Source organism: Tachypleus tridentatus, chromosome 1 (genome assembly GCF_004210375.1).
Source record: "Tachypleus tridentatus isolate NWPU-2018 chromosome 1, ASM421037v1, whole genome shotgun sequence".
Taxonomy (NCBI): domain Eukaryota; kingdom Metazoa; phylum Arthropoda; class Merostomata; order Xiphosura; family Limulidae; genus Tachypleus; species Tachypleus tridentatus.
In genome coordinates this window covers 23,335,830-23,407,918 of record NC_134825.1, presented here as the reverse complement: position 1 = coordinate 23,407,918, position 72,089 = coordinate 23,335,830, and the positions used below count along the sequence as shown (strand labels likewise).

The window sequence follows — 72,089 nt, the reverse complement described above, 5'->3', positions numbered from 1 at the left end:
ACATTTGAACAGCTAGTATTTACGCTAATTTCATAGTGTTCACATTTTCCCTATTAAATGTTAAAACAATTTTTATTTTACCTTTTCTTATTGTCATCTTTCAAAGCTCTACTGAAATAAGTGGTTAAATCTAACGACGCAAAAAGCATATTTTTTCTTTACATTCATTGGCTTTAAGATTTTGGCGAGCAGTATTGCTCTGTGTCATAAACACCTGTTTAACGGAAAATTTAATCCTATTCTTTAGAAGAAGTGCGTTGTACCAATGACGCTGTTGTTGTTGGGGTTTTTTATATTTAGAAAAAAGTACTTATAATACTAAGTAGTTAATTAGGTTATGTTAATAACAATTAAGCTTCTGGTTTCACAAATAACACAAGATAGAAAATGTTTATTTTAAATTATTCTTCAAAATTTAAACCCAAGTTTAATTAAAATTATTTGTCACTAACGTAGTCAACAACATAAAACTGTTTAAAAATATTCAGCTGCACAAAGTTATCTTTGAAAGACTTAACGACAATATAGAATGAATTTTTTTTTCGCTTTTACGGATACTTTTTTTATATAAAAGCTCAAAAATAAGTATTTTTAATATCCGGGTGTTAAAACAGCTTATATGTTGTTATTTTTCATATTGATAGAATAGTTAAAATAGCATAAATGTATCTTCTCAACATATAAGTTACTGCAGCGAAACAACAAAAACAAAATTTGTATAACCAGAATTATTCTAAAATATACTTTAATTACGAAGTAATGTAAAAAATCAAAATGGAATTAATTTCTCAAAACACGAGAGTCACAAAAGTGAAAATGATTTAATCGAATTAGAATTTTGATTACTGTTTGCCCATTACGAATTTAGTCCTTTGAACAGGTTGACAGGATACTGTTCAGTGAAGGTTAGTAATATCGTGTGTAAATAATTAGACTAAAACCAAGTGAATTTCAGAATTGAGCTGTTTTCTATCATATCACCAACACCTTTAATAAAAATAAACCTCTTTAAAAAACGAAAACCCTAAATTAATAAATCAATAAATATTTTACAGTTAATACAGCAAAATCCAAAACAATATTGTTTTTGTTGCTCTGTAATATGATCTATGTACTGTTGAAATCTAATGTGACCAAAGCACTATGACTTTTGCATACATTTGAAATTGTTAATCTAACTGATTTTTACCAATAATTATTCTATGAACACGTCAAGAATTAATAGAATGAAGAACCTCAATTTTCATTGAAGCACAAAAGGAGTTTACAGGCGTTTGACTGGCTCGACTGTACTTTACTGCAATTTTGATATTCAAGCATAATTTCCAATACTTCTTTATTTAAGCTAATAATGATATATGAGGTTAGAGTTTATTATTGAGTGCAGGAGGTGATACTTGCCTCTTCATTTTTGACGGGTTATAAAATATTGTAGAGTAATGTGAAGAGTAAAAACATTCCAACAAATAATGCTACTGAAGGTAACGCAAAGTATATAAAGGTATACTATAGGTATACCCATAGGAACTAACTTTATTTAAAACTAGGGGAAAAGGTAAAGTAACGAAGAAATGGTGAGTGAAGATTGGCAAGAAAATATTTTTTCCAACAAACATTCAAAATCTGATACAAATGTCTCTCCATCTGCCTTGAAGAGACTCCTATGGATGTATATTACCTATAAAAGCTATAAAGACATCTATTCTTAATGAGGAATTGATGTGGAAGTGAGGAACTGGTATTCATATTAATATAGGAATATCTATCACGTGTTTTACAGTTATCATGCCATTGTACATTGAATTCTATACTTTATTTAAGTTTTACAGAATTTATTTATCCAAACACCAGTTATTTAAGATCTTATAACACCAACACTCTATTTTACTTTAACTGGACATTCATCATTTTTTTTACATCCTCTTCAGGAGTGTCATACCATAAAACGTGTAATAACAGACAATACAAAGATTCAAAATTTTAATATAAGTTATAAACGAAAGTACATCGTGCATTTCTACATCATGCATTACACTTATTAACTGGTAATGAGTATTTTCCGATAATGATTTCAACAATAAAATTTACCACTTAATCGATTTTAATTCATTCTTTACATCATTTAAAGCTTCGTACTATTAGTTACGTTTGATTTTAGTTTACAACACCTGAATAAGTAGTAAAGTGCAATGTGATGTGTATAATTAAAGAACTCTTTCGAATTATTAAAAAAAATATTTGTTTTGTTAAGTTTCATCACTTAGTTTTCGACCTTGTTAGCATGTTTTGATTTTTATGGTATGTAAAGGATTCCTAACATGTGCAGTTATTCCACTGAAAACAAGAAGTAGAAATATTCGAAAAGGATTAAAAATGTTTATAAAATTAAATTTTTTTTGTTAAATATCAGTAGTCAAAGTTGTTTTAATTAGTTTGTATAACTTAGAATTTTTACATACACCATGACAGCGTACATATAAAACAAGAACTAAATCCTGAGTATATTTAGTATTATAGACTAAGGTAAGATAGACCTAGAACTGAACATAAGAATATTTAGTTTTCAAATGTTGAGAATATAAATATACTAAACTGTTGCACCCATTCACTGTGAAAACTTAAAGTTGGCTGCAACAAAGATATATCGAAAATATCCTCATTTGTAAAAGAAATTATGGGCGTGTTCTTTAAGTTACCTGGAAAAGGAATCGGATATATAGTCTGAATGAACAAATAATATTAAAGCAAACTAAACAGATTTCTCAAGATTGATAAGAGACTTTTGCAATAACACAATTTATTTTTTTATATTATAAAGCCTATTTTTAAACATATAAATTAATTATTTTGAGAGAAAGTTTAGATATATTTTATTTGACATAAGTGTAATATTTTTGTTTAAGTCGATGGGCGTTTAGGATATTCTAAGAAATAAATAATAATTCCTGTTCTATTAAATACTTAATTAAACAATAAGCTCACAAGTAATACTGTAAGGAAACATCATGAGGTACCACTTGAATTTGAATATTTTCATATTATTTAAAAAACGCTCATTAATTCTGTATTAAAATCAGAGAAACAACAGCATAAGAAACTAATGACAAAACATTATCGTTAACTTTCCAAGTTTAGTTTATGACAAGATAAATCTACTTGTATATATAATATTGTCCAACATCTACATATAACCACATCTCTTTCAGTGTTGTATTAAACACTGTCAAAACAGCCCCGCATAGAATGTTTTTTTTAAACCTTTTGATCTCCTTAACCAATAATAACAATGTCTTAAGTGACGTCATAAGGACGTCAATTTTTGAATTTTCCTCCAATGAGATCTCTATAAAAGCAGTCAGTCTATCATATCTGGTAGACATTCAACAGCACTGAACGAATCCCACATACAATTCTGAGAACCTACCAGGAAGAGGAGTGAAATTTTCAGCTCAGTCTTTGCATCACTCTAGAAGTAAGTTCGCATCTCTTTACTCATATACGCTATCAAATCAGAACCTCAGTAACAATTGAAAACGAGCATGGTTTGTTCCCTTACTAGAAATTTTGAAAATGGAAGAGAAACTCTTATATTTTTATAAAAATCACATATATTATATAGAAAAAGAGAGTTGACTACATACAAACTTCGTGTTTTTTTGTAATAATTCATGAATGTAGCATAGCTTCTTATTATTTGTGTAAGACTTTTAACGTAATTAGAATAACCTTCACAATTCAATCTGCATATATAAATGTGCTTTCTAGGTTTTACGTTTACGAGTTACTAACAAATTAGAAAAAAAATTGTTATTTTACCTTGAAAGGTTTAATGTTTGATTTGTGAGTGTGCAATTAAGAATTATTTAAAAATGTAACAATACAACATTATATTAATTTACCTCAGAATGTACGTATTGTTAGAATTTGTAACGAGTGGAGAGTTTCCTTAGTTCGTGAATTTAATGATTTTCAGTAAACTGCTTGTGGCCGCTAAAACACAATTTTTTTGGAACATAGGTGGTGGTAAGGACTATGTCAATTCACACTATTCGTTAAGACGGTATTAAGTCAAGAGTTTTTAGCCTTTGCTAGTTGTCTTGCCTTTAGGGTACTGGTGCCACTATCCTTTGGTATCACTTTTGTATAACTTTGTGCGAAATCCTAATCAGTTACTCCATGTTTGCCATTATTGTGTAATGCAGCAGAATTATCACACAGAGAGATCTGTATTAGCAATACTGCGTATTTGTTAACAAATTGTAAAATGTGTTTTATATAAAAGTAAAAAGCTCCCTGTATGCCTTAAATATTCAGTTGCTTGTTTGTTTGTTTGTTTTTGGAATTTTGTGCAAAGCTACTCGAGGGCTATCTGCGCTAGCCGTCCCTAATTTAGCAGTGTAAGGCTAGAGGGAAAGCAGCTAGTCATCACCACCCATCGCCAACTCTTGGGCTACTCTTTTACCAACGAATAGTGGGATTGACCGTAACATATAACGCCCCCGCGGTTGAAAGGGCGGGCATGTTTGATGCGACCGGGATTCGAACCCGCGACCGTCGGATTACGAGTCGAACGCCTTAACACGTTTGGCCATGCCGGGCCTATTCAGTGGCAGTTCTTTATGTGATACGGGATAGACTTTAAAGTTACAATACTTTGATTTATGTTCAAATACTTTTTTTTCACTGTTTCATTAAGAATTTTAATTATTTACACGTAAATTTCACAGTAAAGTAGCTCAGGGTCTATATGTTAATTTCCTTGTGTAGATAATTTTCAAAGAACATAAGGTAGTTTGATTGTGATAGCAAAACAAAGAAGAAGATAAAAAATTGTTATAAATTTACTTTTAAAGAACGATAAAATGCTACTGATATAGACAGGTACACCTACCTTCATTAATAACAAATATACTAGAGAGAATCACATGGGGAAAACACTTGTGCTTAATAGAGAATATTTGTCTATTTACTTAAATTACACATTCGTCATTGTTATATAATATCTGTATACCTTGTAGGTTGTAATACAATGTTAATTTCATATGAAGGCTGATATCAGTACTAATATAAAGTACATCAGTGTATATAGAATTAGACTCATATACCTACGTTCTGCTTTTTCACCTTAGTTTTCTGTAAACAAACCTGTTAATTTAATGTAGAGTATACCTTTAAACGACATGTTCCCAAATCTTTGTATAGTTTTATTTAACAAAGTTTGTCCATATAATATAATATACTTTATATACTCACGTTACTAACTCGTACTTCGTTTCCTTTACTTTAATACAGTCACAATGATCAAGATATCAGTAATCAACGGTTTCATTTGTACGTTTCTCCTGATGTCAGTCTTGTCAGTAGCCATGTCGGCTTCATTACCTCAAAATCAGTGAGTTACAGATTTAGTATTTTCAGACTGTTTCTTCATTTTTTTCTATACAATTCTTAAATTACTGATTTATTGATTGAGATTAATCTGCTTATATCATTGGCTAAGTTATTCATCTCTAAATAGATATATTCTTACTATGTCTTATATATGAAAGCTTTCAGTTATTAGTAAGAATTCCGTTGAACCGATAAGATATTTAATTACATAGCATACATGCATTATGATGTAGGTTTGAATTAAGTTTAGATCGAATTATTAGATTCTGAACACACAAATACTAAATTGTTATAATTTTGTATATTATTCAAGATTATTAGTTTTTATAGCCTAGCTCTTAGCATGTTTGTATTAGAAATCGAAGGTCCGAGGTTCGAGCCAAGAAGTGACGTTGAATACGTTTTTTTTTAACTATAACGATAGATATTGATATTCTGTTAAATGTTACTACGTAATAAAAGAGTACTGGTTAATAGCTACCTCATTATTGTCATCTGTTGTAAATATGACTATATTCAAGTTAAAATACCAAAATAACACTTAAATTGTTGCTGGTGAGAAGAGTCATTCTTACATTTATTTGAAGAAACAAGACCTTTGTTGTATCCGACTGATAAAAGTAATTTCGAACTTATTAGGTACTATTAAATAGAAGCCCAAAGGATTGCCTGTGGGAAAAAAAGAGAAAAAACTACTAAATCCAAGTTTCGAAAAGAGACATTCGTGCACAGAATGAGCATCTGCATTACAGAGAGATGCTAAGTGCTTGTTATATTATATTGTTATATTATTTTCCATTCGGAAAGCCATCCATGGCTCACCGCCAAGATTAACGAATCATAACATTAAAACGGGGTTTCAGTGCTCGTCATATATTAAACACAAACAGCCCATTGTGTAGCTTTGACCTTAATTATAAACAAGTATATAGAGCCTTTAGATACACAAAATAGTGCAAAATCAGCTCATCAAACAAATAAAATTATTTGGTTATATCATTCACAAATTTAGACATCGATACGCACTTTACAGAAGTAAGATGTCGCTAGCGATCGATAAAGAATAAATTGTATTGAAAAGATGAGTGATAGAAATGCTTTAGATTGATGTCAATAAGTGTTGACTGATACGTCTTGAAGAACCATGTGTCTTTATGCACAAAATATATATCGTATGTTGTTATATATAATACAAACAATCACTTTTATTATAACATTATGATAACACGCAGTATAACAAGGAAGACAAGTTATCAATGAAATGTATTTATTTTAAAAGATAACGTAAAATATTGTTTATAAAGATTTCTGATCTATATTTAAAACCACAATGTCGAAATAGTTTTATCCTTTGACTGTTTATCAGCAGAAATCATACTTTATTAGTTTATGTTTTGCAACAGCAGAGATGCCAACTATTTCAAATGACTGAGCGTGATGATTGTAGACAGATCCCTTTATCATTTGCGGCGACTAGGCCTAACCAATGTCTCTAAGCTGTTTATTATTGTATTATCATTTATTACTGCTATAGATTGCTCATTTATGACTGTGTTTTGTGTATTTAATAAATAAATTTTTAAAAAAATTCTTTTAAAATTATGTCTTTTATTTAGTTCAGAGTAACAAACGTACTGGTAAAACAACACTAAACATGCACAAACAGTAAGCAGAAAAAGCCTTTGTGTAAGGACTAGTTTATATCATGTTTATGATGCTTATTGTAATAGTTTTGCAGCTGTTGCAGCCTTTGCTTTCATGAGAATGTCTCTGGATGGTTGAGAGTTATAACAACATTGTCCATTTGACTGCATACACATCTTGTGTGTTATAATACTACTCAAAACTGAGGTGCTCAAGTTTGGTTTGAACTTGCTTTGGTTTTTAGTCACTAAATTAAATATCCTTTCACTGTCAGCATGGAAGATTGTAAGAATTCCAAGCATAACTCTACACAGAATGTCATACTTCTGGTTGCCATTTCCATCCTTAACTGTAGACAGCTGAACCCAAAATTTGTCAACATTCAACTGAAGGACAGTTTCTGAGAAAGTATCAAATTTAATAGTTCAAATATTGCCCTTCCAACTTGTCAATAGTGTCGTGCTCATGTGTATTGACAAAGACAGAGAAGAGAAATTTTGCTTACTTTCATTTTTGATCAGCAATCTCTGGGTGAATCAGAAGTTCAACATTTAGAGGGAAATGTTTCATCATGTAATTTGTAGCTGCAACATAGTATTTCTTGACACTGGTGTAGAAGCTGATCAGGTCCAGGTCCTTTTCATATTTAACAATGTATTCCTTGGCAGCATTTCCAATAGTAACTGCCTCATCAGATTTGTGTAAGGATTCATTGTTGTCGTCAAGTTCAGTGATGTTGTTTTCAAGATATTCTGGCTTGATGTATCTGACAAGTATATTTTTAACTTGTGTAATCAGAGTTCTATGCATAATGTGTGTGCAAGGTTCTCCTCTTTGCAATATCAAATTGGCTTGCTCAAACAGAGTAATTGCAGACTGAAGAAAATGACAAAATAAAAAGTTCATTTTGTTGTCCAAGAAAACTGTTAACTTATCTAACTTGCTCTGTGCATAACTTTTCTTGGTTATTTTCTTGTTAGCTTTCGTTTTCTTCTCTTTTTTCATTGATTGTCTCTTCTTTAGTTCAAGGTCAGACTGCCTAAACATATATCGAGTTATATCAAATGTTTCTTTGTCTGCTTTTGGAGACTGTTGTTGTGTGTCTCTGTGTGGCTGAGAGGATGTCTTGACTGTGTCCCCATGTAGCTGAAAGGATATCCTGACTGTTAAAGTCTTGCTGCCTGACTAAGATGCACGTTTAGATCCTTTTGAATCTAGTTTTTCCTTTTCACAGTGAAAATACTTCTTCAATGGCTTCCACATGTCCAACATTCTGTTGAGGCACACCCCAGTGATAGTCATCTTGTGTTAACAAGTTGTAGAATTTTTTTGTTTCTTTCTCATACAATTCTTGAAACTCTTTGAAATGTTGTTTTCTGCTAGCACTTTTGTCCAGAAAATAGTAGATATCTATCAATATATCATAAACTGAGCAGGACAGTTCTCTGAAAGCTTTCTGGGCAGCAATATTCGAGAGGTGACAGGCACAGCCCATGAAGTAAATGCTAGGCTGTCGTCTTGAGATGTGTCCCATCACACCTTTACCTATACTAGACATAACTGAGGAATTGTCTGAAGAAAAACTACGACAGTTTTCCCATGGAATTTTCCTCTTTGTCAGTGCGTGGTCCAAAAGTTTGAAAATACTCTCTCCTGTTGAAGCTCCTTTCCATTCCACCATTGCCAAAAAAGAACAAACAATTTTTCCAAGCAAATGGTCAAGATATCGTACAATCACTGGATACAGTTTTGAGTCATCCATGTCTGTGGATCCATCTGTGACTAAACTGCAAACACTGTTAGTCAGTATACTTGAAATCATTTTGTCATCTTCACAACCCAACATTTGTAAAATGGCTGTAGCTTTGGTTCTGGCACAGCCATATTTTTTCGCTATATCAGAGTCTGGGAACATTTTTCTGAATAGATGTCCTGCATGATCGGCTACTGGTAGGAATAAAGTATGAGCAATGACGAATTGCGTGAACATCACTTCTGCATTTATGGTTTCATATTCTGAATTCTTAATCATAAATGTCGTTATCTGCATCGTTTTTATCTTCGCCTCAGCCTTTTGTTGGTGAGATGCAGGTTTTTGTACGTCTGGAACAATCGTTTATCCCGCCATGCGCCACAGAAAAATCGATGTGACAAACTGTACAAAACGCATGACTGTCACTGACCTTTGATGCAATGACCGGATATTTTACACTATACTCTTTCCTAAAATTTTAATTCACAGTTTTAGTCATTTTAGATTTGCCAGAAACAAGACAATCTGGTAAACGAGGCTTCTTTTTTTTCCAACTTGTGAACGATCGCATTGGTGTTTCTACGCCGCTTAGAAAACGAGAAATATCCATCTACGCGAGCGTTGATTGGCTGACAAGCACTGATGACGTCACTAGGGGTTTCCCTACGTACCCAGTATAGAGAAGCACCGCACTCAAACTATTGGTAGACGTCGGAGATACAAATATCTTTTAATATTTCAAGCACAAACATGATTATCGCAAGTAGCCATTTGGACTATGTCTTTCGATTTATTATCAAAATTTATTTGTATCTCACTAGAAATTTTCTTTTCACTCCTTTCAAGTCCCGGGAGAACAATTTATCACTTTGTTGTATAGGCCTATATAATATATAATAATTTGAGAGTTGTAACAAGTCGTAATATTTGTCTGTATGAGCGTATAGTCGTAATGTATATACCAAAATCGTAATGATTACGCTCAAATCGTAATGGTTAGCGTATCTGCAACAGTGCAGAAAGAATCATAAAGTATCTGTTCAAGAAATAAACAAAAACATATATATTTGTTTGTATTAATACTATTGCATAAAAGGAATCATTATGTTTCTAAAATTTTATGTAATGATAAAAAACAGTCACCTTTTTTATTTATTTGTAATCCATGTATTAGCTTGCAAGCCACATCGTCTGACGACACAACCTAATTTCGAAAAACGTGGGTTTGACCATTCTATGTTTTTTCAAAATTTCGCACTTAGGTTTAAATGGTTTGAATCTGAAATTGAATTAATGAGTTCATAAAAACACCCTTCAAATATTTCTAACTTTTCCTACAAACTTCGTTTCTGATTTATATTACTTACTTTTAACAGCTTATTGCGAATCCATAGTTCAGAATATAATTCAGAGAAAAACTGATATAAATAAAGATCGCACGCATAATGAAGAAATGTTAAAAATAGGTTGGTTCCTATGCAACAGGGAAGCATCCTACCAATAATTATAAATTACCCTCCTAGACTATGTCTATAAACTAATTTTTCGTTTTATTATAAGATGAACTATTTTTGTTTGTTGAATGCGAAAAGCAAGAAATACAATAAGACGTTGAAAATTCTTAAAATATATTTATAACTGTCTTGTGATTTAGTTCTGTTTCGCACTACAACCACATCTGTAATCTAGGTTTAAACGCACTCTAGTGGAAATAGAACATCCTGATGAAGTCATTCGAGTTTTGACTGGGGTATTGGACAGTCTACTTGCTTCCGAAATCGGTAAAACGTACGTAAAAGTGGGATTAGATTTGTTATTGTTTTAACATCGCTATAGTTATAAGTAATTCATAATCAGAGGAAATATATGAGAAAACTGACAACTAGATGAAACTACCATAACATTATATTGTTGATTAATATTCTAATATTCGATGAAATTGAAAGCGAAAATAAAATACACGAGATCTGATCAAAAAGTTCTAAGACTTTTTAGGTGCCAGTCTAAAGGCAGTGAGCTTCACTGAGGTGTGTTAAAAGTACAAATAGCGATGTACCTCACGAACAAGTCATTTTTCCAAACCTTATACCCGTGTTGCCAAAACCGTGTTCAAAGACAGACGTATCTCTTGTTCCTGTCGTAATAAAAATAAACAGAAAAGTAGAGCAACGTGTTTGCATCAAGTTTTGTGTGAAAAATGGTAAAGGAAGAAGAGAAATCCTCGAAATGTTAAGAACCGCCTTTGGTGATGATTGCTAAAGTAAGGCTGTCGTTTATCAGGGGATATAACGCTTCCAAGATGGCTGTGAATCGGTCAAAGATGACCCACGTTCTGGGCGACCGTAGACGTCGTCCACTGGTGAATTGGTCGCTAAGATGAAAGAAAAATTTCGAAATGATTGACGATTAACTATCGCGAAATTCCTGATGAACTGGATATTTCATTTGGATCATGTCAGTTGATTTTAACTGAAGAACTCTGCATGCGTGGAATTTCTACAAAACTTGTTCCTAGGCTGTTGACGGATTGCCAAAAGTTTCTCCTTCGATAAGTGTGCGAGGATCTGAAAAGAAGACTAGAAACTGATCCTAATTTCATCAACGTCATTATTACTGGTGATGAGTCATGGGTATACAGTTATGACCCATTGGAAGACTCCATCATTACCACGTCGTAGAAGGCACGACAGTCTTCATCAAATGTGAAAATAATGTTGATCGTGTTTTTTGATGTTCGAGGTGTTGTTCATCATGAATTAGTACCTCACTGCCAGGGATTTTATAAAGAGGTCCTAAACCACTTGAGGGAGAAAGTTAGAAGAAACCGCCGCGAACTATGGGAGAATGGTCACTGGTTTCTTCACCATGACAACTCGCCTTCACACACTGCTGTGTCTGTCAAGAATATTGGCAGAAAAACATTCCTGTGATACCACACTCCCGTATTCTGCCGAATATAAAAAATAAAAATTAAGTTAAAAGTAAAGAGATTTGATGATGTTCCAAACGTCCGTAATAATGTGAAAACGGGACATAGTCATGTAATAGTTGAAGACTTCCAGCATTGCTTCCGAAAATGGCAGGAACGTTAGAACAAGTGTGTATCAGCTGGGAAGATTACTTTGAAGAAGATAGTATATAATACTGATGTATGTATATTATTCTTCAGAATAAAAGTGAAGACTCAGAACTTTTTGATCACACCTCATATTTCATTTATCTATCAAGGCAGTTGCCAGAACGAAGACACTTTCAGGTCTTGATCTTTGTTGTTTTTTACAATAGATTTTAATAATGAAAACATATCAGTTTGATTGCATCTACTACTTTCCTGTTAAGTGTGCAATCAAGTTTAGACAGATTTCACTGAAATGTAATGAACTGCAAATATCACGCGGAAAAGTTGCTAGTTCTCTGTAATACTGTTTCATTGAATAGTTGTATGTTGTTAAGTAAACAATACAACATGTTTTATCATTTATTCCGATATTATTTAGTGAGAAGCGAGGACTGGACTTAGGATTGTCCCGTGGATTTTCCGGAAGCCAAGCTGCTAAACATCTCATGGGATTAGCTGCTGCCAATTTCGCTGGTGGACCTGGTAGGCGGCGTCGCGATGTCAGCAACCAATAGTGAATGATACAATTAGATCTATTGTTGAATCTCAAGTCTTAAATAAAATAATAGCAATTTCACATTTTAAATGGATGTTTCACATTAGAAATGTAATATAGTGTACTTGTAAAAATAAAGTACTTTCTGCAGGAAATACGGTTCTCTGGTTCTATTTTCATTGACTGCATCTTTTGGGAGAGATAATATGGCGTTTATTTTAAGGGTTTGAAATATCTGGATACAATTTTTAGTAATTTCTTTCATTTTTTTCTTTTATTACTCAGTGATCTAAATATTATATTTGTTTAAATACGAAGCTTTGTTTTATTTTAATTAATTATTTACTCACTACCCTCAACAAGTAACGATATTCTTTTAGATTTTATGATACAAGATTTTACACTTTTGATATTGCTTCTTTAAATCATATAACGCATAATAATTTAAGTGACAAAATAAATTACACATTAGCTTGAATGCCTTAATATTAACTGTTTTGTGCTAGTTTCGAATAAGAAATACGTACCAATATTTAGGCTACAAGAGCTATATTTAATTATTATGGGTGTTGCTGTTGAAGTGTTAGACGTGTAAGGAACTGCAAGCACGCTCTGTTTATGGTAGGCACTGTTAGAAATGGAAGTTCGATCACTTTAATATATGCAAAATTACCTAATTATCCCTATTATGCACGAGATATTGAGTTGTTACGCCTAATATAGGAAGTCCAGAAATGAGGGTGGAAACGTTTGAAGATATCGTTCAATCTTGATAAAACGGGATCCTTTACAGATTATCCTTACTAATATTTTAATATTTAGTTTCTCTTAATAATGGAATACAATACTGCAATTTTAGTGAATTATCTGCCTTTTCTATCTTTGTATTTAGAACTTATAGAATCTACACTCAATCTACACTTAAGATTAGTTATTTATTTCACACAGAAGATATGATCTTCAAATCATTGATTGATTATACATGAAACATATATACATTTAAAATGTTATCATGTACAACGTAAAAATAAAAGTGTAGAGTTGATTATATAAAGGTTTGCTTGCTATATGTCTAAAAATTGTGAGCAAGAATATAGAATATAATGAAAAAAATAGTAGAATATAGTGTAACATTCTGTACGTGTTGTAAGTTAAATAATATTCTCACATGTATAAAAGATAAACTATCTGAAGCTGATGAATGTGAAGTTTATAATATTCCTTATCTGTGTGGAAAATTTTACATTGGATCAAACTTTGCAGAAATATGAAATTTAGAATCAAGGAACATAAAAATGCGTTATAAAAATATAAATAAACTGAGTAGGTCATTGTAAAACATGTGTCAAGCACACTTCATATAATATATTAAAATATTATTTAAACTAATAAATTAGGTGAAATTAAGATGTTAATTAAATAGAGCGAAAACTTTAGAAACTGAAAAAGAAAACATTGCGATGAACAGGGAATTCGGTCCAGCTTCAAAAGAAACGAAATACTTGGTATTTCTTTAATACGTATAGATGGCGCCAGAGAAGTGTAAAAATTTGTCTTGTTTGGTTGGAATTAACCATAAAAACTACACAATGAGCTACGCGTGTTCTGCCCATAACAGGTATCGAAACCCGGTTTTTAGCGGTGTGAGTATGCATACATACTGCCGTACCACTGGGGGACTAAAGTGTGTGTCTAAAATAAATAGTTTGAAGCTATGGATTTTTATTACAAAAAGTGTGATTAAAATTGAAAACGTTGACATTTCATAACACAAACAGAAATATTTATACGTATATAAAACAGTACGTTTTGTTGTATGTTTATGTTGGCATATTGTAGGTGGGTCTTCATCCAAATTAATATGGAAGTTCATTATGTCCACGCGAAGAGTACCTACAAAGGTAATTATCTAGCTTCAGAGAAAACTAGCTTAGAGTTTAGTCTCAACCCATAGAATAATTGTTCTATCCCTGTTATAATTCTATCCTAGTGGCACTTTTCCGAACTTTCTCCAACAATTTAATGTGCTTCTCCAAGAAGGCAGCCCAAACCTGTACACAGTACTGTTAACGAGGCCATACAAGCGATCTATACAGAGAAACAATAAAATTCTTTGTCTTGTATTCAATATTTCCACCCAATATGCTACTCAAAATACTATTAGCCACATTAGTAGCTACAATACACTGTTAAAATAGCTTAAATGACTTTTCAATCACACTACCAGACTCTTTTCATTCAACCATAATATTTAATGTATTCCTATTTAACCTGTAAAAATTATTTGAATTGTGAAAATCTTCATGCATCAGCCTACATTCAGATAGTTAATCATTATCTGCCATGTATCAGCCCAATGTATCAAATAATCTAAGTTTCTGCGTAAGTCTACAGCATCGCTGAATCAGTTAGCCAACCCAAAATCTTAATGTCATCTGCAAATTTTACTAATTTGTTAGTCATTCCAAAGTCAATATAATTATATTGACACCCAACACAGGCCTTGCGGTACAACACTTGTAACTGTGATCCAGTCAGATCTAATTCTGTTTATAACTACTCTCTACTTTATAGTCAATTTTCTATCCAATTTAATGTTATCCCCCAACACCCACACATTTACCTTTTGTAACAAGTCTTTCTGAAGATCAAGATGAACCACATCCACAGTAATTCATTCATCAAATCTTGCAGTGAGATCATCAAAGAATGTTAGAAGCTTTGTTAAACAAGACTTCCCTCAGTGAGCCATGCTGGTTCTTTGACACTGTATCAAAGTGCTTTAAGTGACTCTGCAATACATCTTTAATTACACTATCTAAAACTTTTCCAGCTACTGATGTAAGATTGTTTTTGAATTTCGCACAAAGCTACTCGAGAGCTATCTGCAGTAGCCGTCCCTAAATTAGCAGTATAAGACTAGAGTGAAGGCAGCTAATCATCACCATCCACAGCCAACTCTTGGGCTACTCTTTTACCAATGAATAGTGAGATTAACCGTCACATTCTAACGCCCCCACAACTGAAAGGGCGAGCATGTTTGGTGTGACGGGGATTCGAACTCGCGATCCTCAGATTACGAGTCGAACGCCTTAACCCACCTGGCTATACCGGGCCACTGATGTAAGATAAACTGGTCTATAATTTCCTAGACAATGTTTGTAACCTCCTTTAAATATTGGACTAACATCAGCCAACGTCTAATCTTAGAATAATCTTTCGCTAGTCATTCCCCTATAAAAAAAATTAGTTATTGGTTTACAAATAAAACATTTAATTTCTTTTAATGAAGTCCCTCAAGAAAGTTAATGTATCTAAGTCAACAAATATTGCTATTGAAGGCGAATAAAAGAAGCTTTGTTGTTTTTATAAAGTTTTCTACTATATTACAGCACCGAACCTTGATATTAAACTGTTACAATAGTCGCTCTGTGTGGTACTTTACTGGCAGCTACCACGAGGTATGAGAGAAAAGACACATCGTGTCATGGAAATAATCTGTTGTTAGAACGTTTAGTTACTATAACAAATTTCGATACTTTCGAATTGATGTAACATTTAAGTATTAATTACATTTGAATATTTGAAAAATCCTTTTATTTAAAAGTATTATTATCTGGTTTTATTACAAAACAGCTTCTAATGATACAGCGGTATATCTGTAGATTTAAACGCTGGAAACAAAGTTCTGATAGTCGTGGAAGGTACAGCACAGATAATCCATTGTGTAGATTTATGCTTAAATCCAAACAAACAAACTACACATGTGTACATGACATAAAAGATATCCAGTTTATTAAAACTTTTCACTGTATAATTATGTATAAAAATGAATGTATTTTTAAAATATATACTTTGTTGTTTCGCACAAGAGTACAAAACTGACTGTCTTCAGGTTCAAAGTTTCAAGAAACAAAATACTTGATATTTGCTATTGTTATTCAAGTTCACGACTATATACACTTCTTCAGCATTAGCATCGTATTTAGAGGACAAACACCGTTTATAACGTGATCGAAATTTACGGAGAAAAATGTATTAGCCCCAAAATCATTAAATCCCACGATTATCTACCAATTTTGACTACATAAAAAAACCCAAAATTCTATGTGCTACGTTTTGTACCAGACCAAATATTTTCCCATTACGTTTGCAACGAAAATATTTTTCTCAATCGCTGTGGCGAATACATATTGAGATACGATGTCTTAAGGGCGAATTACGAAAAGTGAAATGAAAGTCAGCTGTATGTATATATACATCGAAGTGAGAGCCAGTAAATGTTTTTACGATTATGGGACATAAAGGATATATATTTATTGAACAAGTTTTCACTGAAACTGCTGTACCTTTCTGTTTATGATCTAAAGCAGCCTTAACTTCACATAAAACAGATTTTCTTTACCCACACTGAAAGTAATGAAGTTCTTTTATATTTAAACAAACTGAATGGGAATAATGATTATTTTTTCTTCTCAAAATTATGTTTAAATAAATGTATTATGAACATGCTCTATAAAAATTAATTATAATTGCATAATATAATAATAATAATATAATTATATTATAATATTTTACATTATAATTAGTTACAATTCAGTACTAATATATGAGGCCCGGCATGACCAAGCATGTTAAGGCGTTCGACTCGTAATCCGAGGGTCGCGAGTTCGAATCCTGGTCGCACCAAACATGTTCGCCCTTTCAGCCATGGGGTCGTTATAATTGACGTTCAATCCCACTATTCGTTGGTAAAAGAGTAGTCCAAGAGTTGGCGGTGTGTGGTGATAACTAGCTGCCTTCCCTCTAGTCTTACACTACTAAATTAGAGACGGCTAGCGCAGATAGCCCTCGAGTAGCTTTGCGTGAAATTCAAAACAAACAAACAAACTAATGTGTGAGCTGAAGAAGTGCGCTTTAATTTTGGCATTTACAAAATTGAAATGTGCTGCGGGTAAAATATAAGGGTTATTACAGAGTTATAGTAAAGGGTTTCGATTGGTCAAATTTTGTTCATGCTGCTTGAATTATATAAATGGAAAGTTCGCTAATATTATGATTTTTGTGCACCAGGTATATGAAGCATATGGCGCGCGTATACCCCATTCGATTTTATTACGCATCACATTTTATACCAACCTACCCTCAAATTCAATTATATGTTCAAAGTATCGTGTCATCCGTTTCATATATATATATTAATATACAAGGCAGGAATAACTTTCTTATCGCAGCAAAAAGTACCGTCGTCTCGTATAATTTGCGTGTCAGTCGCTGTCGTAAAGGCCATGATGTTGGCGTGATACACGAAAAGACGGACGATTTTACGTATTTATCTGAGATAAGTAGGCTTTCGCCTCAGGTACGGCACTGTTCTAGGCGGGTTATAAAACAGCTTTATGTTCATATAATGAAAGGCCGATGCCTCTGTACCTTTCTGAAGATGTTTTTAAACAGATAATTACACTTATTAGGCTACAATAATAGAATGTGAAATGTCACAAAATAATTAGTTTGTTAAAAGACAATATTAGATATTTTATCTCGTAGAACACACGTCTAAGAGTTCATATAAAGTTGATCTCATTGCTTACTAGAATTTGCTCTGAAGTGCCAATCTAAGTGCTACATTTGGGAAACAATTCTCAGCTTTTTTTTTCTTCAACTACAGCTACATATTAACACGTTAAATTCAGCCTAAGATTGTTTCTTTCCTCGTTTTTTAACTTCGCGCAGAGCGACAAGAGAGCTATCTGCGCCAGCCGTCCCTAATTTTGTGGTGTAAGACTACAAGGAAGGCAGCAAGTCTTCACCACCCACCACCAACTCTTGGACTACTCTTTTACCAACGAATAGTGAGATTAACTGCACATTCTAACGCCCCCACGGCTGAAAGGGCGAGCATGTTTGGTGTGACGAGGATTCGAACCCGCAATCCACAGATTACGTACGAGTCGAACGTCTTAACCCACTTGGCGTTACAGCTAAAAATTCGTCCTTCTACAATACTAAGATTTATAGTTATGTCTTTGTATGTGCTAAAAATTTTAATTCACTTTATTTTCATTAATCTTTTTAAAAGACCTTAATTAATTTATCTTATGTGTAATGAGTAACTGTAACACTTATGTAAGCGGAGAAACTTATTTGTTATTCTCTCTCGTTCTATCTTCCCGATATTTCTTATTTAAAATTCCCCTTTTGTGTTCGCTTTATTCAATCGTATTCTGAGTCAATTACAGACTGCTGAAAGTGACTCTAATGTGATATACTGGTTTCGTTTTACCCATTTTAAGAAGCGTACCAGGGAAAACAATTTAAACTTTCTATTGAAAGAACTGAAAAGTGAAAACAGTTTCTTTTTAATGTGCGTATAAAAAAGTGAAAACGTTTTTTTTCTTGTTAAAAACACTGAGAAATATTTTTCATCCAAGCTGAAATTATTTATTACGAAAAACAATATAAATAACCAAATTTTATTTACCGCACACTAAATGTTTTTAATCACTTATCAAATGTAACGAATTATTCAGCTTATGATCCAAGTATTTCTATCTAGTATAATACGTAATCAACAATATTGTTATATATTCCCAGATGTTTCCCATTGGCTCTAGGCTTATGACGTCAAGATTCGAGTTTTAGTACTTGTGGTTAGCACAGCCCAAATAGTCCATTATGTAGTTTCATGCTTAGGATCGAACAAACAAAATTTCTCAGAATAACACATTTTACACAAAACTTAATAATAGTGTACTTAATATAAAATAATTTATTTTATGTTTAATTATATTAAGAGTTGTTTATTTTTTTTGGTAGTAAATTCAATAAAGAACAGTCGTTAAAATCGCAGAATTTTCTTAAATAATCAATCTGCACAATTCGGTTCGCGTAATCTGTTCCAGTTGCTTGTAACATCTTTCTACAATAAGTCATAAATATCATTACATCAGACCTAAGTTTTCTATGTTTTGAATTATGTTGTCAAAACTCATTGTTCATAATTCAGCTGTGTGCCATGATTTGTCTTTCTTTTCATAAATGTTTATATTTGTCTAAAATAGATGAAAATATAAAACTGATTATAATAATGTTCAGTTGCCACCTGTGAAGTTTCATAAAGATCCGTGATTGCATGACAGATAATTTCACACACAACAAATAGTCAAATACAAATTTCTGATTGAACACTCTTTTAATACAGCAAGTTTTGTCAGAACCAGAGAAATACAATCGAATATCTATGAAAGGTTCAAACGCCTGTTCGTTCTTGTCAGGACATCTACAACACAGTTTGGTTCAACTTTAATATCACGGTGAATGTATAATGAGGCCAGGCCATTCAATCGATCTTCAGTGGTGGTATTTCTAGAATACGTTTAGAGTCTTCTGAGAGTTGAAAACGAACGTTCCACTAAGCTCGTTGACACAGGCAGCGTGGCAAATACTTTCAACAATTTAGAAACGACTGGGAACATTTCTGCATTGCACATTGCATATGCACCTATGACATTTTTTGGTCTGTTGTTCACAAGTGATTTGTACCAAACCCTAAGTTCACCTACTGCAGCTAGTAAAGTGCTGTCAATCTCAGCCTTGTATATATTGACCAACTCTTTAATTTGGCCACATTGTTGTGCTGTAGTTTCTGACCGTTCTGTGGTGGATCCTGATAGTAGAAGACACATGAAGTTTGTAAGGAGAGTTTTGTGACTGGACAGACGGTCACATATTTGTGAAATAAAGTGATCAACAAATGGTACAAATACAACAACACGAAAGTACTCTTCAGGGCAAGTGGTTTGTGGGTTAGCACGGTACATCTGTCTTTTAACCTGCCTTGACATTATGATGTCAATCTGAAGCTCACTACACAGAGTTTGAGCCTCACAGAAAATGTTGTTAAATTCATCACAGTATTATTTCTGATTGAATGGATTAAATCTTCCATTATTTTTGCGTGATACATCGCAGCGCCTAAATCAATGTTCTATTGCTGCAGTAAGTTACACAGAGGTAAACTAAAGGAAAACAATTTAGCAATGGTAAGTAGAGTGATGATGAATTCTGGCTGTGTTATAGAACATAACAACTGATTGGCTTGCGTGGTAGAATCTCTGTCTTGCCAACTTGTTATGGTCTCGAGGGCATCTTCAACTGCATGGATTAATTCTAGAAAGACAATGACTGAGTCATGCCTCTCAACCCACCGGGTGGGGCAGAGACCTTTCAAATTTTTTTTTTCGATTCAGGTGCTTTATTCTCCACCGAAAGAGTCAAAACGTGCTTTCGTTTGGATGCATTGAGAAAGTTTTCAATGCTAGAAATTACTTCCATGCAATTTCGCACAGGAACTTCTTTACAAGCCAAGTTTAGGGAATGGACACTGCAGTATACACAGAGTGCAAGTGGAAATTTATCAGCTATGTGTCTCTGGACACCATTGAATTTCTCACTCATAGAAGCAGCACCGTCGTACCCTTGTCCTCTCAGGTAAGCCATGTCAGCACCATATTTTGTCAGATTAGTTATGATAACATCAGCCAAGTGTCTGCCTGTCACATCATAAACAGGTATAAATTGCAAATAAATTTCTCTCATTGCAACAGAGTTGTCATTGGCATTCAAATATCTAACACACAGTGAAAACTGTTCAATGTCTGAAATATTTGTTGCTTCATCAGCTAATATTGAGAAACACTTTGCAGCATTAACCCTGTTGACCAAAGCATCAAGAACATGAGTATTACAGGCATTGATGATTTCATTTTGAATTTGAGGACTCGGATACGTAGCATTCCTCTTTGTACTCTTAAGACTTGCTGAAAGATTGACATCACCCTTTGCCCTGTAGCGCAAAATTACACGAAAATTCCCATCATTATTGATGGGCTCCTCATCAGTTTCACCAACAAACATTGGACCAGAATCATATTTTATCCTCAAAGTTAAACCCTGTCTTCCACACAGCAATACAGTATAAATAATAGACATTAAATATTGCTGGTTCTGTTGAAGTCTTCAACTGCCTTCTTCCAATTTGTGTATAGAAACTTCACTAGTTGTCCCAATTTCTGGCTTCCAACACCAGCACCATCAGGAGCAAAAAGACAGCCCTACTTGCAGAAAGAACCCATTGCATGTTGACTATAGAGTAGCCATCTCCACTGTGAAAGCCAACGATGCTGAAAACGCAGCTTTCTTGGACCACACTGGGGAAAACATAATCACTTCCTGGCTTCCAAGCATTCTCAAGGAGGCATTTTTTGGTTTCAGCGTTTATCTAAAAGAGACAGAAAGACATAGTTCTAATTAAGTTATTTTGCACATAGGAAAGTTTGTTATGAGAGTACAATAACCTCAAAGAGAAAGGCTTAGAGCTGTACTTCACAGAGCAGGCCTAACATCCTGTAGCTGCAGGCCAACAATCGCTAGCAGCAATGAAATTTCAGTCTAAAACTCATCAGAGTGTTTGCATATAATGAGGAGTCGACTTACCTGTTTACCAATGCTGACATCATCAGAAATGTAATTTCCAATGTCCCAGACTGGACCTGAGGTGGTAGTGGCAACACTGCTAGAAGGCCACGGTGATGACTCTGACAATTCAGTTGACAATTCTGATTCAACCCGATTGACTGCAGCAGATTGATCAGGTTCAGCCTCAAGAATGGGTTTAAAGAACACATGCAGTGTCTTTTGCTTTTTCAGGCTTGACATAGTGAATGATCGTTTATCGCAACTTCTGTTTGTCAACGTCACATTCACAGTATCATTGGCGCCATCTTTTGAGAATGATTCACTGTAGATGGCGCCAATGGTACTAGGTTAGTGCCATGGTGCTGCCAGCCTGCCACGGTGCCACCCACTGTTTATTTGTGAAGTTAATTCTTGAAATCCATGGAATCTGAACATACACTGTTCATGATATTTCAATACGTATTATAAACACAATACATATATTTTGCACTCTTCTGAGTGACTCTATATTTTATATGTTGATGACAGGACTGTAGGCCTACTTTGTTTGGCCTGCTATTATATATATAGGCCTGTATATTTATTTTTGATTAAAAAAATAAGACAAACATCTGTGTGCAATTCTGAAATTTACCCAAAAGCTGGTCTCAGAATGCATAATTCAGGCTTTTCTTTCATGTTTTTATTTTAAAATTTCCCAGAGGGCATGCCCCCGGACCCCTCTAGCATGTCTTCGCGCCTGAGGCGCTTTCATGAAGCACTCAAACTACCCCCCCCCCCATTGGCCATTTCTGGCTACCCCCCTGCATTGATTAAAATGTTTGAAAATATCCGTTTACTTTATATTGTTTATTCCCACAGTTGACACTGTTACTGGTTCAATGAAATGTGAAGTTATTTTTCGATGAAATAAATCTCTCATCTGAAGTAAAAAGTAACAAAGTAAAAGTGGACTAAGTTTGTTTGTCGGAAATTCATCAAAAAGCTACACAATGGGCTACCTGTTCTCTGCCCACCATGGGTATCGAAACGCGGTTTCTAGCGTTGTAATTCCGAGACATACTGTTGTTACACTAGGGACGAACAAGTTTGACCTGGTGGTTAGCATGTCCTAACTATGAATCGGGAACTTTACCGTTCGTTTATTCTTTTAGCGAAAAACGAGCTTTGGACTTTAAGCCTGAAGGTGTGCTCTAAGATAAACCCAATGGGGTCGACATGGCCAGGTGATTAGGGAGCTCGACTCTCATTCTGTGAGTCGAGGGTTCGAATCCTTGTCGCACAAAACATGCTCGCCCTTTCAAACGTAGAGGCGTTATAAAGTCACTGTCAATCGCACTATTCGTTGGTAAAAGAGTAGCCCAAGAGTTGGCGATGGGTGGTGATGACTAGCTGCCTTACCTCTTGTCTTACACTGCTACATTAAGGAAGGTTAGCTCATATAGCCTTCGTTTAGCTTTGAACGAAATTGAAAACACACAAACAAACGAATTCCATTGTAGGGTAACCCAAGAGTTTGCGGTCAGTGCTGTTGAAAAAATTCCTTCATTTCAGTTTATCATTTGAAACTTCGGATGATTATGTGCAGGTAAGCCTTATGTAACGTGTATGTCTCCATTTACGTTTTAAAATATTAATTATTCCTTGTAATGTGAGCATATATCACTGAGAAGAAATAATTTCGTGAATATTAGGACAACTAGTTTCTCAATTTGTTTGTTGTATTTTTAATTTCGCGCAAAGCTACTCGAGGGCTATCTGCGCTAGCCATCCCTAGTTTAGCAGTGTAAGACTAGAGGGAAGGTAGCTAGTCATCACCACCCACCACCGACTCTTTTACCAACGAATAGTGCGATTGACCGTCACATTATAACACCCCCACGACTGAAAGGGCGAGCATGTTTGGTGCGACCAGGATTCGAACCCGCAACCCTCGGATTACGAGTCGAACGCCTTAACAAGTTTGGCCATGCCGGGTTCACCAGTTTCTCACTGATGTTTCAAACAGTCAAATTATTTCGTTCTTTCTGTTGATCAGTTATGAAGCTCACATGAGAAGTTAAGAAACCGCTTTGACGCAACTCTACGTCTTTGTTTTGCAGCTGTTCAATATTCTAATTGCACACTATCTGTGTTATTTTTTATCATTCTAGGTATAAGTTATTGACTAAAAACAAAAGTAAAAATACGTTTTAACTCTTACGGGTTTTTTCTTTCGAGAAATCTACGGCTAAGCAGTTGCATCTTCGAATTGAATACATTTCTAGTATTTGTTTGAACAATAAATTTGGCATCTGTAAAATCCAATAAGAAGACTTCGAAGCAGATCGAGAAAGCAGAAAATAAAAAGGAATAATTTTCTCCTATCTGTTACTTAGATTGCTCAAAACATTCGACCAATGTGGTACAGACATATAAAAAATGGACAAGAAATATTATCTCTGTGGTAATCATGTAACAAAGTACGATGAATGTAGCTACACAACTATTATTTTATATCTCTGTTACATATATGAAAGCCTAAAATAGGACAGAGTGAAATGTGTTGCTCCATTAAGTCAGAGTTTCACACTTTCACATTTAAGAAGCTGTTAGGTACTGAAGTATCGATTAAGTTATCGCGCCCGCTTCTCTCAAATCTCTGTTTTGTCTAAACACTTTGTTGGTAAAAGTGTAGCCCAAAAGTTGGGGGTGGGTGGTAGTGACGAGCTGCCTTTCATTTTGCTTTTTACTGCTATAGTGGGGACGGTTAGCACACATAGTTCTCGTGCAGCTTTGCGCGAAAATTAAAATAAAAAACTGCGAAATACGGTGTCGGTTAACGCAGGTCGTCTTTGCGATATTCAAAGTACACAAGCACTGAGAAATATGGTGTCGGAATGCGCAGACAGTCCTCGTGTAGGTTTTGGCACGAAATTCGAAATAAACAAAAAAAGAAATATACAAAGTAAATAAACTTAAAAATACAGTATTTCAAGACTTTTATATTAGAAATGAAAAATTGTGTACATTAGTGACTTTTCTTAAGCCTATATTGAGTATAGACTTTGGTTCTATTTATATTTTATGAATTCTCATTTTTTGCTACGAATAATTCATGATGAGAAAACGTTGCCACATATTTCACTGTTGCAACCTATTATTTCGTAAAGCATACTTGGAAACTATAATTTTTGTAACATTTGGTTAAATATTTAACATTTTTCATATCTTACTGCAAGATTTCTTGTAATTATAACTAAGATAATAAAAGTAAAAAATGTAATTACATCAAAACTGTCCCATAACACTTTTGAAAGACAAATTTTAGTAACAAAGGTTCTTCGATGGGACGATCTTGTTTAAAATACGTTTTTATTAGTCGACGTAAAAATCAAAACTACACAAACGACTTAATTTTGTATAAAACGTTAGTGTTTTAAAATAACTTGAACTTTTACTTAAAAAATATAAAGTTATTTTAATCTAAATGTTATGTCTAGTTTCAAACAGTGACATGGAAATATTATTCATTTAGGACCATTATTTTATACACAAACGTTTAGTGTTTAATCAGTGTGGTATTGTTGCTAACGTTTTACTGTTAATACTATTAATTTAGTACCATTATTTTTACACAAACGTTTAGTATTTAATCAGTATGGTATTGTTACTAACTTTTTACACTAATAAATGTTAACGAAAACAAATCAAAGTATACCAAGCGTATAATAAGGAACTATTCATAACGAATCAATATTTCTTGTAGATTTTGCCAATTAGTTAAAGTAGAGTTAGTGAGTTCAAACGTTGTCTATTTAGAAACTAAGAGAACCTCTTTAACATATTGGTATATAAATTAAAATATGATAAATGTGATAGACTTATTATCGTATGTATATTTTTTAACGTTGATTTTAAATTTATATTTAAAAATGTTTATTTGATTTTGAGTTTCGGCCAAAGCAACACAAGGGCTATCTGCGCTAGCCGTTCCTAATTTAGCAGTGTTAGACTAGAATGCAGGCAGCTAGTAATCACCACTCACCGCCAACTCTTGGGCTACTCATTCACAAACGCATACTTGGATTAACCGTAACATTATAACGTTCCTACGGCTGAAAAAGAAAGCATGTTTGATGTGACGGGGATTCGAACCCGCGACCCGCGGATTACGAGTCGAACACTTTAACTCACCTGGCCAAGTCGGGCCCTTTAGAAATGTACACAACTGATACTGTTGAATCTGCATCTCAAAATTCCCGTTTATCCACTATAATAGAAGATAATCGTGTGTAAGAATCAATAATGTATGTGGACGAAAACGCTTGTTTATCGTTTATACTGTTGTGTAAACTAAGATTTTAAAACACTATCTTCATGCCTATAAATATATTTAACACGAAGCGCCCAGAAATAGTATATGTTACTGGTTTACTGTAGTTGATGTACTATAAACCTCGGAAGCTATAAATGTGATTTAACGCTTCGTAATCGGGAACTTCAGATATTTTACTAGAAACGTTTATAAATTTTAGAAATTTAAAACCATGTAACTTCGTCGGATTCATATCGGACATTAGTAATTTTACGAATACATTACAAAGCTTCACCAGTGGAAAAACTTAATGTGTAACCGGTGAAGAAAGAAGAAACAGACCTGTTCAGTGAATAGTACCTCAATCAACTCGAAGTTAACTAGCTGGTCTTGAATCCATGACATAATGCATCTAAGAAGTTCCAGACCAGATAGAAGACTCAGTATTATTTGTAGTGTGTTTGTAAAATTGTGTACATAGATCATTATTTGTAATAAGTGTTCAGTAAATCGCTTTATTGTTTGTATAAAATATATTTGTATTAAAAAAAGAAACCGTGCGTGTCAGTCTTGTTGGCAAGTATCATAAATTAGAAACGTGTCGTAATTTAATTAACTTCTAAAGTCAAATTATCATGTAACTCAATTTGAGGCCACTCGAAATTATTACATTATGTAATAAAGTGGGAGCTCGTCCGGAATAAGTTGTAATATATAACACAGATAAGTAAAGTTTATATTGTAATAATTATAGTGATAGCCAAGAGAAAAGGCAGCTTGTCAACGCTAACAACCAACTCTTATCAGACTGAATAACGGGATTTTACTTATACTCTTATTACACACCCACTGCCCAGAAAGGGCAGTATGTTTTTTATTGTTTTTTTGTGTGTGTGGTAAAGGGATACGACCAAAATACCTTAGTTCCAGAGAAAGATAAACAGGATTTAGCTGCTGAGAAGGTTAAGGTGTAGGAACTGATTACCATCCTTAATAATGATAATATACTCAACACTTTTACATAGTGTTAATCTCTCCCTACTTAAACTTTCAGGAAGCTGATAAAATGATCCTGTTTTGTGAAGCCCTTGCACATAAAGATTATATACAAAGCATGATTGAAACTATTCACAAAAAATGTTAATTACATTATTTTTCACACAGTATGTTCCCAAAAATTACAAATAGTCTGGGATCCATGATAGGCATTAACATTTTTATACGTCTGTAGCAGAATCAGCTTTGTCTTGGCCAGCCAGGAACAATGAGGACACGTCAAGTATGGAGAATAAACAATATACCATTTTATTTACACACTAAATCCTCTTAATCGGTCAGTAGATTATCTTAAAAATATTTTAGAGACATGGATACGTTTATTGTCTTCTCGACTTGTTGTTCAAGTCTACTCAGTGAACAATATTCCAGAACATCCTTGAAGATTCCCTCAGCCAAACATATGAAGAACACGAGCGGCTTCCTCAAAATTACAAGGTATTATATCTCAAGAAAACTTTACTGCATATTGTTTTCGTCAATTAACAAGCTTATTTTCTAATAAATACTAATTGTCTTTTCTACTGTTGTATTTAGCTTAATATTGTTTTATATATATGTTTCTTTGACTTTATGGTAATGGCTTATATACATATATCTCGATATAAATATACCTGTTTGTATGCATGTAGTATTGTACAAAATTACGAAAACACTTTAACAAAATTGGCATAAAATTCAATTAATTACACGATTGCTCTTCCTCTATTGTATGAAAATGAACACAACCAGGGGTGCAGCCACGTGTTGGTGGCTTACACATGATTGACTGTCACACCACCAATTAGCCAAAACCACGTTAGAATAATGCCTATAAAAGTACAGGCTATTATAAATCTATCAAGAGCTGTTGTAGTGATACTGTCTGTTACGTATTACTATTTATTATGTTACATACTTTACGTATTACTATTTCAAATAACCGGAAATTTTAATTTGAAGTTAATTAAGTGTTAATATCTATCAAAGTTATTACAGTTGCCATCAAGATCGATACACAGAATTTTCTTCTTTAAACACAAATATGTTTTATTATACAAAAAACACAATACAATTTATAATTGTTATTACTAATAGTTATTACAAATGATAGTTTACAAACTTATAAACATACCGCATCTGATATCGTGTCTCGAATTGAATATTTCATCGATGATCCAGGTCAAGTTAATTCTGATTTGATACTGTCACACCTCTCTGAAGCAAGTTAAATTGTTGGTTCTAATTTGGCCTCACACAGGACACAAGTTGACTTTTTTCCGGCAAAGATATTTAATGTCCTCGTGGAAATAAAAACGTTCGAAGTAATTCACTCAAATTAATTTGTTTGTAATGTTCGAAATTTATAACGGTTCCTGGTCTAGTTTTGTAGTTTTCCCATTTATAAGCTTTAATCACAATTATACCTTCGAAGACCCATGGCGCACTTACTGTAACTGTCCAATAATCTTCTGTTTCTCAGCAAGCCGCTTTAGTAGGAATCATTCGAGTTTGTAGAAATTTCAACAATGTTTTAGCGCGTTTTCATAAAATAAATATTGTTGATTTTTACACTCGAGAATCTGTTATAAATTTGGAGAGCAGACGAGACTTGCTCAATACACAGTAAAAGAAATTCAAGTCTCATGCAAAAATAAAACCTATACGGAAACAAGTGTAGTTATCAAAATGTATAACAGTAAATCCGTCACAAGTCTTTAGCTCCCAATACATAAGCATGGACGACAAACATGTAGTTCACGGTTTTTGGTGGTAAAGGTTTTAATATAAGACTAATTTAGATGTATTTCATGTTTTAATTAAAACTGTCGATGTAGAAAGCCTAAACTCTTAAAAATTGATGTTAAATACCTCAGAGCAAGTTTTCTACGTGATACAAAACAGTTCAGTAAAACTTTTACCAATGTTTTAACTGTGGAGATGATAATATAATCTGCCCCCAGTGGCACAGCGGTATGTTTACGTACTCACACCGCTGTAAACCGGATTTCGATACCAGTGGTGGCCAGAGCACAAATAGCTCGTTGTGTAACATTGTGCTTAATTAAAAACAATCAATCAGTTAATGTTACCTAAAAAAATACGATACATATTAGTACGGAATAGCTTAATTGAACATTCAGCCCCTGCTTAAGAGAGAGAACTAAACCAAAATGCTGGCATTTTCAAACAATGTGATGAATTAGTCTGTAGGAATGATGCTCTTTGAGAAAAATTGTTTTATAACAATGCTTTACGTGACGAATTAAGCTGTAGAAGAGTGCACTTTACAGAGAACTTAAGTTCAAATATTATTTGGCAATAATAATCGATAGTTTGCTCAGTTTCCATGATAATAATGCTTTCAACGTCAATGTAGAACATTTATCATGAACTATATTGATAAGAACATTACAAGCGTGGACTGTATCTCAACCAATGGTGTTAGAGAGCCGCATAAAACTCCTGACAGGTAGTACATATTATCAATCATAACTTTCCTTCATAAACAAAATCTATTGCTTAGTAATTCATCTTCTAAATAACACAACAACCCCAAATAATAAATGCAGTGAAACGACTCGTGGAAGGTGAAAAAGGCCAATAGAACTCTTGGAACCATGATTTGAACTATGCAGAATATCAATATGGATATTATTAAGTTTGTGTGGAGTATTGTGAAAAATTAATACTATTTTCACTAATTGTGAAAATATTGCGAAACAATATTTGAGGTCATACCTTGACAAAACTTATTTTACCATAAAAACAAATTTTAAAGAAGAAAATAAAAAGTCTATATTTTTCCTTTTATTTTTTATTTTGCGTCATTATTTATTGTTTTTAACTATTATATACGTGTCATTTTTATTTTGGCTTAAATTTATTTAATACAGTCCGTATTATTTATTACATGATATAAATGCCTGAATCAAACTGTGCTATCTTTTCACCATTGAGTTATATTTTGAGCGATTCCTCTGATGTTTTGATCTAATCCGCTGGACTATTAGTAAGATAAGCTGATATAATGACATATCGTACATATTTACATGTGGATTACATTTTGTGAGGAAGTATTTAACTGTTGTAAAACTGTAATTGACTTAAAACTTAACGTAACACTTTATCTGTAAAAACAGCTTCAGTTAAAACCTGTGTTGAAGTGTGTTACTTAAGTTACGATATTGCTTTTAAAACTTTGATCTTTTTCTAGTAAACATCCACAAAAACTTAATCCCTTGACACATTCCTTAAAGGTATTCTTTATTTACGTAATTTGAAGGTTTATTTATAACCGTATTCTCTATAAATTGTTTGAGTTTTAAGTTATGTTACCATAAAAGGCTGATGTAGCGAAATGAGGTTGTTGTTTAATTGGTACAAATCTACACAATGAGCTACTTGTACGCTATTCGTCACGACAACTCGAACTCAAATGTGAGCTTTTTAATTCCGTAAATTTAACGTTAACGGCCGAAGGGATATTTTAAAATAAGTATTTCCTATAGTGGAAAATAAAAATAAGATTAGAAAATATTAAAGCGTATATCAATATTGTTTTTTTACACAATTCAAACCTGGTGAATATATATAAAATTAACATTTAAAGCTGCAACATAATTCGTTCTTTCTACGTAGCAGATATTAGGATAGTACTGATCATGACTTCTTAGCTGTTCTCTTATTCACACTCGATGTAGGACTTTTCTTACAACAATATAACTAAATAAACAAAAGTTTAAAAAACATAAAATAATTACGTTTCCTAGAGTTTATAATTTGTTTCTGACGCACATATGGTTATTTAAAGTTTTATTCCACAAAAAACTCTCGTCATAATCACACTAGGCTTTAATTTTCTTCTTAAATTACAATAAGATGCTTCATTTTGTGAAATTTAAAGAAGACCCCTTTTTATAACTATTTCTGAAAAGGTATCTTTAATATAAGAAAACCTTCGCCTGGAAAAAAGCAGTCGTATCTTAATGGAATGTTCAAACCCTAATTAAGTGTATAGGGCAATTAACATTCCACAAATATTTCTTGTGGTTTCGAAATATTCTAACGTTTAAAATAATAATGTTTAAAGAATTATTCTTTTATTTTTCTTAAAAATTCCCGCAGCTTCTCTCCGATTATCAAAATTTGTGCTTTTTTATAGTATTAAGTTCTGGCCATACTGATTAAATAAGATACTATTAAGTTTAGTTTTATACACAAGATAATAGGATTTTTGTAAATTCACAGCTGAAGTTCAGTTCCCAAGTAAGTGACAAATTGAAAAATTTAGAATGCCGAAAACATTTTAAAAAATTCTTTTTGAAAATTCATTACAAATTGTAAGGCTTAAACACGCATGGTAGACTTTGATCTGTTTTCGTTAACATTTATTATTGTTAAAAGTTAGCAACAATACCACACTGTTCAAACACGAAAACTATGTATAACACAGTGATATTAAAATTAATAGTATTAATAGTAAAACGTTAGTAACAATACCACACTGATCAGACCAGGTGAATTAAAGCGTTCGACTCGTAATGTGAGGGGTGCACCAACCAACCATTCTCGCCCTTTCAGTCATGGGGGCGTTATAATATGATAGTCAATCCCACTATTCGTTGGTAAAAGAGTAGCCCAAGAGTTGGCGGTGGGTGGTGATGACTAGCTGCCTTCTCTGTAGTCTTACCCTGCAAAATTAGGGGCGGCTAGCGCAGATAGCCCTCGAGTAATTTTACGCGAAATTCAAAACAAACCACACTGATCAAACAATTGTGTATAAAATAATAGTACTAAATGAATAATATTTATGTCACCATTTGAAACAAGATATAACATTTATATCAAAATAACTTTGTATTTTTTAAATAAAAGTTCAATCTATTTTAAAACACTAAAAAGTTTTATAAAAATAAGTCGTTTATGTAGTTTTGATTTTTACGTCGACTAATAAAAACGTTTTATTTTAAACAAGATCCCCCATCGAAAGTACTTTTTACTAAAATATGTCTTTCAAAAATGCTATGGTACAGTTTTAAGTAATTACATTTTTTCTTTTATTTTCTCAGTTATAATTACAATAAATCTTCCAGTAAGATATGAAAATGTTAATTTTAACCAAATGTTAAAATTTAGTTTAACAGTACTTTACCAAATAATAGGTTGCAAAAGCGAAACATGTGGCAACGTTTTCTCATCTTGAATTACTTGTCGCAAAAAATGAGAATTCATAAAATATAAATAGAACCAAAGTCTATACTCAATATAGGCTAAAGAAAAGTCACTAATGTACACAATTTTTCATTTCTAATATACAAGTATTGAAATACTGTATTTCGCAGTTTATTAACTTTGTATATTTTTGTTTATTTCGAATTTCGTGCCAAAACCTACACGAGGGCTCTCTGCGCTTTCCGACACTATATTTCTCAGTGTTTGTTTACTTTGAATATCGCGTAAAGCTACACAAAGACACCCTGCGTTAACAGACACCATATTTCGCAGTGCATTTGATTACTTTGATTTTCGCGCAAAACTGCACGAGAACTATGTGTGCTCGCCGTCCCTAATATAGCAGTAAAAAGCAAGATGAAAGGCAGCTCGTGACTACCACCCACCCCCAACTTTTGGGCTACACTTTTACCAACGAAGTGTGTAGACAAAACAAAGAGATTTGAATGTCTTTGCGTGTTTCTTATAGCAAAGCCACATCGAGCTATCTGCTCAGCCCACCGAGGGGAATCGAACCCCTGATTTTAGTGTTGTAAATCCGGAGACATACCGCTGTACTAGCGGGGGGCAAGAGATTTGAGAGAAGCGGGCGCAATAACTTAATCAATACTTTAGTACCTAACAGCTTCTTAAATGTGAAAGTGTGAAACTCTGCTCCATTAAGTCAACACATTTCACTCTGTCCTATTTTAAGCTTTCATATATGTAACAGAAATATGAAATAATAGTTGTGTAGCTACATTCATCGTACTTTGTTACACGATTCCCACAGAGGTAATATTTCTTGTCCATTTTTTATATGTCAGTACCACATTGGTGGAATGTTTTGAGCAATCAAAGTAACAGATAGGAGAAAAGTATTCCTTTTTATTTTCTGCTTTCTCGATCTGCTTCAAACTCTTCTTATTGGATTTTACAGATGCCAAATTTATTGTTCAAACAAATATTTGAAATGTATTCAATTCGAAGATGCAAATACTTAGCCGTAGATTTCTCGAAAGAAAAAACCCGTAAGAGTTAAAACGTATTTTTACTTTTGTTTTTAGTCAATAACTTATACCTAGAATAATAAAAAATAACACAAATAGTGTGCAATTAGAATATTGAACAGCTGCAAAACAAAGTTGTAGAGTTGCGTCAAAGCGGTTTCTTAACTTCTTATGTGAGCTTTATAACTGTTCGACATAAAGAACGAAATAATTTTACTGTTTGAAACTTAGTGAGAAACGAGTTGTCCTGATAGCCATCGAATCGTTTCTTCTCAGTGTACGTGTTCAGAATACGAGGAATCATTAATATTTTAAAACGTAAATGGAGACATACACGTTACATAAGGCTTACCTGCACCTAATCATCCCAAGTTTCAAATGATAAACTGAAATGAAGGAATTTTTTCAACAGCACTGACTGCAAACTCTTGGGTTACCTAACAGTGAAATTCGTTTCTTTGCGTGTTTTCAATTTCGCTCAAAGCTAAACGAAGGCTATATGAGCTAGCCATCCCTAGTTTAACAGTATAAGACAAGAGGTAAGGCTGCTAGTCACCACTATCCACCGCCAACTCTTGGGCTACTCTTTTACCAACGAATAGTGGGATTGACTGTGACTTTATAACGCCCCTACGGTTGAAAGGGCGAGCATGTTTTGTGTGACAAGGATTCGAACCCTCGACTCACAGAATGAGAGTCGAGCCCCCTAATCACCTGGTCATGTCGAGCCCATTGGGTTTTTCTTAGAGCACACCTTCAGGCTTAAAGGCCAAAGCTCGTTTTTTCGCTAAAAGAATAAACGAACGGTAAAGTGCCCGATTCATAGTTAGGGCATGCTAACCACCAGGTCAACCTTGTTCGTCCCTAGAGGTACAGCAGTATGGCTGCGAACTTACAACGCTAGAAACCGGATTTCGATACCCATGGTGGGCAGAGAACAGGTAGCCCATTGTGTAGCTTTTTCATGAAATTCGAACAAACAAACTTAGTCCACTTTTACTTTGTTACTTTTTACTTCAGACGAGGGTTTTATTTCATCGAAAAATAACTTCGCATTTCACTGAACCAGTAACACTGTGACCAATGTGGGTATAAACAATATAAAATAAAACAGATATTTTCAAACATTTTAATCAATGTGAGCAAAAACAGCTAATAAGGGGTAATAACAGACAAAATTATCGCGAAGTAGTTTTTGACAAGTCATCAACTAAAACAAGACTTTGATATAGAGAGCAGCCCACAACGTAGGAGCTTCCTAAACATTATTTTAATCGGTTTTTTGTTTCAATCTATTTTAGACTAATATAAGGCCCGGCATTGCCAAGCGTGTTAAGGCCTGCGACTAGTAATCTGAGAGACGCGGGTTGGAATCCCCATCTCGCCAAACATGCTTGCACTTTCAGCCGTGAGGGCGTTATAATTTGACGGTCAATCCCACTATTCATTGGTAAAAGAGTAGCCCAAGAGTTGACGGTGAGAGGTGATGACTAGCTGCCTTACATCTAGTTTTGACTGCAAATATTAGGGACAAGCTAGCACAGATAGCCCTCAGATTGATTATTTAAGAAAATTTTGTTCTTTACGTTTTTTGTTTTCGCTGAAAGCGACTCGAAGACTATCTGCGCTAGCCGTGTATGGTGCGACTGGGATTCGAACCCGCGACCCTCGGAATACGAGTCGAACGCCTTAAGCTACGTGGCCATGCCGGACCTGAGAGAGAGTAACAAATATGTTTGTTCGCTTACACAAGTGTTATAATTACTCATTACACATAAGATAAATTCTTTAAAGGTCTTTAAAAAGATTTATGAAAGTAAAGTGAATTAAAACTTTCAATACATACAAAGACATAATTAAAATATTAATAAAAAAATTAATATTTTAGAAGGGTGAATCTTTGGCTGAATGTAACGTTTTAACATGCAGCTGTTGTTAAAGAAAAATACGGAGAATTGTTTCCCAAATGAAGCACTGAAATTGGCACTTCGGAGGAAATTATATTAAGCAATGAGATCAACTTTATATGTATATAAATTGTTATAACAAAAAATACTAGAACACTCTACAGATATGTATTCTATATTATAAAAACATTTTTCAAATAAACTAATTATTTTGTGACATTTCGCTCTATTACTGTAGCCTAACATGTGTAATGATCTATTTAAAAACAACATTCACAGAAATATACAGCCCGACATGGCCAGGTGTTTAAGGTGCTGGACTCGCAATATTAGGGTCGCAGGTTAGAATCCTCATCACACCAAACATGTTCGTTCTTACAATAGTGGAAGCATTATAATGTGACAGTCAATTTCACTATTCATTGGTAAAACAATAGCCCAAGAGTTGCCGTTGTATGGTGATGACTAACTTTCTTCTCTCTAGTCTTACACTGCAAAATTATAGACGCTTAGCGCAGATAGCCCTCGTGTAGCTTTGCGCAAAATTGAAACAAACAAAATGGTACAGAGGGATTGACCTACCTGATGTAACGATAAAGCTGTTTTATAACCCACACAGAACGGCACTGTAGCTAAGGCGAAAGCCCACTTTATATATTGAATAAATACGAAAACCGTCCGTCTTACCGTGTGTCACGCCGACATCCTGAACGTTACCATAGCGACTAACAGGCAATTTATATGATATGTTGGTACTTTGTGCTGCGATAAGAAAGTTTATCCATTTAAAATTCTTCCTGCCTTATATATTAATATATATGAAACGGATGATACGCTACTTTGAACATATAATTGAATTTGAGGGTAGGTTGGTATAAAATGTGATGCGTAATAAAATTGAATAGGGTATACGCGCGCCATATGCTTCATATACCTGGTGCACAAAAACCATAATAATTAGCCAACCTTCCCTCTATGAAGATACATTCAAACAACATGAACAAAAATTGTCCAGTCAAATCCCTTAACTATAACTCTATAATAACCATTATGTTTTACCCGCAGCACATTTCAATTTTGTAAATACCAAAATTAAAACGCACTTCTTCAGCTCATACATTAGTACTGGATTATTACTAATTATAATGTAAAATATTATAATATAATTATATTATTACTATATTATGAAATTATAATTAATTTTTATACAGCATGTTTATAATACATTTATTTAAACATGACTTTAAGAAGAAAAAATAGTCATTATTTCCCTTCTGCTTGTTTACAGATAAAAGAACTTCATTACCTTCATTGTGGATAACGAAAGCATGTTGTGTATAACGCTAAGGCTGCTTTAGAACCTAACCAGAAAGGTGAAGCAGTTTCAATGAAAACCTGTTTATATAAATGTATATTTTCTTTATGTCTCATAATCGTTAAATGTTTACTGGCTCTTCCTGTTTAAGGCGGAATCGCACGGGACGGAGACCAAGTGAGATTTCCGGCTTAAGCAATATCTATGGTATATTTATCAGAATAAGTACAAAAATAGACTTTGAAAACATACATAAGCACAAAAAATCTTAAATTTATTTGAAGAATGTGTCCAATTTCAACTATTTCTTTTTTTAACGGGCTTTCACATGCGGTTAAAAGACAACGTTAATTCTACGGCCTTTTCATGAAGTTCATTTTCCCCCTTCATTTTTTGCATACAGTTTGATAGCGTTAATATAACTTAACACTTGGGATGAAGTAGGAATTTCTATTTCCTCACTGTATTTCCCATTTTGTTCATATTCTGAATCTCTCACACTGTCACCATCTTGAGATTCTATTATAGATTTTAAATCAATTTCATCAGTTTCTGTTAAAACATTCTTGTCAACGTTCACAAAACTTTCTGTGTTCACAGAATCACCTGCATCAACCTTCTCAATCAGATTTTGGATTTCACTAGAATCATCATAACAAACAAATTCTCCACAATCTCTGCCATTATCAAGAATAAATCCACAGTTTCGAAAGCACTTTATTTCGCATTCGTCTTTAACGCATTTGAATTACTTACAAATGCAATTGCATCTAATACGTCAATTTTCATGGTCATTTCAGATGCTCTCTTACAGTTGTCCATGTTTTCAATAATATACTGAAACATCAGTTTTCTGTATTTCAATTGTATACACTGTATAATTCCATTATCTAGTGGCTGTAGAACTGATGTTGTACATGGAGGTAGAAAGATTAAACCAACATTTGAAAGTTGAACTTTGGGTGACAAGTTGAATTATCTAAGAAAAGTAGAATATTCCTATTTTCTTGTCCCATTCTTTTGTTTAATTTATTCAAAATTTCCTTGAATATAATAGCACTTGTCATCCACACTTTGTTATTTGCTTTCCATTCCACAGGAAGTTGATTCTTCCTTAAATTTTTGAAACAGCGCAGATTTTCACCTTTACCTATTACTCATGGTTTCTCCAGTTTTCTACCAGCAAATGTGACTAAAAGTACAGTCAATCGTTCTTTCGAATAGCCACCTCGGAAATAATGACGACAGAAAAAAGAACAGAATATATTTAACCAATACTTACTGTAACAAAATGTCCGAGAATTTATTAATATTTAAACAAATTTTTAATTAAACAAGAATTTATTAATATTTAAAGAAATTATTAATTAATTAAGAAATTAATATTTAATCAAAATCAATTTTTCGCCTTACTCATGTTGTAATCCTACTTGCTGGGTTAAGTGGGTTAAGGCGTTCGACTCGTAACCTGAAGGTCGCGGGTTCGAATCCCGGTCGTACCAAAGATGCTTGCCCTTTCAGCCGTGAGGGCGTTATAACGTGACGGTCAATCCCACTATTCGTTGGTGAAAGAGTAGCCCAAGAGTTGGCGGTGGGTGGTGATGACTAGCTGCCTTCCCTCTAGTCTTACCTGCAAAATTAGAGACGGCTAGCGCAGATAGCCCTCGAGTAGCTTTGCGCGAAATTCCAAAAAAAAACAAACAAATCCTACTTGTTGATAGATAAGGTTGGTGAGAGATAGTTTTCCGTCCGCGTTCCGCAGGTTCCGCCGTATTGAAGGCCTTTTAAAAGAGAAATTTTAAGATTATGTTGCAAAATTTTGATGTTTCCGGCATGTACAGATTTCCGCCCTTTGCAGGTTTTACTGCATATATATATATATATATATATATATATATACACAGGTTTGTTTGTGTTTTTTTTTAAGTTCGCGCAAAGCTACACGAAAGCTATCTCTGCTCGCCGTCCTTAATTTAGCAGTATAAGACTAGAGGTAAGGTAGCTATCATCACCCCTCACCGCCAACTCTTGGCCTACTTTTTTACCAATGAATAGTGGGATTGACCCTTACTTTATAACGCTCTCACGGCTAAAAGGGCTAGCAGGTGTATTGTGACGGGGATTCCAACCCGCGACCCTCAGATTACAAGTACAGTGCCTTAACCACCTGGCCATGCCGGGCCTAAATATATAGGTGACTGTCATTTTACTTTTGATACTTCGGCATTAACATATAGTTTTGCAATATGTATTGGCCACAATGATTGAGAAAAATATTTTGTTTGCAAAGTAAGAGGAAAATATTTGGTATGGTAGAAAGCTTAGCACATAGAATTTTTAGGGTTTGAAATAGTCAGAATTTGTAGATATTCGTGTGATTCAATGACTTTGGGAATAATGCTTTTTTCTTCGTAAATTTCGATCACGTAATACACGATGTTTGTCCTCTAAATCTGATGTTGACGCGAAAGAATTATATAAAGTGTTGAACTCAGCCTGCTTTAGTTAATTCAACAAAAACGTTTATATCGCAATTGAAATTAACCCAGGTAAGCTATCAAGTGCTACGCTTGGCATCTAGCGGTCAGAAGACGTATTACAAAAATCACGACAAATATATTTTGAGGTGATAGACACATTTAGACACAAACACACAAAGTTGATAAATATTTTCGGCCTACATATTTTGCATCGGATTTTTTAATTTACTGAAAATAAAATTATTTTTTTTAGTTTAATTCAACAAGTTAAAATATAAGCTTTGCGAGCTCAGTTTACACTGTTGTTCCAATCAAATTAATCATGTTTAAATATTGTATATTAGTTAGCTTTTTGGGTAATTCTTGAATGAAAATATTCTAGAGTTTGAATAATTATATAGTGAGCATTATAATTACCAACTAATACGGGTCCGGCATGGCCAAGCGTGTTAAGGCCTTCGACTCGTAATCCGAGGGGCGCGGGTTCAAATACCTGTTGTCGCACCAAACATGCTCGCCCTCCCAGTCGTTGGGGCGTTTTAATGTCAATCCCACTATTCGTTGGTAAAAGAGTAGTCCAAGAGTTGGCGGTGGGTGGTGATGACTAGCTGCCTTCTCTCTAATCTTACACTGCTAAATTAGGGACGGCTAGCACAGATAGCCCTCGAGTAGCTTTGTGCGAAATTCAAAAAACAAACAAACTAATATGGTAAGATACTCGGGCTGTTTTTGTTAGATTACAGTGCAAGTTATGCTTAATGTTGATTCACACTTGCATCATAGAAGTATTCTTATTTTTATGACATTATGTTTCATTTTTTAAATATATATTTCTTTGCCAAACGATTTTAAGAATATTGTTATTATATAGACGATATTTCTATATCGTCTATATAATACAAGTAATATCATATTTTAATATCATTGCCTACAAATAAAGTATCAGGATTTTTTTTTTCGTTTAAAAATATTTCATACAATTGATATATTATTTTGTGTTACAAATACAAATAGTTATTTAATTATTTTGAGTCTTGTATATTTTGGTTTTATCTTACCAACTGTTATTTTCTTACAACCCACTCTGTGACGCAGCGTTGGAACAAACAACTTGAAAAAGAACCATAATAAAAAATATTGAATTTAAAGCCAGGCAGTAACTCAAATATTCAATGACAATAATAAATGAATCTGAAAACAATGTGCTTCGTTTTGAACTATAAATTGACAAGTTAACTTACATGTTTAGAAGCCACGACAGTTCTGTCTGCTGGTGTTTGGTTTTAAGAGTCTGGCGTGGCCTGTTGACTAGCTTGTCAAACTTATATCAGAGATTTGCGTCTCATTGATTGAATTAAAAAAATACGATCAAATTCCTTTAGTCTAGCGAATCAAAATTTAGTGTACTTTGTTTCGTAACAAACTTTAATCATAATGCTGTTATTATTATTATTATTCCACTCGATTCCAAGAAGGAGCATAGGGCCGCAATCACTTGCGGATTCATTAACAGGCTGGTTTTTTAAGTAAGCAGATTGTTAGCCTACTGCACAACCCCCAACCAGGAGAAGAAACCTGAGCCATCCCTAATTTTGTTGTGGACCAGGGAACATCAGCTTCAACATAAAGATTTTCTTCCCCTCTCAGAAATTATGTGATTGACACACTTAGTGAATATTATTTACATAAGAAGATATTTGGTGTCTACAAAAACCTGTGTCGCATGTTAAACAAAATAAAGTCCTCTATTATCTTTGATGTAGAGTTACTGTGGAAATCTACGAAAAAGATCATAAAGCTGAATGTGGAATTAAAACCGAAATATGAAGATATTATATATTGTACTCGATTTTAACTTCTAATAATTCGTTATTAATCTTGCAAAAGACAAAGAACGTAGATTATCTCGAACTTGATGCAGTACACCGTATTTTAACTAAACATAACAATATTTAATGTTTTGTATTGTGTATATATATTTTCCACACCAGTGACAAAAGCGGCGTGATTCGAAATGGTCACACTTTAGCAGCAATCGAAACGATAGTTCTTTATTTTTGATTCATTTTTCAGATGACTGTATTCAAATATTTACAATAGTACCCCCATTAAATATTAAAATACAATCATGGATTCCACGTAGGTAACTTACCGCACTGTTAAATAATTCTAAGCGCAAATTGTAACAGATTTACTGTTGTACATTTGTCTCGGTGCCCACGCTTGTTTCTGTGTAGCTTTCTTTTTGCATTCACGTATATTCTTAACTGTTTATTGTAGAACGTAATGATTGACAGTATTGTTGAAAGCGAATTTGGGTGAACGTTCATCAGCCTCATGTTATTGATATATAAAAACTGACGTGCTGAGAGGTAAGATATTATTATTGTTGGAGAGCTACAGTCAGTGTGCTATAGGCCTAGGAAGTTATAACTGTAATTAACGCCTATTAATCAGAAAACTACAGAATTTGACCAGGAACATTGATAGATTTCGAACATTACGAAATGTTCAACTTCAGCAAATTATTTCATTAGTGTTTCTACGAGGACATTAATATTTCCCTCGGTAAAAAGTGAACTTTTAGCCACTTTCAGGCCAACCGAACTAGCTAGCTGAAGCGAATAAACTGTTGTATATTTCATGAGTTTAATACTATTATAAATAATCAACAACAATGAATTAAAAGAGCTTGTTTGTTTGTTTTTGAATTTCGCACAAAGCTACTCGAGGGCTATCTGTGCTAGCCGTCCCTAATTTAGCAGTGTAAGACTAGAGGGAAGGCAGCTAGTCATCACCACCCACCGCCAACTCTTGGGCTACTCTTTTACAAACGAATAGTGGGATTGACCGTCACATTATAACGTCTCCACGAATGGGAGGGCGAGCATGTTTGGCGCGACGCGGGCGCGAACTCGCGGATTACGAGTCGCACGCCTTACGCGCTAGGCCATGCCAGGCCCATTAAAAGAGCATTTTAAGAGTTAAATATATATTAATCTGTTCTTTAGCTTCTGAGCAGTAAATATTCTGTTTTGAAATAATTAGTTGCATTTATCAAAAATACAGCAAAAGGAAATAAACGTGCGAGAATTTGTAGTACCACAAAACATTTTATTACATGACCAGCCTAACATAATCTCTCTAAATCTAACAATATTACTCAAACAATCTGGAGTTACATAACTGTAATTAATTAATCAATAAATATTTTTTTAATTCGTTATACCACATATTCCAGAAAAAAAAAAGACTTAACTTGTTACATAAATACGATATAGTTGTAAAATTCAGTCTTCTAATTGTGACATTAAAGTGAAGAAATGTGTGTTTTTCTTTTAGCAAAGCCACATTGGGCTATCTGCTAAGCCCACCGCGGGGAATCGAATCCCTGATTTTAGCGCTGTAAATCCGTAGACATACCACTGTACTAGCGGGAAAGTAAAGAAATAAGAAAATAAATGATAACACATCGAGATCATATGTTATAAAATTATATATATTAACCAAAATACTCTCATCGGATGAATTTAAATATTGTATTAATTAAAGGTTTATCTGAAAATATCCAATTAAGTTGTGTTGTTGTTTTTTTTTGTGCAAAACCACCCGAGTGCTATTTACACTAACCGTTCCTAATTTTGTGGTGACGGGCTAGAACGAAGGTCTCTACTTAACTCGATATCGTGAGTTGTTCTTATTGAAGAGTGGATTGTACCATCACTTTTAAAACACAACCACGGCCCCAAAGTACGAAGTGGGATTTTGTTTTGATGATAATGGGTCACAAATTACTGAACTTTGGATCCATACACAGGTGCTCTTCGACCAATACTCATGACTAAGTGAATTTCTGAAATAGAATTCCGGTTCAGGGGAGTGACGGTAAAGGACAAAATCCAATTTGTTGTCAGAGGAACAAGCATAATAAGCATAAAATTAATAATTAGTTAAAATTACGCTGAAATAGATAAAACAATTTAATTGACTCAAGTATCGACTTCAGCAAATATTTAAGTTTTGAACTAGAAAACATTGTGCAACAAGTCCTTAACTTAGCAATTAATAAGATAAATCAGTCTCTTCTAAAAATGATAATACATTTTTTTATTTCAATTCCAAATAATCTATTGTCAGTGTTTTCAACTTTTGATAATTCAGTAAATTTGTTTCTTCTTTCTGAATTTTACAACTTTAACTCATTCCAACGTATCAAATACTAATTCTTGCTCGTATCTACAAAGTATATATTATCATAAATCGTGCAGGTTTGGTTACTGGAACTAAAATTGGACTTTTTGGGTGAGGCTGAAGAAATTATATTATTTTACTGAAGTGCTTTTGTACCTATGAAAACGTAAGTATTTCATGATAATATATTTCAAGTTCGTTGAAAATGTATGAATCAATAAACTATTGTTTTTTCTAAATTTAGGAATTTTTATTTAATTTTTGATAAGTTAAATTTGAGTGAGAAACCTAAAAAGGAAACGAAATGTATATAAATATATAACAGAATTATGTGCTCTTAATGTATATAAATATATAACTGAATTATGTGCTCTTAATGTATTTAAATATATAACTGAATTATGTGCTCTTAATGTATATAAATATATAATTGAATTACGTGCACTTAATGTATATAAATATATAACTGAATTAGGTGCTTTTAATGTATATAAATATATAACTGAATTAGGTGCTTTTAATGTATATAAATATATAACTGAATTAGGTGCTTTTAATGTATATAAATCACATCCTCTTCTTCTTCAAAAGGAAAGAAAACTCTCTGAAAAAAGAAAGTAAAGCAATTTTTTCCAGACTTATCAATAATAAGTGATTAACGTACACATGAATAACACCAGCAGATAATACATTCCTAGGATAGATAGTTAATGTATAACACTAATCTGAATAATTAAAAAATGTTTAACGTAAGAGAACATAAAATTACAAGTAAATTAGAATCTCAGAACTGAAATATATTCTATGTAAGTCAAAGCCTCATAATTTTCTTAAATAGAAGAATATTAAATCACATATTTTATTTAGGGAGCTGTAAAACGAAAAGATAAAACAAAATAAACATCATTTTCTTTGTAAACCGAAAATCAATTTAATCAGTTAGCCTAACTGTTCAATCTTCAGACATCATTGAGTTATGATTAAAATTCAAACAACTTGAAAAATGAAAGTAATTTCTCGTTCTAGTAATATGTAACGCAGAAAACAATTATAAAACATTAAATATTTTAGATTTTCATAAATTTTGAAATGTATATAAAAATAAAAACATGATAATTATGAAGAAAGCCTGATTGAATATAAGTCTTTTTCCAACCTTTTTAAAAACTGGTCTGTTCAAATCCAAGAATAAGTAAGACACTTAGCCACTAGTATAAGATTAGGAGGACAGTGTAACATCAGAACTACTATTAAGGAAGAGAATTTTGCTATATAACGAACTTATTTTGGAGACCATCTTTATCATTGTTTTTTATTTTTCTACCCGACTCCAAATTCGTTTCTTTCAATTCCACCAATATATTTTTTGAAGTGTTCTATGTAGGTCAATTTCCAAAGTTATTGATTTGCCAAATAATCTGTAACTTCGAGATTTGAGTAGAAAAATAATCACACACTTAAGTTTTCCCTAGCTTAAAGTGTCCAATTTTTTTCTATCCACAGTTACTACACTAGGAATCCAGAGAATTAGAGGCTGGCAACTGTTTAGCTAACTCGGATTGATATATCTAACCCTTTTACTATTGCCACTTTTGTACTATTTTGATCGTTAAATGAGATTACAGTAAAGAAGAAAAAGTTAAGTAAAACTAGAGTACTTTTTGTGTCTGCCTGGAACATCTAATTTATTTTCCTTCTAATACAACAGTCTTACTAACCTCGAGTGTTAATTAATCTTACATAGATCTTCGACGTCTACCAGGTGAGAACCTGTTGGCCCAAAATTCATGGTCCTGCTGGGCCTTAAGAAATTCAGTGTAGTCACAACCATGGGTCATTCCTGCATTCATTTTACAAGTTCGTTTTCTGTCGGATAAGACAGATTTTCCTAAAATCGTCGTTTTCTTACAGCGAAAAAGTTATTTAAACTTTTAACTATTTTGTCAGCTTACAGACCACAACTACACAGCGAAAACTGTAATACTAGTTGGAATCCAGTTAGTGGCATTATACAGTTAGGTAAACTTGAAGCATAACAAAATAGAGCAAAGTACAAACTTGTGAGATTAAATATCATTATTTCTTTAGATTTGAAGAAAAAACTTCAAAACATTAATAGGTCCAACAGAACACTTTGTCGATTGTAACACATTAATACAAGCAAACATTATGAGTGGTATTTGGAAATACATGTTATATTACTGTAAACACATAGTGATAACAGTTAAAGTTTATAGTTTATATTAACAGCCATATCTATTATTTCCTCTTTATAAGAAATAAATAAGATAATAAATTTATAAGATGAATTTAAACATTTATCTGTAATAACATGATTATCGTAAGAAAAAAAAACATCCTAAAAATGTAAGCAAAATTATAAAACCTAAAAATTCCTCCAATAACACTCCTTATATTTTGAATGGTCAAATTCTTATTTATACTTAATAACACACGTTATTCAATACGATCACAATCCTAACTGTACTAATACAAACCACTTGGTTGGATCAAAATGCTATTTAATAACAAACCGATTATTCAATCCCAAAATAGTTCTAATTTTATCGTGTACCACATGCCACTAGGTGGCTGTGAGGTGGTAACCCTTAAATACAAATAAGTATGGTTCTCGATAACTCAGTGAAAGTCTGATGGTTTATAAACATCAAAAATCAGGTTTCAATACCTGTAGTAGACAGACGTCAAAAAATCCTTTGTTTAGCTTTGTGTTTAACAAAAAAAAAACAACGAATTAATATGTATGCATTTAAAATATTGAATTCCTGCCAAACACTGGGGTCGTCTTTAATTTAAAAGTATAAAAAAATTAAAAATGCAACTTTGTTTATTATTTTCCAAACATGACAGAATTTCATTTTTATTCCATGTGTTAGACTGAGAAACATTATTTTTTATTATAACGTTTATGTCAGTATTCAATCTTATCCACTCAGTAAATAACGAAGTGATAAAAAAATCAAATGTTGCCTGAGAAACAAGTGCAACCATTCGATTTTCACTCATTTGAAAATGAATATCATGCGTGAAAACTATGTTTCAGATCCCTTGCTCAGTCTCGTAAAAACAATGTCCCAGATCACTAGTTTATTCTACATGTGAAAATATGCACTATTGCTTGCTACCTGAGCTTGTAAAAAGCATTGCCAAAGACAGCGAGAAGAATGTTAACACATCTTGACACACCTTGCATGAGTTTTTCATCAGCTTCTAACATCACGTTTCAACAGACCAAAAAATAAAAGTGTATCCAAGCTGCATCAGGAAACTTGAAAGGAACTTGATTCATCACGATTGTTATGATTTCAGATTCTTCAAACATGTATCCGCATTGGAGCCATTGTGTTTCTTACACATACTACGCCATAAACTTTAGAACCATAACTTCTTCTGTGGTTTGTGGAATATGGAATTATTTAATAGTAACAACGAAGTACAAAAAATTATAAGTAATCTAAAGGCTATCCCTCCCTCCAAAAAAATATAAAAAAGATCCATTCTTCTAATTACCATGGCTACGCCATGTGTCTATTTTAACTCTTTCTTGATATTCGTACAAATATTTTGAATAGCTTAATAAATACAATTGTGCTACATGACATTGTAGTTGGCACTGAAAACTTGTAATAATATTTTTTTTTACATAACCATAATGTTAATCCTGAACCAAAGCTACCTTTCAATAATACTTTGCCTATTTTATCTTCTATTAAGCCTATTTTCAGTTTAGATTGTTTTTAAAGTGTAACTCTAAATGACATACTTACTTAAGCATCACGATTTTGTTGTCCAATTCATCAATCAAACTTTTTATATAGGAGAATGTTTTCCTCTTCTGAGATATTTCTTCTAAAAATCTAAAGGGAGAAATCGTGGTTTCTTTTAATTACGTCATCAAAAAGCAGTGACACAAAAGAGATAATTGCACTTAAAATGCGATGCTACTTTTAATGGAGACACAAAAATTAATTAACTTCCTCTTTCCAATAATGACCACGTCCTTGGCACGGCTAGGTGGTTAAGGCCGTCGACTCCTAATCTGAGATTCACGGGTTCGAATCATCGTCACACCGAACATGCTCGCTCTGTTAATATCTTTACATCAGCATACATCACGAAATTACGTATTTTAACTCTTTTTCTAAAACTAAGTGTATTTTTATTTTAAAATTTAGTGAAATTCTACAGTCTTTGATTATTCATGTTGACTTCTTGGCTTGTTTGTTCGTTGCAAGGCACAAAGTTACACACTGAGCTATCTGTGCTGTGCCCACCATGGGTATTGAAATCCGTTTTCTAGTGTTATAAGATTGCAGATCTGCCGCTAAGCTATTCGGGAGCTAATCAGGCTTGCAGATACATATAAAAGCAAGGCTGATGTGACGAACCCTTTCTTTAAAAAATACTGTGACATTGAAGATGTCCTGAACTATCAGGAACTTGGAGAATCGGCTGATTTGCTTTATATAATTACATGGAACCAGACTCACTAGAATAAGCTCGACATGGCCAGGGGGTTAAAGCACTCGACTCGTAATGGTAACGAGTTCGAATCCCTGTCACACCAAAAGTGCTACCCCTTTCAGCTGTGGTGGCGTTATAATGTGATGGTAAATCTCACTATTCGTCGGTAAAAGAGTAGCCCAAGAGTTAGCTGATAGCCCTGTGTAGCTTTGCGCGAAATTCAAAAACAAATAGATTAGAATAAAATAGATGTTTGTTGTATTCACAGAATATTGTTTTTAAAAATAATGAACAACTATCTATTCCAGTATTTATAACTAATCTGAGTTGATTTAAAGTAGTTAAATGCCATTATTCGGGTGTTAACAAACCAACATTCGAATTTCCTGAACAATTTCATGGCATACATAGAAGCTTACAGGATTATTACATTTGCTTGGTTTTTGGTTTATCGAATTACCTGGAACTGCCGAACATCTTGGAGCATAATTAGATTATGGTTGAATTGGCTTGGTTTGTTTTGAATTTCGAGCAAAGCTACTTAAGGGCTATCTGCGCTAGTCGTCCCCAATTTAGCAGTTTAAGACTAGAGGAAAGGCCACCGCCAACTCTTGAACTATTCTTTTACCAACGAATAGTGGGATTGATCGTAATATTATAACGCCTCCATGGCTGGAAGGGCGTGTATGTTTGGTGCGACGGGGATTCGAACTTGCGACTCTAAGATTACGAGTCGAATGCCTTAACCCACCTGGCCATGCCGGGTCATTTATGGTTGAAAAGAACATGTAATAGACACTGATGTGTAATACGCACTATAAGATTTAAATTGTGTAGTTAGTTTTCTTTAAAAATCATGTTGTGATTATATTTTATCATCATTAAAAATATCTTAAATGGTCTTTTAACCTAAATCTCAATTATTACCTCACATCTTGGTGCCAGATACTTTATAATATGGTTAATTCTAATGTAAATTTAAGTATCTTACGTCATCGAACTACTGTGTGAAATTTAAACCAACAAAGATATTTGTCAGTGAATATTAGAAATTAAGCCTAAGAGTGAGATTGATCTCTGTACTGGCCGCTGTTGTGGATCCCATCTAAAGAAGTCCGATCTGAGTTTTCAGGAGATTGGTTTGTTTTTGGAATTTCGCTCAAAGCTACACGAAAGCTACCTGCGCTAGCCGTCCATAATTTAGCAGTGTAAGACTAGAGGAAAGGCAGCTAGTCATCACCACCCACTGCCAACAACTACGGCTATTCTTTTACCAACAAATAATGGGATTGACCGTAACTTTATAACGCCCTCACGGCTGAAAGATTGCTAATATTTGGTGTGACGGATATTCTAACCCGCGACCCTCAGATTACGAGTCGAGCTCCCTAACCGCCTGGCCATGCCGGGACCTTGGAAGACTGATCGGTAAGTTTGTTTACCTATGAAAATACGCAATACGTTCAGGCGCCTTCGCAATGGAGAAAGCACAATGTATCCAGATACGAAGTCAGTCATAGAAACGTGTGAAAATACTTGTGTCCATCAGGTCAGGTCATGTCCTGATATATATGTTGATTCTTAATTTGTTTTACAAAGATAAATATCTTTTAACACAGTTTTGTGTAAAATATACTAACATCATTCTAAAAGTGCCTTTATTTCTGGTATTCTAACTATTACTAATTTCAACCTCTCCTGTTTTTGTTTCATAGAGATTTGCTACAGGGTTGACATCGATGAAAAAATAATAAGTGAACACGATTTACAATTCTGTGCAATCGAATAATGTTCCTTGGGTCAAAATTCAAATATTTGTCTTTTTTCTGGTTTGATAAGTACATGTTTTATTTGTAGACAAGTGTGAAGCCCGACAAACTCCGCTAATATAAATGCACACTAGGGACAAAACATTAAGGACGTCAGGGCATGCGGGAAAACAGACTGTCAAAATCCAGTTCCGATATATATTGATCCTGAGCACGTGACACCGATCCGACATTTTACTCAGGTCCAGACTTAGTATTTATTATAATGGTTTTATTATCTGGGATGCGTATAAAAAAGAACACCACTTAAAAAAACAAAAAAAACACTTAACCCACTGACTAATTAAGTTACAATATTCATCTGTTATCTTCTGTTGTGGCCCGGGATGGCCAGATGATTAAGGTACTCGACTCGTAATACGAGGGTCTCGGGTTCGAATCCCCTTCACACCAAACATGCTTTCAGACGTGGGGGCGTTATAATGTTACAGCCAATCCCACTATTCGTTGATAAAAGAGTGGCCCAAGAGTTGACGGTGGGTGGTGATGACTAACTGCCTTCCTTCTAAACTTACGCTATTAAATTAGGCTAGCGCAGATAGCCCTTGAGTAACTTTGAGCGAAATTTAAAAAAAACAATCTAATACAATCCACTGGCAAGACATTTAAATACCTTCATTAGATAAGTAAGTCTACATCATTAAGTGTACCTCTTAAAAGTCCAACAATCGTAAGGTTTTCCGATAATAGCATTTCATTAAAATAAAGGAGACCAAAAGCGGAATTTAAACAATCTTATGAGTGTTACCAGATATCTTAACAATGTTTGGTGTGCTCTTGAATGGTAAATAAGTTACATAGCATAATACAATCTGTATACTACAATTCCATCATATCTTATAATGATTCGTATTCCAATAAAATATAAAATATTTATTTATATCTTAATTAAGCATATAATACACAATTAAGACTGAGCAGCTGTTACTGAGTTTAATATTGCAGGGACAATAGAGAACATTTACGATAGTTTCGACTACAACTGACTTTGAATCACACTTTGATGTATTTCGTTAAGGTTTGTTTCTTTGTTTTGAATTTCGCGCAAAGCTACTCGAAGGCTATCTGCGCTAGCCGTCTCTAATTTAATAGCGTAAGTCTAGAGGGAAGGCAGCTAGTCATCACCACCCACCGTCAACTCTTGGGCCACTTGTTTATCAACGAATAGTGGGATTGACTGTAACATTATAACGCCCCCATGTCTGAAAGGGCGAGCATGTTTGGTGTGATGTGGATTTCGTTAAGGACTGTATTATATGACGTTATGTTAGAAATGTTGTGCTGAGAAAAATTATTAAACTTATAAGGAGCGCCAACTGGGTGTTAACAATGTAAAGATTATGCTAGTAAATACATAAAAAGTAAGCAAATAATGTAATTAGCAAGCAGTGATGGTTAAAAACATTATAGTTAACAAGTGGTTATAGATTTTACCATTATAGCTAAAAACAGTACTTAATAAATATTAATAAACAGATCTGATAAATATTATTCTTAACATACAGCAATAGCTTTTAACATTATAGTTAACAAACAGCAATGATACACAAACATTACAATTAACGAATAACAATAGTTAATAAGCATTATAGTTAACAAAGAGTAATAGTTTTAACCATTATAACTAAAAACAATAACAGTTAATATACATTATGGTTAATATACAACAACATTTTTCAACATAATAGCTAAAAACAGTAATGTTTAACAAACGTTAGAGCTAACAAACAGCAATAATCTACAAGCATTATAACTAAGAAACAGCAATAGATTTTACTATTATTGCTAAAAACAATAAAGGTTTGTTTGTTTGTTTTGAATTTCGCAAAAGCTACTCGAGGGCTATCTGCGCTAGCCGTCCCTAATTTAGTAGTGTAAGACTAGAGGGAAGGCAGGTAGTCATCACCACCCACCGCCAACTCTTTAGCTACTCTTTTACCAACGAATAGTGGGATTGACCATCACATTATAACGCCCCCACGGCTGAAAGGGCGAGCATGTTTGGCGCGACGGGGATGCAAAGCCGCGACCCTTAGATTGAGAGTCGCACGCCTTAACACGCTTGGCCATGCCGGGCCCCAACAGTAAAAGTAAGCAAACATTTTGATCAACAAACGGTTAACAATAGTTAACAAACATTGTTCTGAACAAATGGTAACAGTGAAACATTAATTAACGAACATTAACCGTCAACAAACAGGTTTATAATTTATGAAGAGTAGTGGTTAATAAGAATTATAGTAAATCAATATTAATAATTAATAATTCGTAAGATGTTCTAAATTCTTACTTTCTAATGTCTTCTTCAGCTGATATTACCACAAGGAAAAATAAACCAACGCTCAGGAAAATTACTGTTTTGGTTTCTCTTCTCATTGTCGTTTTGAAGCACGTGCGTTTGGAGAGTTAGCTGTTATTCTTCTACAAATGAAAACGTTCAAAGCATTGAAGGAGATCTACTGAAGGCATTAAAACTTAGCCAAGCTATACAGGTACCAATACATACAAATGTATCATTAGAATGTGATAATGGATAATGTAGTTTTGAGACAAACCATATACCATAGAATACACTAAACACATATTTATAATGAAATATTTGTAATTGAAAATTTTAACCTCGGTAAAAACTTACTGCTTTATCCCACTGTAATGTTTAAAAAACCAAGATAATAACCAATAAAGTAATGTAACAGTTGAATTATGCATCTTAGAATGTTAAAGATATGCTTAAAACACTGATATGAGATATACAGTAACGAGACAGTGAACGGTGAGTTTCAGATTCCTAAAAATAAATTATTCATGTTTATATACCAGGTTACTATAAAATAACACAGGTGGCGTTAAAAACGCAGATAGAAATTATTTTTACATCTTTAGTTATCTGTTAACTGATGAGTGTTATTTGATTACAATTACATATACCCAAGTATTATAATATACTTTGATTAATAAGTATCAGAAAACAATTAGTCCTATTGTTTATGAATAATTTGACGGATTTACTATCATATTTCTATTTTAATATCGAGTTTTTAATATTTATAAACGTATGAGCTATGCAACCCAGATTTAACGAACTTTCCGCTTATTCGCTGAATTTGTAGAAGATTCTCGAGTGTAATAATAAAAAATATGTGTTGTGCGTAAACACAAGTGTATCGTCAGTATTGTTGTGCACATCCATAAATGTAACCAACACGACGCACCAAAATACAGCATATCTTACTGTTTTGCTATAGTTAGGGTATTATAAACCTCGGAATCTGTTACGTGACTGATATAACACTTTGACCAGGAACGTTTATAGATTTAGAACATTGAAAACAATTATTATTATTTTTATGAAAGCATTATACAACTTCGGTGATTAAAAACTGGGCATGTGGCCAGTGAAGAATGAAAATACAGGGTTAGCTAGCTTCCTGTTAAGTAAATTTCATTTACATCAATACAAAATTAATTATTTCATCATGAACCTTGGATAAAGTATCAAGGAACTTCCAAACAAGATGGAAGACTCCATATTGTTTGTAGTAACTTTGTAAAACTTTTGTACATATATCAGTATATGTAACCACCGTTATCGTAAGTTGTGTTATTGGTTCTATATTATAATACTTTTGTATTATAAAACAAAAAAACTGTGCGGATCAATCATGTTGACAAGTATCATGAAATAAATACATATCGACACCTATTCAAATTCAAAAGTTAAATCATAATTTAACTCAGTTTTGGGACATTCGAAATTATAATACGTTTCGTAATAATAACTATATTCAAACTGGTTTGTGTAGACTTAAAAACTATACACGTGTATAAGATAATAAGTAACTATTATGTAACATATTCTGATATGTCAGCCTTAACACGAGTACATTTCCAAAACAGCATCTGAATTAAAACTAATGTAACTATTATGTGATATACAACTTTAATATCAATATTAAACAATTAGCATAATAAAGTCAGATAGTTCTAACTTCGGCAAAGGTTTTCCCTTATCCAAAGAACTAAATAAAAATTTTTGGTTTATTTGTTAATTGAAAAACACACCATGAAAATAAAATACGAGACAAATCAAATTATTTAACACCTAAAAATACAAATGATGTCTTTAAAAAGATTTTTAGCATAGAAATAATAAGTTAAGAAATATTAAATATATATATATATATATATATACACGACACAAAAGTTGCATGAACATATATTTTCAACCATTATGAAATTAATGACACTGTCAAATACAGTGTTTCTTATATACTACGGAATAAAGAGAATGGAATATAATATTCAATAATGTTGTTAAATATAAACATTCAAGTTACGTGTAAGAAAAGCTTCAATAATGTTTATACCATTTCACAATGTACGTGTAAAAAATATTCAGCGTTTCATAAGTTGATTTTCCCTGGTACAACATACACGTTTTCAACAAAGTTTATATAATTGTTGAACTGCTCAACGATAGAAGTTCAACACCGACTTATTGTAATGGTTATAAATGTGTATTACATAAATTTCTGTCTGGGCAAGGTGGAAACTTATATCAGTGTTGCTGTTTTTCGAGATTAAAATCCTGTCCTTTAACTATTTTTTGCACGTGTGAACACATGTAAACATCACATATCCTCCACTCAAGCTAACGACACGACTTTCTGTCTGGACACCTCTCGACTTTTCTCGTTCAACACATCACACTTGAACGGGTAAATGTTTAAAAGTTTGGAAAATATATTTTTTTAAACTTTACCCAGTAAAAGTGTTTGCTTGGGTAATAATATTCGAATATTTTGTCTTAAAGTTTCGTTCACCTTTCTTTAATTTGTTTTCATTCGTCATTTATTATATCCATAAGTTCCAGCTTTGAAAATGTTATCTATTATAGAACAGTGGATAAATGCTTTTTGTAAATACAATCAAATTATCGTTGTCAACTCCATGTTCTAAACGCAATTCAAAGTTCTTTAATAAATATATCTCTTCAAATTAAAACTTAAAGAGGGTACTTAAACTATTCTACATAGTATATAATGGTAACTTATTGAACAGTTTCTAGCGCAACAATGAGTAAAATATGTATTAAACATAAATATAAGTCTGTACATACACACACATACATGTATACATATATTTACAAAGATGAGTAAGTGATTTAATTATAAGTTGAATTTGTTCTTTCTGTAAGTTTGGTTTATTAATTTATTTATTAGCACAATATTCATTCTCGCACTTTTTAATGATAAGTCCTTAGTTTTCACCGTTGTAAACAAAAGAATGAAACTCACCGATTGACAAACGTAGAATAAAAACTCCAAGGTGATTTCGCTCAGTGTTCAAACCTAGTTTTCCCAAGTAATACTCTGCTAACTAGAATAGCTGGGTATATACTCGCTGCTATTCTTTTTATACAGGTAGAAATCGGCTAACGTAATCAAATCGGAAAAACAAACTTGACGTGTGACGTCACTCGTTTTTTTCCAATTGGCTAGAAGTCGTGTCTTTTACGCACTAATCAAGAATTGTTTTTCTATAATTGGCTTATTCTAGAATTTCAGAAAGAAAATAACTAATTGGACTTATCTACCAATTAAGTGGTGTTTTGGCTGTACAAATATATTATGAATGTCAATAAATATTAGTGGCAAAAGGTAATGGTCATTGTGTGTTTTAAAAGTGTATTTATTAAAATATTACCCAACCATAAGTGTAGTAAACAATAACGTACTTGATTAATAAGGAAAAATGTATTTTAGTTATTACAATGATAAATCCATAATTTTTAAACGTTAGTTACAAATTATAATCTTTTTCGTGTGTTTTGCTTGCTACTGTTTTAAGAAATTCTTCTATATACGCGAAAATTTATTTTATACTAGCTATAACTTCTTAAAGGAAAAATCACCTTATTAGTGTTACCTAAGAAATCTTTATATGTTACACGAAAATGTATTCTATAATAGCAATAATCTTTTAAAGGAAGAAGCATCTAATTAGTGTTTTATAACGAAAAGCTTATAACTGAAGTATGTGCCACTTTAAAATGAGAGAAATCGCAAGAGTTACAGATTTTATGCGTATTTCTGAAATATGAATATTTCTCTAATAGTTTGACCATTCTGCGTCGTCCAATAGAATTGTATAAAATACGTTACATTCTGTTCACCAGCCAATGATTTCTGTTGAAGTAGAAAGTTTTGAAAATGTTTTTGGGGAAAGTTTAATATCATTTTTCATGTAGATTCATTAATAAGCCAATCAACTTTTGTAAAAAGAATCGATAAGCACTTTCCAAAAATTCTCGAAAATTTTATCGTAATTGTTACGTATTAATGTTGATAATGATTGATGATATTGTAACAGTAACATGTAAATCTCATTGTTTTTATTAATATTAACAATACTGAATTTAATAACTGGTCAAAATTTAACAGCTAAATAAACCTGGTCAAGTCCTTAGCATAATTAATACGATTGGTTCTCGTCGAATATTCCTGAACTACAAAATAGCCATTGTATATACAGGAACGCTATATTCTCAAGACGGGTAGTACAGCTATTAATAATTTAATTTATATAAAGTAGAGAACAACGTTTCGACCTTTTCAGGTCATCTTCAGGTTTACAGAAAGAGTTCAAGATGGTTCTTCGTCATCATGAATCTGAGAACGCTCTTGACTTAGGCCTAGAAATCTATAAAGTGATGAAACTTTCTGGAATTTAAATTGGAATCCGTAAACTTACTAGAATCGAACTGTCCGGAGAGGGTGTGAAAATATTCACGTACGTTACTTTTGACGTTCCCAAAGTTCTATGATATTATATAAATGTCGATAAGAATGATATTTTTTGTGATGTTTATCAGTATCGTTTTATAATAGTTTAAATATTGTTCCTATAAAATTATTCTTATTGTGATTTAATAAATTTGTGAATAATTATTATTGTTTGTTTGTTTTGAATTTCGCGCAACGCTACTCGAGGGCTATCTGCATTAGCCGTCCCTAATTTGACAGTGTAAGATTAGAGGGAAGGCAGCTAATCATCACCACCCACCGCCAACTCTTGGGCTACTCTTTTACTAACGAATAGTGAGATTGACCGTCACATTATAACGCCCTCACGGCTGAAAGGGCAAGCATCTTTGGTGCGACCGGGATTCGAACCTGCGATCCTCAGATTACGAGTCGAACGCCTTAATACGCTTGGCCATGTCGGGCCAAATTATTATTTGTAAATTGACTGTCTTGTTTGTTGGTGTCACGATCTGTAATTTCTACCATACCATAAAATAGAAGATTGTCCTGGATCTCAAATTAATATAATTAATCATTGTTTAAGGCGTTCGACTCGTAATCCGAGGATTGCGGGTTCGAATCCCGGTCGCACCAAACATGCTTGCCCTTTCAGCCATAGGGGCGTTATAATCTGATGGTCAATCCCACTATTCATTGATAAAAGAGTAGCCAAGAGTTGGCGGTAGGTGGTGATGACTAGCTGCCTTCCCTCTAGTCTTACACTGCTAAATTAGTTTTGCGCGAAATTCAAAACAACAATAATCATAGTTTATTGATAAATGGTGAATTTGTGTGAATTGGATTTTGAATACAGATTTTGAAGTAAAACCAACAAGCAGCCACTCTGGTGTCTGAATCAGATAATTTTTTTGAAAATCTCCACTCTCGAGAAGATTGATAATTTAAGCAACACATCTTATTTAATGTTATTAGCTAAGCACTATCAGTTACCTGTTAAGATTTTGATGAGAAAGCAGGAAATTGCGAGTTAAGTGGTGGTTAAATGGTTAGTTAAAAAAAGACGTGCTTGGTGAAGATGTACTGGAGTTAATAGATGAGGGCGAGATAGACGCAATTGAATTAAAGAAATTAGAACTCGAATATCAACTATAAGCTAGAATTACAGAGAAGAAAATAACAAGGTGAATTAGAACTGAACAAGAAACAATTAGTGATGCAGATTGAATTAAAGGAATTGAAATTAGCTAGTAAGTCAACTTCCACCACGTTGGCGTTATGTACAGGGTGTTCGGGAAGTCACTGTGCATGACAATTATAAACAATGTTGAAAGTGACCCCCGTTGGCATCAATACAGGCCTGGATCCTTCTTATTTTGTTTCTAAACACCGCTATCAGTTGCTGGCTTGAAATAGACTGAATGAATGCTGTTACCGCTGCCTTCAAAACTGCACAGTAACTTTCCGAACACTCTGTAGTAGTAGCAATTTTGATGTAGCTAAAAAATATGAGACTAATTCCAAAATACCAGGAAAAATAAGTCGGTAAATAGTTATTGCATTTTGAGATACATTGCCACTAGTTAGGAATGGCAAAAAGATGTTTGGACCCTGCAATTACAAACTGTACTAATCAGTAAAGCAAAGAAAATATTTACGGCACTTTCATGGGACAAAGTAGTGACTATGATGCTGTCAAATTTTGAAGACTTATGAGTTAATGCCAAAAGCTTATAGCTATTGTGTAAGAAGAAAGATAAAAATTTGAACTATCTGGGACTGCTTATTTTGATAAAGGAATTTTGCCCGTTTATCTTCCCAAAATTAAGAACTCACTTGAATGAGCCCAAATTCGGAAACCTAAGTCAAACAGCAGCAATGGCAGATAACTATGCCCTTACATACAAACTCAATTCAGAAAAAGATACTCAAAATTATAGCATGCTTACCAGTAATACTAGACCGAGCAACAGGTTTTTTTTTATCTGAGAACCCAATCCGAATTCCAAACCAAAGCTAGACTCGACGAATGCTAACAAGCCTTCCCCTTCTGATTTTTCTGGGTCGAGATGTACCTGCGTATACTTACTGTAAAAAAAAAAAATGGGCACATTATATCCGAGTATCGAATTCTTCAGAGAAACGAATGAAAGAAAGTTGGCCTTACCACAGTGAAAGTGGGAAGATTAAAGCCCGAAGTTATGTAGGAATATAAGCACTTTAAGTCTGAGGGATTTGTGTCAATGGTTTGTTACGATGCCAACTTACAACCCACTAAAAGTTTTAGACACCACAGCCTCTCAGTCTTTGTTATTGAAGGACATCCTTCCACTGTCTGGGAAGTCTTCGGCTGGAGCCAGCGTGCTTATTCAAAATGTAGAGGTAGTCTTCGTGAATATTCCCTCCATGTTGTGAAGTTAAAATCAGGTATTGTTTCCAGTAGAGGGCGTTTCACTATCACTAGGCAACGATCTAGCTGGCGACAAAATCATCACAAAGTGATTGTTTACTTGGCACCCTGCAAATAACTGTAACAATGAGGAACATCCTAAGGGCTACGAGCAAAAAGTTTCTCAGTTGAAGAGACTCTTTAGAACATCAAACCCGTTGACTAAGAAGTTGACTTTAGTGAAGGTCTGGAAGATACCTTTTTCAGTAAGCTTGACGAAGATGAGTTCACATGTATAACCATAAGAAGATTTCAAGGAGTCTGTGTCTACATCTGATATGAATTTCAAAACAGAACCATTGAACCGGACTAAGTTTTTTGCTGTGCAGGAAAAGCACCTTGACACGAGTAAATTATGGTAGAGGTCAGTATTATCTGAGGAAAAAGAGATAATTGCCGTATGTTATTACTTTAATAATAGAGTGTTAATGGAGACCACCTGATGTGCCAAATGGAAATGAATAGAACATTACTCATCAGATAACGTTCTAAAGCTGCATCGAAAAGAAGTTATTAACCTAGCCCACAATATGCCCATGGTTGGACACCTAGGAGTATGGAAAACCAGTGACAAAAGTTCGAATAATTTCTACTTGTTTTGTTTGTTTGGAATTTCGCGCAAAGTTACACGAAGGCTATTTACATTATCCATCTCTAATTTAGCAATGTAAGTAGACTACATGGAAGGCAGCTAGTCACCACCACCCATCCCAAACTTTTGTACTACTTTCTTATCAATAAATAGTTGGATTGGCCAACTATCTAAAACTGAAAGGGATAGCGTGTTTGATATTCGAACCCAAGACCCTCAGATTATGAGTCGAGCTCCCTAAACAACTAACCATGCCGGGTTATTATTTCTATTGACAAACTGTTTGGTCAGAAAGGACGTGGCAGAATATTGTAGGTTATGCCATGTGTACCAGTTAGTGGGCAAACAAAATAACAAAATACCTGACGCTCCATTCAAGTCCATACCAGCATTTGATGAACCATTTAATAAGGTTATTGTGGTCCGTGTAGGCCCACTTCTGAAAACCAAGTTAAAAAATCAGTATCTACTAACAATAATGTGTGCACCCAGTTTGTTTCCTTAATCAATATCCTTGAGGAATATCAAAGCCACCATTATTATTAAGGATCTGACAAAATTGTCGCCCTTTATGGACTCCCAAAGTTAATTTAGATTGCTCGAGGGTCAAATTTATATCTGGATTATATTAACAGGTTATGCATCAGTCATGAACGAAGCGTGCTTATAATTGAGAATCACAAGGGGCTCTGAAACATTTCCGCCAAACAATGAAAATGTAATTACGACATATTGTTTAGAATTCCAAAGTATTGGGATAAAGGGGTCCACTAACTTTTGTTTACAGCCCGAGAAGCTGTACAGGAGTCGCTTAGCTTTATCTCTTTTGAGCTTGTATTTGTTCATTCAATACTAGGATTACTGAAACTGCTTAAAGAGAATTATATTTGTGAATATACTGACATATATCTGACTGATTATTTGTCAGGTTTTAGATATAATCTTACGAGAATAGTTGAAATTGCTAAAGAAATTCTCGAGAAAAGCCAAAGCAGAATAAAGAATGTGCATAATAAGCACTTTAGGAAAATGGTTTTAAAGCGAGGTGATAAGGTTTTTCTCTGTTCCAGGTCGTGCCTTACAAGCTCAGTATTCTGGCCCTTATAAAACTGAGTAAAAGGTCAGTAACTTAGATTATATTACCAAAACTCCGGGGTAAGAAAACAAACACAACTATATCAAATCAAAATGTTGAAAGAGTACATTGAGAGAGACGACTTTCAAACTGTTAAGTCTCTTGCTACTTTAGTCTTTGCTCACAGGAAGTGATCAGACTGAAAAAAATTTGACAGCTATGAAAATGACTATGGAGGGGATCAGAATATACGATACAATGTTAAACAGAAAAGTCCAGACGTATTTTCGGAATTAGATTCAAAATTATGTCATCGGAGTAGTACTCAACAAAAATAATTCAAATCTTTAATACATAAGTTTGTACTTCTGTAGAAACAGAACTGATCTCGTTAGTCATGATATAGATGTTGGTGATGCTACTGTTATTAAACAACAAGTACTAGTCCTGTGAAACTGAGAAGCGAATTCAAGTATATGTTAGAAAATAACATAACTGAGCCATGTGTCTTAGTACTCAAGCCAGACCGGTCTTTCATGTTTTGTACAAATTTCAAAAATGTTATACTGTAATCAAGAATGACCCTAATCTGATTCCTAGGAATAATAATTGTATTGACATGATAGGTCATGCCAGTCATGCCAAGTATATCATAGGTTTAATTTACTGAAAGGATACTGGCAAGTCTCACTCACAGACAGAACTAAAAAATACCTGCTTTGCTAACCCTGGATGGGTTTTCCAACATAAAATAATACTGTTTGGTGTACAAAATGCCTCTGCAACATTCCCACATTTGGTCAATAACGTAACTGCTGGGGTGTGACGCTTACATTAATGATGTCGTTACATCACGTGATTAGTGGGAAAATATGTACAATAACTCGTACAGGTTTTGAAAGACTGTCAAATGATAACTACATTGTAAACCCTGTTAAAAGTGAATTTCGTCATGTCACTGTTAAATATCTAGAACAGTGGCATGATAAAACCTTTAATGACTGAGGTAGAAGATAATGTAAGTTTTGCAACACCAAGAAATAAAAGGTAACTGATGAGGCATCTTGGAATGGCTGAGTATCACAGGAGATTCTGTCCAACATTTTCAAAACCTTTGACCAACATGCTTAGGAAAAACACGAAATTTACGTGGTGTAATCTAAAGCATACCTTTTAATATATCTGAACCATTCTAATGAATTCACCCGTTCTTAGAGCACCAGAATTTTCAAAGCAGCTCAAACTTTCTATAGATGCCAATGATGTTTGTATTGGTGCTATTCTGTTTTACAAGAGGATAATAATCATGTTGGCATCCGGTTTGCTATTTGACAAACACCCAAAAAAATCACTTTACTATTGAAAAGGATGTCTTACTCTGTTATTCTGTTACAACATTTTGATGTCTATATCAGCACAAGTTCTTGTTTTAACCAGTTAAATCCTACGGCATTCATTCATAAAATGAAAAACAAAAATCAATGACTAATTAGATGAGGTCTCACTTTACAAGAGCATAAATTTGAAATTAAACATATTAATGGTAAGGACAATGTAACTGCTGACACATTAACAAGAGCTAGTTGAAATATAACTGCCACAAAGCTCATTGCTTGGAGAAGTTCATATAATTACCTTTGTAAAATTCCTTAATGTATCAGAAAGTTTCTCTTGAATTCAAATTTTTCTCTTTTAAGAATGTGGGTGTTATGTAGTAGTTATAATAATAAATAATTATTTATTATAAATATTACTGTAATTGTTACACGTAAATCTTACTGTTTTTAATATTTAACTTAATAACCGTTTAAAATTTAATAGCTAAATAAATATGGTCAGAAACCTTACCATAATTAATATGATTGGTGCTCATTGAATAATTTTGAACTGCAGAAAAGTTACTGAATATTCTAGAACACTATTGCCTTATGACTTAAAATTATAAGGTGCTGAAACTTTTGGAATTTTGACCAGAGATCAGCAAATTTACTAGAATCGAACTCTAAAGATGATATGATGACATTCACGTGCAAATGATTTTATATTCTTGAAGTTTCTAAGAGATCTATGCTAATATATATAAATGTCACTAAGAATTGTGTGACATCAGTACTGTCTGCAGAGACTGACCAGCTGCCGAAAGTCATCACAAGCTTTTAGGAAACTTGGAATTGTGTGTAGCATTTAAAAAAAAACCAACAACAACTGAAATTGTATTTGATGGTGAAATTGTAATTTTTAAGGTATATTGTATTAATATTTTTTTTATTCTGACCAGGTCAGATAATTTTTAATATCTTAGTGGTTGTGTCAATATTGCTTCATAGTTATGCAAATACTGCTAGATTAATAATTGTGTAAATATTGTCACTGCAAAATTATTCTTATTGCAATTTAATTAATTAGTGGATAATTATTATTGTAAATTGACTCTGTCTTGTTTCTTGATTTCACAACTGGAAATTATTTCTATCGTAACAATAATGTTGTTCTTTCAAGTAATGTTTCATGTTGTTTCATCTTTGTTGATAGTAATACTGAACACACAAATAGAATGAATTATTAAATTTTAACGTCAGTTTATTTAGCATTGTTAGAAATTTTCCAGATATGTTAGTAGTAATGGTAAATGCGTAAATGCTGTTCAACTGTGACATTCATTTATTTCGTATTGTCAGATGTTCTATAGATATATTCGTTCTAATAGTTAATACGTAAATAGGGTCATCAATTCAACATTACATCAGTGTTTTTAGTGTTATTTGTAGTTGTATCTGTTTCTCAGTAGTTAACAACAAATTGTAAATAGAATCAATCAACAATGTCAACTTTTTTTCTAGTATTGTTAGCAATGTGATCTTTTATAGTTGTGACAATATTGACAATTATTCAGTCATGATAGGATCAGCTCTTACGATTCTTATAATGGTAAAAACCAAACTCAGTTGGAATTCAATGCTCCTTTATTAATTAGAAACATTATACAAAACACGTGCTACACATATAGCAATCTATTAAATATCAGCGATTAATCATATTTTTAGTTCCAATAATTATTATTCTTTGATTTATGTTTGCATTACTTAGCAATCCAATAAAAACTATTTGTTTAACACTGTCCATAAAGTTTGGAGGTATACAAATGCTGAAATGCAATTTCTATAAGAAACCAAAACTTCAAAGCATTATATATAAAAACAATAAAGCAATTGTACATAGTGATTAGAAAATTTTTATAAACAAAAACTCTGGGATACGACCATGTTTCCCGAATTACAAAAATTGTTACAGTCTTGCAAAGCATGTTTTAAGATTTTCTTTACTGCAAATTTTTGTTAGGCTTAACTCATGTTCGCGGAATCGTAAATAATTACAACTCTTGCTACGTAAAAAAATGAATTTCAAACTTCTATAATACACCTTTTTGAGAGGATTATTTTTTTGATAGTAAAAGAGCAGTTTACAATTTTTATTTCGAAACACAAGTAATTAATAAACCATATTTAAGAGTGAAGGAACATTTATTTTACGCTTGTTGTATCTATTTTCTTCATTCGTTTTATTGTCATAGTAAATAACGATTTTATTTTCTTCAGTTATGCTATTTCCTTGAAATTAGTTTTATCTACTAACCAATTCCCTAATAAGCGTCATTGAATATGACGTTATCGTAGATTAATTGAAATTCTACTATTGTTAGGAAAATTTATAATTGTACTTTTTTGTATTGTGTTTTGACCCGTTATAACTCAGTGATAATTTGTGAATCGAATGATAGATCGGACTTCATATTAATTTTTAAATTTCTTTTCATTATATGTTTTTGAATTTCACGCAAAGCTACATGAGGGCTATCTGCGCTAGCTGCACCTAATGTAGCAGTATACGACTAGAGGGAAAGCAGCTAGTCATCACCACCCATCGCCAACTCTTGGGCTACTCTTTTACCAACGAATAGTGGGATTGACCATCACATTATAACACCCCACGGCTGAAAGGGCGAGCATGTTTGGTGTGTTGAGGATTATAACCTGCGACCCTCATATTACGAGTCCAGCGCATTAACCACCTGGCCATGCCGGGCCACTTTTAATGAGTCATTTTCAGCATTTAGCCTAATTATCTCTATCTAATATGCTGCAGGTGTTAATGTAAGTAGCGGTATTATCTTCCGCAGCCTGAAACGTTAGTACACTAGGCTACGCCCAGTCCGTTCCTTTCTTTAAAATATTATAATCTAAAAAAGTTGTGTACAAATCAAAGCAACACACATTTTTTAGCTTAATCGCTGATAAGAAAATAAGTAATTTCTCAAAGTAGCATAACTGATCATGTAGCAGCTGAGGTGCTACGTCTCCACCTTTGTTATTAAACCCGAATTTACGAACATTTCATTACAGAAAAAGTGAATCTCATAGATATTAACTCCCATTAAGTTGAACCGCCTGTTAATAAAATTATCTAACGCCAAGTAAATAAAAAAAGCCTATTCACGTCGGTGTTTACGTAGCTTTCATATTCACAGTTTATTTGAAATGTTTAACGACATATTACACTCGATTATTTGTTATTATCGCGACTTTACATTAAATATTAGACTCACTATTTACTGAACACTAATGGAAAAGTCCTCCAAAAATATGTGTAAGTCACTCATACACATTTAGATGTGGTGTAAATACACGTAGAATAATGACTTATTATGGTAGAAAGAACAGAGTGTTTCAGCAAATACTTTGTTTCCTAATCCCAACCGTCAACGATAAAAGCTCTAATAGAAAACTAATAGAAGCGTATTAGATTATCGATTTATTCAGAAACAAAAGTGAATTGATAAGTTAATGGATTGTAATACAAGAACTCTAATCCTATTTATTTAATAGTAACACAATAGAAAGAGAAATCTGAGGGTTGTTTTTTCCGTTATTATGAGAATATTCCATACAGTTTCAAGATGGATTACATTGTACGAAGTGGATAAAAAATAGAAGAAATATTACCTCGAAGCACACTTTCTTAATCGAGTCCTATTACATAACTTAAATTATCAAAAGAAAAAATAATTTATCTCTATCTGTTTTTCTGCTGATTGGTTTTGATACAACAGTAAAGACCCAGAAACAAAATACTGTTTATAACCTTTGGTAAATAACGTGTTTGTTTGCTCCAAGATTCTCATAAAAATTAACTGAGAGACTGAATGGAAGACAGCCAGTCAATAGTACCCACAGCAAACACATGGGATACTTTTATCTGACTGAATAGCACAATATGACTGTCACTCTAATAACGTAACCATATTCTTAGAGTCCGGAGACACAAACCACAAATGCTTGGAGTCATAGTCCTAAAATGCTTGCCACTACGGAAACAATATAGGTTATGTAAGACTGTTAATGTGTTTGTGCACAGACAAATAGCACAATGGTAAGTTATACGAGGGTAATGTAAGGAAAATCGTTAACGTGTGATGCACATGATACTGAGAAAAGCGGCTTGTGTAGAACTATTTAACTGGTTGTATACAATAATGTTTAACAAGTAAGTTATTTAAAGGTACATGTACTTTTTTATAAACTTGTTAATCTAGTGTTTTACAAGAATAATTCAAAGGTGGAATATGAGTGTTATGCGTTATATTTTACTGACAAACAAGTAAAACTGTGATTGAAAACAAGATGGAACTCTAACATATTCTTTATATCTCTATAAGTAGAAGATTGAATAAGTATTTACCACGATGTGAGACTTGGCATATTTCTCTAGTACAACGTTTGTCCACCTTATCAATATCATGGGGCCCAGCATGGCCAAGCGCGTTAAGGCGTGCGACTCGTAATCTGAGGGTCGCGAGTTCGCATCCCCGTCGCGCCAAACATGCTCGCCCTTTCAGCCGTGGGGCGTTATAATGTGACGGTCAATCCCACTATTCGTTGGTAAAAGAGTAGCCCAAGAGTTGGCGGTGGGTGGTGATGACTAGCTGCCTTCCCTCTAGTCTTACACTGCTAAATTAGGGACGGCTAGCACAGATAGCCCTCGAATAGCTATGTGCGAAATTCAAAAAAACAAACAAAACAAACAAACAAACAATCAATATCATGGACTGGCTCGCAGCTCTCTCTGGAGTGTTGTGGACCGCTAAAAAAAAAAAATTGGATACGGCTAGAAACCGTGACGTCGTACGTATGGATATACTGTTAGTTTCGTTAAACCCTACGGTTATTCACAAACATTGAACTATACAAGTTTTTGTGGCACAGTTATTAACGCGAAAAGAATTAATTTACAAAATGTGTATGTTTTTGTAATCTTATTAGAGAATGTATATCCAAAAATTTTCCCGGAGAAACAATCTAAATAAAATTACCCCTGTATTAATTTAATACCTTGAAAAAATCAAGTTTCTAGTTACAGTTCGTGTGGGTTATTTCAGAGGACGTCCATGATGTTGTTCTATAATTTAATCATTTAGATTTAAAACTAAACTATTATAACAAGTGGGATAATATAACGGTATATGATCTGTTTGCAGTGCAGAATTTTATATAAAAGGATTGTTTTATTGTTTTATAACAATAGTTCATGTGTTAATTTCATTAGCCCTATTTGTTTCTAATATTGATATACCAACCAGAAGTTTGAGTTTTACAGCAAACTAGAAAACACTTTGGATTCTGACTGTGTTTCCCACAATAATGGGAGTGTATTATGACGTGGGTTAGTTTCAGAGGATCCAAGAATAAGTTGTTTTGTTGTGGTATATTGAACAATGCTGCTGTGTAGCATTGATTGAACCTTACGTAGAATGGTTATATTTTCTTTCAGCCTGATATATGTTTGTTCCCAGCTTTTCCTAATTATAATTGTCAGGCAGACAGTGTCAAGTAAGTCCGTCGTCCTAACATTTCCTAATTATAATTGTCAGGCAGACAGTGTCAAGTAAGTCCGTCGTCCTAACATTTTCTAAGTATAATTGTCAGGCAGACAGTGTCAAGTAAGTCCGTCGTCCTAACATTTTCTAAGTATAATTGTCAGGTAGACAGTGTCAAGTAAGTCCGTCGCCCTAACATTTTCTAATTATAATTGTCAGGCAGACAGTGTCAAGTAAGTCCGTCGTCCTAACATTTTCTAAGTATAATTGTCAGGCAGACAGTGTCAAGTAAGTCCGTCGTCCTAACATTTTCTAAGTATAATTGTCAGGTAGACAGTGTCAAGTAAGTCCGTCGCCCTAACATTTTCTAATTATAATTGTCAGGCAGACAGTGTCAAGTAAGTCCGTCGTTCTAACATTTTCTAAGTATAATTGTCAGGCAGACAGTGTCAAGTAAGTTCGTCGTCCTAACATTTTTTTAAGTATAATTGTCAGCAGGGCGTAGCCAGAAATGGCCATTTGGGGTATAGTTTGAGTGCTTGATGCAAGCGCCGCAAGCGCGAAGCGATGATAGGGAGATCCGGGGGTATGTTCCCCCGGGAAATTTGTAAATAAAAAAAAGCCTGAATTAAGAATTCTGAGACCACCTTTTGGACAAATTTCAGAATAGCATACTGAGGTGTTTCTCTTATTTTTTTAATCATAAATAAATATATAGGTCTATATATATAATATATAACTTAAAGTTATCAGGCCCAGCAAAGTAGGCCTACAGTCCTGTCATCAACATATAAAATATAGAGTCACTCAGGAGAGTGCACAATATATGTATAGTGTTTATAATCTGTATTCAAATATCATGGACAGTGTATGTTCAGATTCTCTGGATTTCAAGAATTAACTTAACAAATAAACAGTGGGTGGCACCGTGGCAGGCTGGCAGCACCATGGCACTAACCAAGTACCATTAACGCCATCTATAGTGAATCATTCTCACAAAATGGCGCCAATGGTACTGTGAATGTGACGTTGACAAACAGAAGTTGCGATAAACGATCATTCACTATGTCAAGCCTGAAAAAGCAAAAGACACTGCATGGGTTCTTTAAACCCATTCATGAGGCTGAATCTGATCAATCTGCTGCAATCAATTAGGTTGAATCATAACTGTCATAGTCATCACCGTGACCTTCTACCAGTGTTGCCACTACCACCTCAGGTCCAGTCTGGGACATTGGAAATTACATTTCTGATGATGTCAGCATTGATAAACAGGTAAGTTGACTCCTCATTATATTAATTTTGTATTGAAAATCATGCAAACACTCTGATGAGTTTTAGACTGAATATTCATTGCTGCTAGTGATTGTAGGCCTACAGCCACAGGATGTTAGGCCTGATCTGTGAAGTACAGCTTTAAGCCTTTCTCTTCGAGGTTATTGTACTCTCATAACAAACTTTTCTGTGTGCAAAATAACTTAATTAGAACTCTATCTTTCTGTCTCTTTTAGAAAAACGCTGAAACCAAAAAATGCTTCCTTGAGAATGCCTGGAAGCCAGGGAGTGATTATGTTTTCCCCAGTGTGGTCCTAGAAAGCTGCGTCTGCAGCATCGTTGGCTTTCACAGTGGAGATGGCTACACTACAGTCAACATGCAATGGGTTCTTTCTGCAAGTAATGCTGTCTTTTTGCTCCTGATGGTGCTGGTGTTGAAAGCCAGAAGTTGGGACAACGAGTGAAATTTCCATAAAAAAAATGGAAGAAGGCTGTTGAAGACTTCAAGGCACATGAATTGAAACAGTACAACCAAGACAGCAAAGAATCTACAGGTCGTAAACACAAGTTCATCTGTGCACTCGCAGCTTGATGCAACTTACAAGCAAGAAATTGAACAGAACCAGCAATATTTAATGTCTATTATTGATACTGTATTGCTGTGTGGGAGACAGGGTTTAGCTTTGAGGGGAAAATATGATTCTGGTCCAATGTTTGTTGGTGAAACTGATGAAGAGTTCATCAAGAATGATGGGAATTTTCGGGCAATTTTGCGCTACAGAACAAAGGGTGATGTCAAGCTTTCAGCAAGCCTTAAGAGTACAAAGAGGAATGCTACGTATCTGAGTTTGAAAGGTTTCTGCCCCACCAAGTTGGTTGAGGGGCATGACTCAGTAATTGTCTTTTTTAGAATTAATCCATGCAGTTGCAGATGCCCTCGAGACCACAACAAGTTGGCAAGACAGAGATTCTGCCACGCAAGCCAATCAGTTGTTATGTTCTATAACACAGCCAGAATTCATCATCACTCTACTTACCATTACTAAATTGTTTTCCTTTAGTTTACCTCTGTGCAACTTACTGCAGCAACAGAACATTGATTTGGGTGCTGCGATGCATCACGAAGAAATAATGGAAGATTTAATCCGTTCACTCAGAAATAATACTGTGAATGAATTTAACAACATTTTCTGTGAGGCTCAAACTCTGTGTAGTGAGCTTCAGATTGACATCATAATGCCAAGGCAGGCTTAAAGACAGTTGTACCTTGTTAACCCACAAACCACTAGCTCTGAGGAGTGCTTTCGTATTGTTGTATTTGTACTATTTGTTTATCACTTTCTTTCACAAATATGTGACCGTCTGTCCAGTCACAAAACTCTCCTTACAAACTTCATGTGTCTACTACCATCAGGATCCACCACAGAACGGTCTGAACCTACAGCACAACAATGTGACCAAGTTAAAGAGTTGGTCAATATATACAAGGCTGACATTGACAGCACTTTACTATCTGCAGTAGGTGAACTTAGGGTTTGGTACAAATCACTTGCGAACAACAGACCAAAAAATGTTATAGATGCATATGCAATGTGCAATGAAGAAATGTTCCCAGTCGTTTCTAGACTGTTGAAAGTATTTGCCACGCTGCCTGTGTCAACGAGCTTAGTGAAACGTTCGTTTTGAATTCTCAGAAGACTCAAAATGTATTTGAGAAATACCACCACGGAAGATCGATTGAATGGCCTGGCCTCATTAAACATTCACCGTGATATTAAAGTTGAACCAAACCCTAGATGTCCTGACAAGAACGAACAGGCGGTTGAACCTTTCATAGATATTCGATTGTATTTCTCTGGTTCTTACAAAACTTGCTGTATTAAAAGAGTGTTCAATCAGAAATTTGTATTTGACCATTTGTTGTGTGTGAAATTATCTGTCATGCAATCACGGATCTTTATGAAACTTCACAGGTGGCAACTGAACTTGTCTAAAATGTTTGGGTCCATGGAGGGGGTTAATCCCCAACCCTCCCCTTAGCTACGCCCCTGATTGTCACGCAGACAGTGTCATAATTGTCTGGCAGAAAGTTTCAAGTAAGTACGCCTTTCTAACTTTTTCTAATCATAATTTTCAGGCAGACAATATCAAATATATTTACGTTTGTTATAGTCTCTGTTTCGAAACTTATCATAAAAGCAATACGAGACTTTTTGTCTCTGCTTTTGAGTTCAAATAAACCGTGTAACAGTCAATAAACATCTTCCAAACATGTCGTGTTTGTACTTTTGTAAAAGGAGCTGCCAACTGCGAAACACTAAAGTATTAAATCAATAAAGGTTTTGTATGTAATTCTACTCAGACTTAGTGAAGCACAACAGTCGTGAAACCTTGTTTTTATCATCAAGACATTAGTACACTTCCAATCATTTGCTTGTCTGTTTATATTTGAATAGCCGATTCGATTAGAGAGGTGACACAAAAACAATTTTAAAAAACTAAGGTCAAACATGTAATCCCAAGTCAATACTACATTGTTTTGTAGAAACTATCACTGGGGTTAAAACAACTGAACCAATACAGCTTAGTGTCTTGAAATGTCTTCTTCAGCGAAGAGATATATCATAGATTTTAATTACATTGTTTATGTCAGTCATCATGTTTCGCCTAGAACTAATGAAAAACAATCACATAGGAAACCTAACGAGCATTAATCAAAACATTAAAAATGTATAATATAAACAAAATAATATATATATATTTTGTACAATGTGTAATACGAAGAGGTAGTAAATAAATATAGCTTAATAACAAAATTATAAATTAGCTTATTCTAAATAATTCTTTTTGGATTTATAAGTGTTTGATGTTGTTGTTGTTTTTTTCTGAACATTATTTAAAACTAAACCATTCGATAAAATGATTTCTAAAATATAACGCTAAATTTAAGATTTCCAACTGATTTTTATTTATAATAGATGTTTTTAATCCATGTTTAGTCAGTAGACTAACATTATGTGACTATAATAACAAATATTATATTTCGTTTTCAAGAGATACTTACTTTGTTATTATCATATACGAAGTGTTTTGGAACAGTTTCTGTTCAGAATACTGCAATTCTTGTTTAAAGAAAACGTTTCAGGAACTTTATGTGTGATAAATATGATATATTTTCTGTCATGTTAATACAGTATTATTCCTCTAAATAACACTTTGTACCTCAGCTCAGAAGAAGGCGATGATAGAAGTACAAGGTATGATCAAAATATTGTTTGTTTAGTGTTAAAATACTATACTTTCATCTATGTTAATCGAACAGTGCCCAATTACCTGACACGGTTATCGTTGTAAATAACAAAAATAACAATTTTTTGGTTATGTGATATTTTACTTTAGGCTTACTTCAAGCGTTTAA

General features: G+C 33.6%; 2 protein-coding genes across 2 annotated transcripts; one reads left to right on the top strand and one right to left on the bottom strand.

Moving 5' to 3' along the window:
- Positions 1 to 3,358: 3,358 nt before the first annotated feature.
- On the top strand, positions 3,359 to 12,548 carry LOC143244585 (diuretic hormone class 2-like). Its single transcript, XM_076489584.1, has 4 exons — positions 3,359 to 3,472; positions 5,293 to 5,392; positions 10,478 to 10,576; positions 12,286 to 12,548. Exons 2-4 carry the CDS (start codon positions 5,298 to 5,300, stop codon positions 12,419 to 12,421), a joined length of 330 nt encoding a protein of 109 aa, XP_076345699.1. The 5' UTR covers positions 3,359 to 3,472; positions 5,293 to 5,297; the 3' UTR covers positions 12,422 to 12,548.
- Positions 12,549 to 42,215: 29,667 nt separating this feature from the next.
- LOC143244517 (uncharacterized) lies at positions 42,216 to 55,046 on the bottom strand. Its single transcript, XM_076489349.1, has 5 exons — positions 54,943 to 55,046; positions 51,936 to 52,066; positions 47,120 to 47,209; positions 45,050 to 45,197; positions 42,216 to 43,935 (listed from the first exon to the last, which is right to left on the bottom strand). Exons 2-4 carry the CDS (start codon positions 52,019 to 52,021, stop codon positions 45,068 to 45,070), a joined length of 306 nt encoding a protein of 101 aa, XP_076345464.1. The 5' UTR covers positions 52,022 to 52,066; positions 54,943 to 55,046; the 3' UTR covers positions 42,216 to 43,935; positions 45,050 to 45,067.
- Between the last annotated feature and the right edge of the window lie 17,043 nt (positions 55,047 to 72,089).

Bases quoted from the DNA above. Each gene is read 5' to 3' on its own strand.
- LOC143244585 (XM_076489584.1), top strand. From the start codon at position 5,298: ATGATCAAGATATCAGTAATCAACGGTTTCATTTGTACGTTTCTCCTG. The intron at 5,393-10,477 runs GTGAGTTACAGA...TCTGTAATCTAG, and splicing joins GCTTCATTACCTCAAAATCA to GTTTAAACGCACTCTAGTGG. The intron at 10,577-12,285 runs GTACGTAAAAGT...GATATTATTTAG, and splicing joins GCTTCCGAAATCGGTAAAAC to TGAGAAGCGAGGACTGGACT.
- LOC143244517 (XM_076489349.1), bottom strand. From the start codon at position 52,021: ATGAGAAGAGAAACCAAAACAGTAATTTTCCTGAGCGTTGGTTTATTT. The intron at 47,210-51,935 runs GTAAGAATTTAG...TTCTCCCTTTAG, and splicing joins GCTGAAGAAGACATTAGAAA to ATTTTTAGAAGAAATATCTC. The intron at 45,198-47,119 runs GTAAGTATGTCA...CTTATCCGACAG, and splicing joins AACAAAATCGTGATGCTTAA to AAAACGAACTTGTAAAATGA.